General features: G+C 39.5%; 2 protein-coding genes, 2 long non-coding RNA genes, 2 other non-coding genes and 1 pseudogene across 6 annotated transcripts; 2 read left to right on the forward strand and 5 right to left on the reverse strand.

Annotated features, from left to right (window-relative positions):
• Positions 1-11646: 11646 nt before the first annotated feature.
• On the forward strand, positions 11647-11753 carry LOC131241891 (small nucleolar RNA R71). The gene has a single exon (XR_009169456.1). It is a non-coding gene; the product is annotated as a small nucleolar RNA R71 (small nucleolar RNA).
• Positions 11754-19073: 7320 nt separating this feature from the next.
• On the reverse strand, positions 19074-22335 carry LOC131240042 (uncharacterized). Its single transcript, XR_009168584.1, has 3 exons — positions 21873-22335; positions 19815-19953; positions 19074-19325 (listed from the first exon to the last, which is right to left on the reverse strand). It is a non-coding gene; the product is annotated as an uncharacterized LOC131240042 (long non-coding RNA).
• Positions 22336-23965: 1630 nt separating this feature from the next.
• LOC131240043 (uncharacterized) lies at positions 23966-24414 on the reverse strand. The gene is made up of 2 exons (XR_009168585.1): positions 24143-24414; positions 23966-24002 (listed from the first exon to the last, which is right to left on the reverse strand). It is a non-coding gene; the product is annotated as an uncharacterized LOC131240043 (long non-coding RNA).
• A 9-nt stretch (positions 24415-24423) lies between these two features.
• Positions 24424-24819, reverse strand: LOC131238939 (uncharacterized). The gene has a single exon (XM_058236517.1). The coding sequence runs from the start codon at positions 24817-24819 to the stop codon at positions 24424-24426; it is 396 nt and encodes a 131-aa protein (XP_058092500.1).
• Positions 24820-35243: 10424 nt separating this feature from the next.
• On the forward strand, positions 35244-36408 carry LOC131240041 (probably inactive leucine-rich repeat receptor-like protein kinase At5g48380; annotated as a pseudogene).
• An 18053-nt stretch (positions 36409-54461) lies between these two features.
• Positions 54462-55455, reverse strand: LOC131238571 (uncharacterized). Its single transcript, XM_058236242.1, has 2 exons — positions 54692-55455; positions 54462-54584 (listed from the first exon to the last, which is right to left on the reverse strand). Exons 1-2 carry the CDS (start codon positions 55293-55295, stop codon positions 54556-54558), a joined length of 633 nt encoding a protein of 210 aa, XP_058092225.1. The 5' UTR covers positions 55296-55455; the 3' UTR covers positions 54462-54555.
• A 9684-nt stretch (positions 55456-65139) lies between these two features.
• Positions 65140-65246, reverse strand: LOC131241810 (small nucleolar RNA R71). The gene has a single exon (XR_009169380.1). It is a non-coding gene; the product is annotated as a small nucleolar RNA R71 (small nucleolar RNA).
• Between the last annotated feature and the right edge of the window lie 6843 nt (positions 65247-72089).

Below are 72089 nucleotides of genomic sequence, written 5' to 3' on the forward strand. Positions count from 1 at the left end.
ACCTTTGTAATTTTGTCAAGAAATATGGTTCCATAGACAAAACCGTTGTTTCCTGAATTTACAAAAGATAACTAAATACATAGGAAGATTATTAAAATAACTTTGGTCTTCAATGAAGTTAGTGAACACCCAAAAGATAACAAAGACACCATTGATTTAAAAAGAAGGATTCTTTTGAAACATTTTAAAAATGGCTAGATACCCCAGAATCTTGACGGTGTATCTTACTGAAAAAAAAAAAAGAAAAAAAAGAAAGAAAAAAAAAAAAGAAAGAAAGAAGAAAGAAAAAGAAAAAGAAAAGAAAAGAAAAGAAGAAAGATACAACTGTATCAAAATGGTGCACTAATTGACAAACCACTCCCGACAGAAAAGAAAAATGTCACTACAAAATATACTCACTATTGGGTACATTTAGAAACACGAAATGAACTTCCCCATTCAAAGATGTTTTCGTAGTTAAATGTGAAATGGACATTATAGGAGCATTTGAATCCAAAGTATTGGCCACATCATGTGAAAACAAATAAACTACCCCATTAAAAGGATGACTTCATGAATTTCCTATTGTCAGTAATGGTGGTGATAAAAAGTGCAATATACAATTGCAGGACTGCTTATTCATCTAGGAGATCGGTGGAACTACTAACTATAGAAATTGAAGTTAATTGGTCCTTGGGTATCAAGTTTCTTTTCCAATAGTCTTCCAGAAATACGAAGTAAGTTCTCACATTATCCCCTTCAAACGGTTTCAAAATCTAAGATCTTCCGCATTGCCAACATCGAAGGGGTAAGGAATAAAGACATACCTATCAGTGTAATTCTCATTAATCCGAGGAAAAACTACAGCAGATGCTAATAGCTACTTTTGTGAAGCAACACCAGTTTTCATGTTGAATCGCATTTCATATCAGGCTCAAAAGGAAAACAAAGAAAAAAAAAGTTAGAAACACCCGTGAACAAGATTTTCAACTATAATTAACTGATGGTCAGAATTGCATACAACTCATTTATGAAGTTTTTAAGCTTCTCTTTCACAGGTTCGCTGACCATGTCCAATTCAGGATTCTCAATTCAACAAGCGACCAAAACAATTTCATCCTCCTCCCAAGCGTTGGCTAGTACAAAAAAGCAAGAACACCTAGTATTTTCCTTTTCATGAAATAACAAACAAGTTTTCAAGAAAATGATACTAGTTCCCTGGTAACAAAAATATTCAATAGTTCACCCTATGAAATGGTGAAACCATGAGTATCCATGGTATTTTGACCAAGGGCATTAAGGAGTCAATCAGTCATGCAAGTTGAATGTAAGATGACAATGGATGGATCTCAATGACTTGATCGGCCATTCCAAAAACTCCCACTGATGAGCAAAATGTTATATTCAGCATGAGGTGTTGGAGAATAATAAAATAAAAAAAGTTGTTCCTAAACCATTTAGGAATGGTTTTCAACGATGGCTAAAGTGGGCATCGCAAAAAATTAGGAACGGTTTTCAACCATTTCAAAAAATTTCAATTTTGAAACGGTTTTAAACCGTTCCTGAAATAGTGTGTCGCAAAATACTAGGAACGGTTGAAAACCGTCACAAAATTTCAATTTCTAGCCCAAATTTTAATATCTAGAAACAATATTTTTTTCTTATTTCGGAACGGTTTTAAACCAAAAAACTGTACAACTAAAAAAGCCTATGCCAACCTGATATAGATGATACTAATTTTATAAAATTAATGAAAAAAACATTACAAGAGTATTGGCCAGCTTGAAATACATTTCTGTCCATACCTGTTTCTTCTTTGTTGTCCAATTCTAATTGGATTTGATATCCGGCTGTCGTTGGAGCAATGGATCTAAAAATTGAACCATTGTGCTTGCATACCTAAATCCTGTGCACTTATACCTTGTGCACATGAAGTAGTTAGTAATTACCATCTACAAACCTGTTTCTGTTTTGGCATTTGTCAATTCAATTGCTAGTCATTGCAACTGAATGTGTCAAAGCAACCTAAATAACCAGATAAATGATGAGCATGTCTATTAGGATTCCCATAACATACACCAATCTTACTAAATCCAATAGAGTAACAAATTACTGGTTTTTGAAAGAAAACTAGTCACAACAGGAAAAAAGAAACAAAAATAAATAAATAAAGTACCTTATCTTATTTGATTCAAGAAAATGAGAGTAAAACTAGCCTTTGAGGCATTGCCCGACATCTTACACAGTGCTTGGCTCGTAAGGCGTGCTAGCAAACCCATTTGCTGCATTCCTATCTCACCCTGCATGACATTCCCATTCATGATGACTACTCGCAAGAGTAGGATTTCATTTCCTATCCACTCCATTCATTCAACTAATGGACCATACCATCTAGAGTTGTGGCCTAGGTATGAGGCTCATGCCTATGAAAGAAATGAACATTTGCTATATGCATTCAGTAAACTTGACCATTGTACCAGTCTGATTTTGTCCACAATACATAAACAATGCATTCAGGAACATAACCGATAATAAAAAAAAAAAAATGCCCATCGATTTCTTTCCTTAATAGAAAAAAGCAAAATCCTAGATAGTGAGAGAGAAGATACATACCATTCCACCTAAGCTATCCAGAATAGTGAGAGAGAAGCATTGTAACTTCATCTCAGCACTTGCATTTTCATGTGCCTTAGGTGATGAAGTTACAATCCTGGTTATTAACCCCATCAAACTTGAAGGAACTTTGGAATTTTATTTTTTATTATTATTATTATTTTGCCATTTCATTAACCTCATCAAACAAAGAAAACTTGAGATCAACAACAGAGGTGATCCTCTTGTCACCCTACCCTGCATGACCACAAAACAAAAGGGAGCAAAGGGACAAAAAAGGAATGGAAGTGAGGCTACTAAGGATGGTTGTTAACAATGATAGTTTCTACAACTGTTTCTGTTCTTACTTGGCAAACACACAAGTATTCTTAAATGGATGGTGGATGCATAGCTTATACAAATGACAATTGTTTGGTTGCTACAGTACACAAATAAATCCAATCTATGCAAATGATATGGTTCAGATAAACAAAGACACCAAGACTCCAATTTTAACTTCTGGGCAGAAAACCTCTGCATCCTCACCCCATATGAACTTCATCCTGCCCATGGCATAAGGTGGGTATGCCACCATGTCCCCTTTTCTAACTTCGAATCCATTTGGTAAGGTGTCATCTGCTAGGCAGTATTTCCCATCCTATAACAGAAACATTACAAAATCAATATAAATGCCATCAACAATTTATTGAAGAAGTTTTATATGTGATTAGATGTAGTGATTGAACTCTGCCATGGCTACTCGCGATTGCCCACATGTTCACTCCCCAAGTATAGGGTTGTGATGTAGTAATAAACTCGGTAAGACCGAGGTCGAATCCACAGGGACTGATACCTGTACGTTATCTGAAATCAAGTAGAACTAGAACTAGACTAAGATGTGATCTAAACCAAATAGAATTTAAGAAATAATTGTGGAATAATTATCTAAAACTTTAAGGAATTCAGAGGAAGGAAACTAGGGATTCAGAGGATCCACTTGTAGAGATCAGGGAGATCTTATGCCTGCATCAAGGATTATGGAATTCAAACTGAACTTACTTGATTTGGTTTTCAAGAGATGAAAGGTATATGAATTAGAATGGATTCCATCACCAAACCATGCCCAGGAGACAAAGTAAACAATAGAATTACTAATTTCCAACCAATCAATAATGTATGAAGATCAAGAAGGTACTGTCATCCTACCATGCCCATGGGACAATGATGAACAACAGGGCTTCCTGACTTCATAAATATAAAAAGAGGAAAGAAATATTCAAAGCCATTGCAAACCCATTGTAATTTCTGTCACAACAGACCATTAAAGACTAATAAAAATATTCCTTATAATAATCAACTAAATCAAATTAAGTTCAGAAATTTAATCTACTTGCATAGAATAGACTCTCCCATCTCGCTACAGGCTTCACCTCTTAGCCCTAGCTAAGAGGTTTAGCCACACATGATTAGCTTAAACCCAAAGCAAATAGTAAAATAAAAGGGAACAGAAAAGAACAAGAAGGAAAGAAGAAAGAAAACCCGCTTCACGTCCCTGCCAAACTCTTCCTGTTTTCAGCCTCCCTGACGTCCAGCCCCAAGTCCTCTCCCTACCTCTGCTCTCTCTCTCCAGCCACGTCTAGCAAAAGCCTCCTGTTCCCGTGCTCTATCCACGTTCTGGCAGCAACTGAAAATCCAGCACCAGTCCTCCCCTGCTGCCCTTTTTTTTTTTTCAAGCGTCCAGCCTCCCCCTTTATATCCTGGTCCGTGCAATACCGAAGACTCCATGCTGAAGTTTAATTTGTTGCGGAGGGAGAGAAGGACAGCCGTTTACGCAGCCGCATCCGCATGCACAGTGAAAACGCACAACATCTTGCGTTTGGATCGTATTTACGGCGCGATGTCAAGCTATCCGTCGTTTCTGAGATCTTGGCTAGAGTATTTGCTTCCCTGTGGACACATTGGACGGTCTGGATCACACAAAATGTCAATGATCGCTGCCCACTACCCCCCGCAAATCTCAGCCTCTACCGGACGCGGAAACAGGGCCTGCACGCTGGGCTCGCTGTCGAAGTTGGTGGGGTCCACGATGGATTTCGGTTTCGAAATCCAGTCCGTCCGTTCGATTCCCCTCGAAAAACCGGTCGGACGTGGTCCGTTTTGGATCGGAGCCGATGTGCCCCACAGAGTTCTTCACACTACCGTCCGTCCTGCGTTTAACGGCTGGAAAACCGATCTCCGGTGTCTTTTGACATTCATCCACCTAGGCTTGAGTGATAGGGGGCATGTGCATCTTATAAACGGTCCGGATCTGACCGTTGATGCGTGGTGGGGCCCACAAAGATTCGTCCGCACGTCCGTGTGCGGACGCTGGAAGAAGAAATCGCGGCATTGGAAAGAGTCTCGGTCAGAGACGTATTTGATTTTTGCTTTTTATGCCGTGCACGGCTAGTGCACCTATGCTGTACATGTGCAATGCACATGTGGGTCCCACGCTGATGTATATGAGAGATCAGCTCCGACCAACCTGGTTGCCACATAATTTAAACGGTTGACACCAAACTTGAAGTATTTCGAGATAGCAGGCGGGCCCCAGATTGATAATTTGTGGGCTGATCTGTCTGTTGAGACATTTCCACAAAGATCCAATGGCTGATTTTTGACGTGTACGGTTAATTTATGGTCTTCAGGCCATGTATGAAGTTTTGAACCAAGCAGATGGCGGAAACCCAATGATCTTGCATTTTGGCTGACTTTCAGGCCGCTTGAGCTTCAGTTTCTCAATTTTCGCGGACCCCAGGAGTGTAATTCCGTCGCTCTTGGTCTTCTAGAGTCCGTCCCTTGCCTTGGGTGTCATCAGAGCGTCAAATCTATGGTTTAAGCACCCTTTTTCAGTTCATGCTTGTAAATACACTCTGCATCACAAACACGATTAAATCAGGCTATTAAACGGTATCAATGATTGTAAATCCATACAATAACTGGGTCTGATATGCAATATTTGACCCTCAACATAACCCCCAACCAGCATTTTGCTAGTCCCGAGCAAAATATGCGAAAAATAAGTTGAGAATTACAGAACAATTTTTATAAACTCGAGTGATTTTTGTAGAATAATCCAGATATGAGAATTCCCAGATTCATGAATGTTGGATATTATTTTCTCTTAGACTCAAGTGCACGGTAAACTTCATAATCAAGTTCAAAGTATTATTCCATTAATTAGAAAAATTCTAATCATTGAGATCTATGAGCATACAGTGTAATCTCAGCTTATCATCATTAAAATTCACTTCTCTATTTCAGGATATCACTAGTAGCCAATAAGAAGATTCCTGATAACCAAAACTTGCCTCACAAATCATCTTTTCATTCCTTCAGCTTTTGATTTTTCCATTAAAAGTGACACCAAGAAGGGGAATCAAATCCTCACCTACAGGGAGCAAACCTATGATGAAGATTGTACACCCAAAATTTTCACATATCATTTATAGGGAATTAAATCTACACCTATAGGGAGCAAACCTATGGTAAAGACTGTTCGCCCAATCCATTCGATTTCTCATGTTGGTTCCTTTCATGTTTAGTGATTACCAAGTTAATCCTCTAATATCGAACTGAAACCTTAATATGCAAGCGAGATGTGTCCTGCGAATTCATGACTCAATCAATGTTTACAAATTCTAATAGTGGATTAACAATTCAAACTTAGCTGTGAAATTTAATAGATAACTGAATCCAAGAGTCATGAGGTACCAACATCACGCATCTTGAAATTCTAAGTGCCCTAGATGGCCTGTCAAAATCACTTCGACTTCATCAGAAAGCCTGAAAAATTAAAAATTTTCACAACTTTTGCTCAAGACCAAGAAACACTGATTAGGAAACCTAATCTCCCACCCCCAACCAAAAATCTACATTGTCCTCAATGTAAAAGAAATAAACATGCAATGCACATGGGACAAAATAAGTAAATGAGAAGTGATAGGAAGATAATACGTGAAAGAATCAAGAGGCTTTCCATAGCTATTTACGTAAAAGAGGGTCAGTACAAGAGAGAAACCAACAAAAGTAAAGACAAAATCCTACCTATACCACTTTCGCAGGTGCTCTCGATTGCATTTAGCATATGCAACAAGCCTTTAAACCCTTAGGTTGCCCCTAGTGGACGAGTTGTAGTCTCGTGAGGGTTTGCAGTAATGTTACCCACAAACATTGAACTGACTAATGAAAAAATGACATAAAATGAAGAGCTGGGTTGCCTCTCAGGAGCGCTAAGTTTACCGTCTTCAGCCAGACAAATAAAGCAACTACCCTAGTCCTAAGAAAACAGGAAACTTACCTATACCTCCATCAGACTAGGAGATTAATCCTGGTAAACAGGATCAGTCAGAGGCATGGACATGTCCTCTGAATCAAATTTCTCGACAAATGGTTTCAATCGATGTCCATTGACTTTAAACTCCTTGCCATTGTCGGGATCTCTTATCTCAACGGCCCCATGCGGAAAAACAGTGACAACAATATAAGGACCGGTCCAACGAGATCGAAGCTTACCCGGAAAGAGATGTAATCGAGAATTGTACAAAAGGACCTTCTGACCAGGCGTGAATGATTTTCGCGAAATGTGTTGGTCATGAAATGCTTTCATCTTGTCCTTGTAAATTCTCGAATTATCGTACGCATCATTCCGGATTTCTTCAAGTTCATTCAATTGAAGTTTGCGTAGCGAGCCAGCGTTGTCCAGATTGAAATTTAGATTTTTGATCGCCCAGTACGCTTTATGTTCCAGCTCCACAGGCAAGTGACAAGCTTTCCCATAGACAAGTCTAAAGGGAGACATTCCAATAGGAGTTTTGAATGCAGTACGGTATGCCCATAAGAGATCGGTCAATCGGATTGACCAATCCTTACGATCAGGGTTGACCGTCTTCTCCAAGATGTGTTTAATTTCCCTATTAGAAATCTCGGCTTGCCCACTTGTCTGTGGATGGTATGGGGTGCTCACCTTATGAGAGATACCGTATTTCTTCATTAAGCTCTCAAATGGTTTATTGCAAAAGTGTGAGCCCCCATCACTAATGATGGCTCGAGGCGTTCCGAATCGAGAAAGGATGTTTTCTTTTAGGAATTTAATGATCGTGCGATGATCATTCTTTCGACACGGAATCGCTTTGACCCATTTAGTGACATAATCCACTGCGAGCAAAATATACAGATTTCCAAACGATTGGGGGAATGGTCCCATGAAATCGATGCCCCAGCAATCAAATGCTTCAATGATAAGGACGGGATTTAAAGGCATCATATTTCGACGGGACAATGCTCCCAATTTCTGACAACGTCGCAAGCTTTGCAAAACTCATGAGTGTCCCTGAACATAGTGGGCCAGTAAAAGCCACACTGCAGAATCTTGGCCGTGGTCTTTTTAGCAGAAAAGTGACCACCACAGGCCTCTGAGTGACAGAAGGAGATGACGCTCTGATGCTCATCGTCTGGTACACATCTCCTTAGAATTTGGTCTGGGCAATATTTAAATAAATAAGGATCATCCCAGAAAAAGTTGCGCACCTCGGTGAAAAATTTCTTCTTATCTTGCGAGTCCACTGTGCCGGTATAGCACCCGTAGCAAGATAATTAGCAATATCAGCGAACCAAGGTGAATGGGAGACTCTGAACAGTTATTCATCAGGGAACATATCATTGATATGGGTTGCCTCAAGGGAATCAGAGGTATTAAGGCGAGAAAGGTGATCGGCCACTACGTTCTCTACTCCCTTTTTATCTTTAATTTCCAAATCAAATTCTTGGAGTAGAAGGATCCATCGTATCAAGCGGGGCTTAGAATCATTCTTAGAAAGAAGATACTTCAGTGCCGCATGATCTGTATAGATAATGATCTTGGATCCGATCAAGTAGGACCTAAATTTGTCCAAGGCGAACACTACAGCTAAGAGTTCCTTTTCCGTAGTCGAGTAGTTCACCTGGGCAGAATTTAAAGTTCTACTTGTGTAATGAATGACGTAGGGCCGCTTATCTTTTCTCTGGCCTAGGACCGCTCCAAGAGCATAATCAGAAGCGTCGCACATAAGCTCAAAAGGAAGGCTCCAGTCGGGTGGCTGCATGATAGGTGCAGTGGTTAACGTGCCCTTAAGCTTGGTGAAAGCTTCCTGGCATTGCTCAGTCCACTCGTACGGAGCATCCTTTTGAAGAAGATTACATAAAGGACGAGAGAGAAGACTAAAGTCCTTTATGAATCGCCGGTAAAATCCTGCGTGTCCTAAGAAGGATCGCACGTCTCTGATGTTCTTGGGTGGAGGTAGGTTAGAGATAAGATCGATTTTTGCCTTATCTACCTCGATTCCTTTGGACGAGATGATATGCCCAAGGACAATTCCCTTTTGAACCATGAAATGACACTTCTCCCAATTAAGTACCAAGTTCTTTTCTTCACATCTTTTCAGCACACATTTAAGACTTTCCAAGCACTTGCTGAAAGATGGACCATAAACAGAGAAGTCGTCCATAAAGACCTCTAGATATTGCCCTACCATATCAGAAAAGATACTAAGCATACATCGCTGAAAGGTGGCAGGGGCATTACATAGTCCGAATGGCATCCTTCGATAGGCAAAGGTGCCGTAGGGACATGTAAATGTGGTCTTTTCCTGGTCTTCAGGGGCTATCTCTATCTGGTTGTAGCCCGAATACCCGTCAAGGAAACTATAATAGGAATGACCAGCTAACCTTTCCAGGATCTGATCAATGAATGGTAAAGGAAAGTGGTCTTTCCTCGTGACGGTATTCAACTTCCTGTAGTCAATGCACATTCTCCAACCAGTAGTGACTCTAGTTGGCACGAGTTCATTATTAGCATTGGCTACGATGGTGATTCCGGACTTCTTAGGGACCACTTGAGTTGGACTCACCCATTGACTATCAGATATAGGGTATATAATACCCACGTCTAATAGCTTAAGAACCTCGGCCTTAACCACTTCCTTCATGTTTGGATTTAGTCTACGTTGTGGTTGCCGAGCGGTTTTTGCATTATCCTCAAGATATATGCGGTGAGTACAAATCGAGGGATCGATTCCCTTGAGGTCCGCTATCGTTCATCCCAGGGCTCCTTTATGCTCAATGAGAGTAGATATAAGCATACTCTCCTGTTCTTTCTCCAGGTGGGCAGAGATCACCACCGGGTATGTCTCATCTTGACCTAAATAGGCATATTTCAAATCAGAGGGCAAAGGTTTTAGGTCAAGCTTCGGCGGCTTGAGGTTAGACGGTAGAGGCACTACATCAGTTTGTGGTAATTCTTCAAATTGTGGCCTCCATCGGTTAACTTCAAGTACCGGTGCGGTATCAAGCAAGGCACACGTCTCCCTAATCATGTCATCATCAAAATCATGGGAGTGGGCCAGGCATGTCTCTAGATAGTCGGAGGATAATGTCAGAGGTGTCGTATCTTCCACGAAAGAGTCAATCATGTTAATGTCGTGGAAATCGTCATCATCCTCTGCGTTGCTGCCGTTATTGAAAAAAATGTTTGACTCCAATGTCAAATTTCCAAAAGACATAGTCATGATACCATTCCTGCAATTGATAATTGCATTTGACGTGGCAAGGAATGGGCGACCAAGAATGACGGGAATCTAAGTGCTCATGTTATTGATGGGTTCGGTGTCCAGGATGATAAAATCTACAGGGTAGTAAAATCTATCGACCTGGACTAACACATCCTCAATTATCCCTCTTGGTACACGAACAGAGCGATCAGCAAGTTGTAGTGTGGTTAGGGTGGGTTTTAATTCACCCAAACCTAACTGTTTGTATACCGAGTAGGGAATCAGATTGACGCTCGCTCCTAAGTCAAGAAGTGCGTGATCAATTCGATGGTTCCCGATTACACATGATATGGTTGGGCTACCGGGATCCTTGAATTTCTGCGGCACGTCTTGCTTCAGGATGGCACTCACTTTCTCAGTCAAGAAGATTTTCTTTTGAATAATTTTCCGTCTTTTGGTCGTGCATAAGTCTTTCAGGAATTTGGCATATGAAGGTATCTGTTTAACGACATCAAGTAGAGGAATGTTGACTTTCACCTGTTTCAACACCTCTAGGATATCCTGAGAGTTAAAGAGAGGTTTTGGTGAAACCAACCGTTGGGGGAATGGAGCAACTGGCTTCTCTAGAAGTTCCGGTTCTACTTTTTGTGGGGCATCACTGGATCCATCATTGTTGTCCTCTTCTGGTTCTTGAGGCTTTTCGGGCCTAACCGGAAGAGTTTTATCGATGATCTTACCACTCCTAAGAGTGGTGATGGATTTAGCATGCCCCATCTGATTTGAAGAGCTAGGATCATTACTCTCGTACTGCGGTTTAGGATTGGGGAGAGGTTGTGCAGGAAGCATCTCCTTTTCTATAACCGTCATACGAGAATCTATCTTTTGCATAAAATCTGTAATTCCTCGCATTGCTTGAGCCAGCTCTTGTATGGGATTTTGAACCGGTTCCTCTTGAGGTTTCACTTGATTTGGATTTTGATTAAGGAAACCTGGAGGAGTCGCCGTTTGTCCATTCCTCCAACTAAAGTTTGGATGATTTTTCCAGCCAGGATTGTATGTGTTGGAGTTAGGTCCAGTAAAAGGTCTTTGATAGTTATTTACGGCATTGGCTTGTTCATTCAACACTCCTCGAAAGGTAGGTATTGTAGGACAGTTTTCAGTTGTGTGAATGTTGCAATCACAGATGCCGCAAACAATTTCATTGACCTTATCCTTCTTTCCTTCCATGGCCTCAACTTTCCTTATGAGCGTAGTCACTTTACACTTGAGATCATCCTCTTCTTTCAAGAGATATAATCCACCTTTCTCCTTTAATTGAGTCGGCCTAGACGTGGTGTTCGACTTTGGGTAATAGTCCCAAGATTGTGTTTTTTCAGCCAAACTATCGAGGTAGTCCCATACCTCGTCGATATCTTTATTAATGAACTCTCCATTACACATTGTCTCGACCATTTGGCGCATGGAAGATGTCAATCCATCATAGAAAAAATTTGTAATGCGCCACGTTTCAAATCCGTGTTGTGGGCATGAACTGACCAAATCTTTGAACCTTTCCCAACATTGAAAGAATGTTTCATCTTCCTTTTGGGCAAAGTTCATGATCGCTTTTCTGAGGGTAATCGTTTTATGATGTGGGAAGAATTTTTTTATGAATTCCCTCTGCATATCGTTCCATGTGCCAATGGATCTAGGGCGCAGTGAATGTAACCACGTCTTAGCTTTCTCTTTTAAGGAAAAAGGAAAGAGTTTTAGCCTAATTGTATCCTCAGATACATTAGGAAAACATAATGTAGCTATAATCTCATCGAACTCTTTCAAATGTAAATATGGACTCTCTGATTCAAGTCCATGGAATTTGGGAAGGAGTTGGATAACTCCTGGCTTGATGTCCATTTGTCCTGTGTTTTCAGGAAAAATCATGCATGAGGGCGTACTCACTCCCGCCGGTTGTAGAAAATCTCGTAAAGTACGAGGCGGGGGTGCCTGTTGCACCTCATTCTCATCTTGGGTATCCTCCACCCTGGGTGGGAGTAGAGGAGGTTGGTCCTCAGCCATAACTTCAGTTAACTCAGGGGATTTCGAGCGGTGTCTAATCCTGCGATGGATAGTCAACCCCTCAACCACTCCTCCTTCAGTCAAGAGACGTCGAGTGTCGTCACGGGCCCACTTGGGCATGAAAAACACTCGCAGCCCTCGATTAAAAACCTAATCCTAAGAAAGGAAAAGAAAATCTAGAAAGAAAGAGAGAGTTGGAAAGAAATTACCACATTGGAGTCCTGAGTTAAAACCTGCAAAATAAAATAAAATAAGTTAGATTTTTTTTTTTAAAAAAAAGAGAAGAACAATCCCTCAAAAGAAAGATAGAAGTGAACTAGCTTCTAAAAGAGAGAATTCCTAAAAGAAAGTGGAAATTTCTAAAGTAAATTACGGAAGATCTAAACTAGAAAGTAAATTATCAAAAGAGAACTGAAAAATAGAAAGGAGCTTACCGAATTAGAAATTTCTATCTTAAAGGCCTACAAAATAGGAAGGTTAGTTTCTAAACAAAAATTCTAAAAATAAATTAAGAAACAAATTAGATTCTAAGAGAGTTAAAATTACTAAAAATAAAAATAGAAAGTTAAGTAAGAAATAACCTAGTTTCTATTTCCTACAGATGAGAGGATACTAGATTTAGAAAATTTCTAAGATTTTAAACCCTAATTCCAAAAATAGGAAAAAGAAATAGAGAAATTAGGAAGGAATTACCAATTGATGGACTTATGTCAGTAACCTACAAAACACAGAAACAAGTTAGTTCTAAAAAATCAATTAAAAACCTAAAACTAAAGTTAGTTAAATCCTAATATTAAACTAATTCTAAAACTAATTAATTTCAGAGAATCGTAACCGTCAGTCCCCGGCAACGGCGCCAAAAACTTGTTCACTCCCCAAGTATAGGGTTGTGATGTAGTAATAAACTCGGTAAGACCGAGGTCGAATCCACAGGGACTGATACCTGTACGTTATCTGAAATCAAGTAGAACTAGAACTAGACTAAGATGTGATCTAAACCAAATAGAATTTAAGAAATAATTGTGGAATAATTATCTAAAACTTTAAGGAATTCAGAGGAAGGAAACTAGGGATTCAGAGGATCCACTTGTAGAGATCAGGGAGATCTTATGCCTGCATCAAGGATTATGGAATTCAAACTGAACTTACTTGATTTGGTTTTCAAGAGATGAAAGGTATATGAATTAGAATGGATTCCATCACCAAACCATGCCCAGGAGACAAAGTAAACAATAGAATTACTAATTTCCAACCAATCAATAATGTATGAAGATCAAGAAGGTACTGTCATCCTACCATGCCCATGGGACAATGATGAACAACAGGGCTTCCTGACTTCATAAATATAAAAAGAGGAAAGAAATATTCAAAGCCATTGCAAACCCATTGTAATTTCTGTCACAACAGACCATTAAAGACTAATAAAAATATTCCTTATAATAATCAACTAAATCAAATTAAGTTCAGAAATTTAATCTATTTGCATAGAATAGACTCTCCCATCTCGCTACAGGCTTCACCTCTTAGCCCTAGCTAAGAGGTTTAGCCACACATGATTAGCTTAAACCCAAAGCAAATAGTAAAATAAAAGGGAACAGAAAAGAACAAGAAGGAAAGAAGAAAGAAAACCCGCTTCACGTCCCTGCCAAACTCTTCCTGTTTTCAGCCTCCCTGACGTCCAGCCCCAAGTCCTCTCCCTACCTCTGCTCTCTCTCTCCAGCCACGTCTAGCAAAAGCCTCCTGTTCCCGTGCTCTATCCACGTTCTGGCAGCAACTGAAAATCCAGCACCAGTCCTCCCCTGCTGCCCTTTCCTTATATCCTGGTCCATCCGAACCGAAGACTTCATGCTGAAGTTTAAGTTGTTGCGGAGGGAGAGAAGGACAGCCGTTTACGCAGCCGCGTCCGCATGCACAGTGAAAATGCACAACATCTTGCGTTTGGATCGTATTTACGGCGCGATGTCAAACTATCCGTCGTTTCTGAGATCTTGGCTAGAGTATTTGCTTCCCTGTGGACACATTGGACGGTCTGGATCACACAAAATGTCAATGATCGCTGCCCACTACCCCCCGCAAATCTCAGCCTCTACCGGACGCGGAAACAGGGCCTGCACGCTGGGCTCGCTGTCGAAGTTGGTGGGGTCCACGATGGATTTCGGTTTCGAAATCCAGTCCGTCCGTTCGATTCCCCTCGAAAAACCGGTCGGACGTGGTCCGTTTTGGATCGGAGCCGATGTGCCCCACAGAGTTCTTCACACTACCGTCCGTCCTGCGTTTAACGGCTGGAAAACCGATCTCCGGTGTCTTTTGACATTCATCCACCTAAGCTTGAGTGATAGGGGGCATGTGCATCTTATAAACGGTCCGGATCTGACCGTTGATGCGTGGTGGGGCCCACAAAGATTCGTCCGCACGTCCGTGTGCGGACGCTGGAAGAAGAAATCGCGGCATTGGAAAGAGTCTCGGTCAGAGACGTATTTGATTTTTGCTTTTAATGCCGTGCACGGCGTGCACCCACGATGTACATGTGCAATGCACATGTGGGTCCCACGCTGATGTATATGAGAGATCAGCTCCGACCAACCTGGTTGCCACATAATTTAAACGGTTGACACCAAACTTGAAGTATTTCGAGATGGCAGGCGGGCCCCAGATTGATAATTTGTGGGCTGATCTGTCTGTTGAGACATTTCCACAAAGATCCAATGGCTGATTTTTGACGTGTACGGTTAATTTATGGTCTTCAGGCCATGTATGAAGTTTTGAACCAAGCAGATGGCGGAAACCCAATGATCTTGCATTTTGGCTGACTTTCAGGCCGCTTGAGCTTCAGTTTCTCAATTTTCGCGGACCCCAGGAGTGTAATTCCGTCGCTCTTGGTCTTCTAGAGTCCGTCCCTTGCCTTGGGTGTCATCAGAGCGTCAAATCCATGGTTTAAGCACCCTTTTTCAGTTCATGCTTGTAAATACACTCTGCATCACAAACACGATTAAATCAGGCTATTAAACGGTATCAATGATTGTAAATCCATACAATAACTGGGTCTGATATGCAATATTTGACCCTCAACATTTGAACAATACCTTGTATGAAAGTTTTGGGTGAATTGCAAGTAACTAAGTTGTTCATCAGTGACCTCAAGCCAACTATCAAGAAGAAACATCTCACCAAGTGACTAAAAAGCAGAACATGCATATAGACTAAACCAATTTCAGTAACTCTTTTTAAAGGAAACCAGTGGAATCACCCCACCTGTATTTTATTGGCAAAAGGAAATATACAGCCATGAACTTCGGGTGGGCTTCACAAAGAACAATGGGCCACTATTTGGATGGCTATCCTAATGGAATAGTAAAAAACAAGAACACTACTAATGGATGATGAAATGATGCTAACTAGGACACATTTGTTTCAGTACACTGATTTAAGATCAATTATTCAACAAATTTCCAAAACAAGCATTTACAGACACGCATTCTCAATATTTCGAAAAAGCAAATGATATGATTATGAACCTACATAGTGCAAATCAAAGTTGAAGAAAAATGAATTCAAAATCAGCTGGTGATTCAATACAATTGGACTCTGAGTTCCGAGTCAATATCAAAATAAATTTGAAATCAACAGATTTAGAACTTCTAAAGCATCAGCAGTTTCTGAAGCAACCTGCTATCGCATGATACATATATTAGAGGAAGTGTCAAAATTCTCATAGGGGCAAGAATGAAGTGGATCCAATAACTTCTGCATAAGTACCACCTACAGATGCATTTAGAACTCCAACTTTATCTTTTGGATGGTTGAACTTGCATCTGAGACTGATCTTGCACCTTTGTGTCTTCAAGAAGTACTAGCCACATCGAGGGATGAGGAAAAAAGGAAAACACAATATAAGAGAACCTGAAAGGTGGGTGAAGCAACCAACTAAAGAAACTAATTTCAAATGTATACTTATTGTACAGTCAGGTTCTCCTGGTCTCTCTGGAGGAGATTCGCTATTAGGGATATCAGGGACCTGAAAAAATAGGAACATTATTCACACTAACATGTTGAGTTAGTGATTTGTGCATAATATAAGGTCAAATATAAATTACAACATTCAAAAAAGCTCTAACAGCATCAAGTATAACTGTTAAATGGAATATGGAAGGCACTGAAACCGTAATCAATTGAAGCACATAACAAGGATGAGATCCTGTTTGGTTACCTAAAATATTCCATTAGGATAGCCATCCAGATAGTGGCACATGTCCATCACTTGCCAACAACCATTGACACCAATTCCAATAAATACAAATCATCATCATATAAGCCTAAACCCAACTAAATGGGGTCAGCTTATTCCAATAAAAACAAATGATATCTAAAAAAGTAGATGTTACCTTGTACAAGGTAATTTGGATTAAAAAAATAATAATAATTTGGTTTTAGCATTATTCCATAAGGCACATGAAAGAGTAGCTAACTTTTGTAAACACCCATTAACTGCAAACAGTTTTCCCAATGATATCCCAAGAAAACCTCAAGATTCAAAATTTACAAGCCAATAAATTACCGAGACTGAGATTTGTATTGTTTACGATGGGCTAATGGTAATGATGGATGTCATTATCTCCCCTTTCCAAGGCGCTTTCACAGAATGAACGCAAGTCACAGATGGGATTGTGCTAGCTAACGACTACCTTGACTTAAGCATGGTAAGGCAGGGATTTAATGTGAGGTTGATATGAAGATGGTATGTGATTGTGTGGATTAGATTCTTAATACATGCTTTCAAAAGATGGGTTTGGGACTTTATGGAGCAGAATAAAGAGTGTGCTATGACAATCCATGTTCCATTCTTATTAATGGGATTTCTGAGTCACTTCTTCACAATCTTAAGGAGCTTGAGAGTTGTGAAAAAGAAGTACAGGCCCAAATTTATAGCAGGATTTTTTATTTTTTATTTTTTATTTATATATAACAACAACAAACACTTTTTATTAAACTGAACAAAAGAGACATGACCCATTAAGCAGGGGAATGATAGTGACAACCTCTTGGGAGGGCTTCAAGAGTAGAGATTTTTATTAAGTAAAAAATAAATATTGAAAACAGTCAAGTTGCCCAGGTTTGTGAAGAACTAACCCAGGAGATGCCTATGTATACAAATCATGCCCAGGAGATGCTTATGAATACACCTCATTCTTAATTTGCCCAAGTTCCAAATTTACAATTTTGGTGTACTGTCCAATCATCAAGTGCTAGCAAGGAAATGCCTATGAATACACCTCATGCCTAGGAGAAACATTAACATCATTGTCCTTAAAGCATCAAAGATCTGTTAACAAAAAAAAAAAAAAAAAGAACCATTCTCATTAGATTTGGAAGAAGGTTGACAAAGTTGATAGAACCAAATACAACCATAGTAAAGGGCAAAAACGACATCTTTAGTGGTGATTTTATTATCAAGATGTTGCCGTTACAAGAGCCATTAAAACACGAACTCGAATCTGCTTTCACAAAATTACAACAAAAGATAGCAAAACACAACTAGATCTACTATCAGCAATGAAAACTCTAATGTTTTGACCAGATCAGATCTACGAAAGAAGAAAAACACGAGAATCGAGCCAGATCTACTTCATTTCACCAAAATAACCAGCAGAAGTGCCAATTAAAACCTAGAAAAACGGATCGAATGGAAGAAAATTAACATTAAAAAGTACCTGATAATAAGATCAAATGCTTTTGACTCTTTCCACTTTTCTTCTTGGATTGGGAAAAGGAGAAACTAAAGCTTGAAAAACCCCAAAAGGCCTGATTTGGGCAAAAACATCCCAAGATCCGAGCCATGATTAGGGCAAAAACATCACACGATCATAATACCGAAGGAGAAAACATTGCAGAGAGAACAAAATATAGATTTGAGAGACTTACCATCATAATGCTCGGTTTTCTCGGCAAGCTTCGAGATGCAGACATCGTTCTCTCCCTCTCTGTCAACATTGTGACTCGGAATCCCTTTGAGAGATAATTTCTCTAAAGTGAAGAAAATGAAGGAGCAAATGTTGAGAGAGAGAGAGAGAGAGAGAGAGAGAGAGAATCATTTTAGGAGACGGTTTTGATAGAGAGAGATGGGTTATGGAAGGGAGCGGGAGGAATGAAAATTGGTTGGACGCGGTTCGGCAATGCTGGTCAGTGCTCTGTGGCCCCTCCATGATGTATGTATTTTATCCAATCCATCCATCCATTGTTATAGATCATTTCATATCTTGATTCAAAAAATGAGGTAGATCTAAAACTCATCTGGACCACACCACAGGAAAATAGTAGTGAATGAATGTCCACCATTCAAAAACCTCCTGGGGCCTAATGTAATGTTTATTTGACATACAACCTGTAGATTAGGTCATAAAGACCTAGATTAAGGGGAAAAAGAAACATCAGCTTGATCCAAGATTTTTGTGGCCGCAGGAAGTTTTTAATGATGGCCATTCAATCAACACTGTGGTCCACTTGAGATTTGTATCTATCTCATTTTTAGGAAAATATCATAAAATGATATGAAAAAATGGACGGATGGCATGGATGAAACACATACATCATGGTGGGGCCCACATAACACTGACCAGCTAGTGGCAGTGTCGCTAGCCAATCCGTTTGCAAATGGGCTTTGAAAGGGAGCGTCAGTTCTGAGGAACAAAAAGGAGTTTTGCCAGTAGCGTCTATTTACTGGAAACTTTGGCCCTTACATCATGTTGGCCCCACACAAGGTATAGTTAGAGCCTTCGTTCTATAGGTTCCGTACTCATCAGGAACGGCCGTTCCTGAACCAAAAACTAAACCGTTCCTAATAAGGGATTTTGGTGTAGTGGATATGTGCATCCATGTAAACTGATGTCGAATGCCATGGGATTCATCAGCTTATCCAGTATCCCACATGGATCTACATTGTTGTTGTGCACCAGATAAACGATTGAAGCGTGGGTTCAAATTTCGATGAGGTTTGTTCATGAGACGGACAAAATGAGATTAGTATTCCACAAGTAGAATGAGCAAGAAATATTCAGTATCAGAAACCCCAACAGAACTGTGTTCTGTTCTTGTGTCTTGATTACTTGAAAGTCCCAAGGGAATTGGCAGTCTTGCAACCTAAGCTTGAAGGATAATATCAAACCAATTAACCTTTTTTCGTCACCTCAATTGTGCATGTGAAATTAGTAGGCACACAAAATAGAAGGGAAATTCTTTTGTTTCTTCCAAGCATCAATAATTAAGCATATCCGATAAAAACATGTGTCAAGGTAATGCAAGCCAGCCAATAGAGTAAATCAGTTGTTAAATTCAAATCACAGACAGACAATAAACAGATCTTGACTCTGGCAAGATACAAAAAGATGCCAAAGGTAACTGAGTGAAAAAGAAAAGTCTCCCCACTAATGATCAAGATTGAAGAATGGGAGCATGCTACAAAGGACTATAAATACAAACACACGTCTAGGACCCCTCAGTTCCCAGGCCAATTAACCCTGCTTGATATGACATAGGATTATGATGCAAAATGCACATTAGGCATAGTAAGCTTGAAATGTTTCCCGAGACATTGTTGTTGGTCTGTTAAAGGAAAGAAAGAAAACTAACCATTATGGAAGATAAGGCAATTTGGGAGATCAAACTATCTGATTTGAAGCTCATCTTTTGCATATCGTGGGAGTACACCAAAGCAAGCTTTCTTTGTTGCTTCAAATGAGAAGATTAGCTTCCCACCCTTCACCATTTCCTGAAAATAGGAGTAAAGCAAGCAAAGAATTCTAGTTAATGTAATGGAAATAGCTTCACAACTACTGATTATTCCAAACATGAAGAAAAGGCATATACTGCACCTATGCATCATGTTTGTCAAAATATCCCAAATATCACAAATCTTATAAGATTCTAAACAATTTAGAATTGATCAATCGTTGCCAACTTATTTACCCAAGGTGCACACAATCCATATACTGCACCTATGCATCATCTACATGGCCTAAGTACATACATTAGCATTTCCATACAAATTGAACCAAATCTAGCATCTCTTAAGTACCTTTCCAGCAGATGAAAATTCTGCACTCTACTTACACAGATGCCAAACACTACTTATACAACCACTCACCCGTGGCAACATTGCCCTGAAATATCAAGGGATTTATATATATCTTACTACATATGAAGATATTCAACCAAATACCTTTCCAGCAAATGAAAATTCTGCACTCTACATACACAGATGCCAAACACTACTTATTCAACCACTCACCTGTGGCAACATTGCCCTGAAATAACAGATTATGCTGTTACGAGTCACTGGAGTGGAGTTTTACCCATCTTGTTTGAAGCTTAATCTGTTAGGCATTCTTGGCAGGTGCACATGATGTCTGTCCTGAAATTTTGGAAGAAAGTACCACGAAACTATCATTTTTGCCAAAGACAATCAGATGGTTAGGATCATTCAACGCAAGCAATTTTTAAAAAGGAATGGCAAAAATTCCAACTCTTTGGGCCCTTATTCCCTGCGGCTTGTACTACAAAAAAATCCAGCTCTTCGGGAAAATAACAGGAATATGTCAAAGACGTATACATATCCCAACTACACAAAGAAGAGAATAGAAACAGGAACAATTTCAACAAACCAGAATTGGTACTTGGCTTGTTGGTGTATACATAAAAGAGCTTCATAGCACTATCTTTAGGGTGCATTTGGTTGCACCAAATATCTGAAATTTCATGATTAATCAGTCTAATTTGGAACAAATATCATGTTTCTTGCAATACTTGCGCATCAAGAATGTCATTAATTCTTGCAAACACAGTTTTCGTGTTTGAGAATCTGCAAATATAGAAGGAAAAAAAAAAAGAAAGTGGGATCATGTATCCCCTTGTTTTAACTGATGGGAATCTCCAAATACAAAAGGGAAAAAAAAACTGTGGGATCTGCAAATGTCTTGAATGATGTTGATATTTGATAGTGGTGGTGCAACTAAAGTGAATTCAGTATCATTTCATATTTTTAATTGATGTCCATTTAGTTTGCTTTGGGTACTAGTTCAAGTACCACCAATGGTTACAAAAGCATAAGCAACAGAGTCTGAAGTACTTGAATCCAAGGCCACAACCTAATCGATTTCCATACAATGGATCAATCAACTATGAATCTCATTTTATAGATGGACCTGGAAGTTAAAAAAATGTGTAAGTGCCTGTTGTAGTTCTCCACTCCAAGGGTTGAGAAACCTTTGACAAGGAAGTGATCACAGATTCAACAAAGGTAGCTAATTTTAGCTTGAATTGAAAATTTAGCCAAATTGATGATAGACAAGACCCGTTCTTACAAATTGGGTGATTTTTACAAGAAAAACTGAAGGAGAACACTGTAGTTTCCCCTCTTTCTTGTATTTTTTTTTATCTGGGTGAATTTTAGGAACTAAGAGATTCTTTTGCACCCTTTATCTCATCTAATATACCTAATGTTAATGATCAAGAAAATGTAACATTGTAACTTCATTGTTTTCTACCTTTTTGGCCTTAACCTTTCTTCCTTTCAAGTTCTTCTTCATATGGAACTTCTATACTTTACCTATCTTTCCTACTATTCCTCTTCCTACTTCCTAAACCCTACCTATGCTTTCCTCTTTTGCATTCATTCCCATTGAGTCAAACCTGAGAGCACAATTGCTGAAAAACCAAACAGCAAAGCCCGAAAGCAGCAGAGCAAGGAAACAAACAGCAGCAAAGCATGTGATTGCCAAGAAATCCTGCCTAACCTACAAAAATAATAAAGGAAAGGCATAATGATAATCATGTTTGCATATACCCACCTAACACGTATTTAATCATTAGATTGAAGCTACATGTCCCTAGTGTCTTTTTTCACTATTTTCCTCAATTTTTTTTCATGGTTTCCTTGCATCTCTTTACAATCAGATTGGTGCTTTTAACCAATTTCTCAAATGCTGGGCTGAGTCACAGAGTTCTATGAAACTCAGCTAAGTCGGGCCTGGAAACCAGAAGACAGATTTCTAACTCGGCTAATGAATTGAATTATGAATGTTCTGTTTATCCATGAAAAACAATGAACATGATCATTATTGGAAACAAGGAAGCATCCTCAAACACTGTAATTACATTCCTATAAACTACTACTAGAAAGTAACATAATCAAAATTTGAAGACCAATCATTCATATGAATGCTTAGGAATGAAATTAGTTCAGCTTTTGTTCACTGATCAAGATTAACATTGCAATTCAATTCAAAGTTTCAAAGTTCATCCAAACAATTATAGAAAAAAATAATAATAATAAGACTACTATCGAAACTATAGAGCCACTTGCTATCGAGTCCTCAACCAATATATAGGGACATGATCCTAATTGCATCTCGAGCAACGATGAAGCTATTGTCATGAGTGGCCAACGATGAGGGCAGATGCAGGGTAGCCTGCAATGCCTCACTGATCAATTGAAACAGAATGCCAACCAATCCAAAGGTTTATATAAATATAGAGACATGAAGTGAGTTGGGTTTTCTGAGCTTGCAATGTTCAACCTCTCAAATCCATGTCTAACAACAACCTAGTTTATATGTCCAAGTCATATAAATTATATTTGCTGAAGTAGAATATACCTTGAGGATTTTTCAATTTCAACATGAACACAAAATGTAAATAAAGAACCAAGTGCATCAAATCAATGAAAATGTCAAGAAATAGATTCCTTTAAAATATTCAATAATTAGCAAGGATGGTTACTGAGAAAGAGGAATTTGCAGAAGGACAAGAAAGCTGTCCACAAGTCATCCATGATGCAGGCTGCCAGAACATGGCTCAGATCATTGCTGAGAAACCGGTTTGCATGTTTAGAGGGTGAGCCCATGAAATCCATCAAAAAAGAAAAGGAAAAAATAAAATACAAGTGAATTTGAATGAGTAAAGGAAGTGAGTCTAGTCATCTCCATGAATGTGAGAGCAAGGATGAAAAGAAAAAAATAATGCATGCTTTCTTTAGTCACCTCAACATGCCCTGTGGGTCGGAAGTACCAATTGAAACAAGATCACAAGGAACTTCATCGTTCTCTAGGAGCCAGACTATGTTGCCAACACGGATGTCTTGTGCTTGTATCTATAAAATAAAAAAATAATAAAAAAAAGAGAACATCAATTTAGGAAAGGGAGGCTTCAATAAATCAATTGAAGGATCTAGTCCGTGAAAGAAAGCGTGGCAAAAAAGAAGATCCAACAACAGGATCTAGAGCAAAGACATGACTTAAATAACAATTGTTGTGAGAAGCAATCCTTGGCATCAAAATCTGAAAAACAGAAAATAACATTAGGGAGCTGCATATTCTAGGAGGGTTGATCAAGGATCTTAAACATTGTACAAGTCCATAAGAACAAAACCAGAATTAATAAAGATGCATATTCATATACATGATTTTGCAGCAAAGCAAGCCGATATTCAGACAAAGGAAGACTTGATGATCTCACCTGCAATGCTGGGATCGAGATCTGCAGAAGCTGCATCACAAGAAACTCTCGGGAACTGAAATACACTAGCATTATTGTAAAATTCATGTTTATTAACATCTGGTAGGGAAAACTGCCACACTACCTTTATGGCATCTGGTGGGTCAAGGATTGTAACTTCCAGATGTTTTTTCAGAAGAAGTACAAAAGGAAATGAGACGGATCAAATGGCAACACACCAAAGGATCTCAGTCCAATCTGAATCAGACCGTCTAAGAGATGAAACCACAAAAGCCAAATCCTCTTCCGCAAATCTGCACCGTTAAACTGCATGAAAGAGGGAAAAAAGCCCTAAAATCAATAGTCGGACCCTCAAAACCCTAACGAAAACGAAAGGAAACCCCTAAAACCCTAAAAACCCCATCCAACCATCCACGTAAACGAAAAACCTTACAAGAAAAAACAACCTGCATTCAACATGGCCGAAACCAAACGTTCCATTTCATTAATCAAGAACCTTCGACCCGATCTCAAACGCAAGAAACGCCTCGAAACAAGCCCTCTTGAGCTGATTCTCATCCATTTCCAAGTAATCCCATTAGGAACACCCAACCATGAGCTGCGGCTTTGGCACGTCCAGGAACCTCAGCCCGAGTAAAGCCAAGGCCAACTCCTCGAGCTCGAACTCCTTCAAATCGCCCTTCAACATCTTCTTATTGACCTTCAGCAGTTTCCTCTCAACGATTGGCTATAGCTCTATCACATTGTCGATGGAGAGCACAGGGCAGTCCTTGAGCTTCTTCGAGTCCCGAACGATATCAACACCTACGAACGCGATCTTTAGATCCTTGAGGAAGTCAATCAGGACCTTGTGGATATGGAAGTGGTCATAAGACATACTAAACCTGAACTTGTAGATTAGGCAGGATGCACCGACGCAGAGGACGATGACGGAGAACGGGTTGCCGTCGAGGCCACGCTTTATGTAGTTGAGGTGGCAGTAGAGGCGGAGGCCGATGATGAGGCGGCCGCGGTGCTTCCAATAGAGCTGACGGACATTGCGCACCCACATCTGGGCATCAATGTCACTTTCGGTGACGGTGGTGAGGATCTGACGGTCATCGATCTGGACCGTGTAGTCCATCTCGGACGGCCCTAGGTGGGGGTGGATTCAGACCGCCATGGCCATTGCTTCTTCAACACACACACACACACACAGAGATTTTTTATTTGTACTGAGGATTGAAAAAGAAAAGAAGGGGAGAGTGCGAGAAAGATTGGGGATTTTGGGGAATTCTCTAAAATGCAGGTCAGAAGTAATGGCATTTTCCAAAGTTGGCTAGAGAGAGGGAGAAGGGGGAATGACATTTCTTAGGATTTGCTAGAGAGGGAGAATGAAAAAGGCCTCTTCAAAATAATTCGTGAGTGGCACCGATCTGCATGAGGTCAGGGTTAATCCAAATTTGAAACAATTTAAAACTGATCCAAATTTGAAACGGCCTTTAGCCGTTCCCGAACCAAAGATGTATGCGTTCCAAAATTACAATTTTGGTGTAATGGCATTGAGTTGTATTAGATGGGATTAAGACTATTATTGCACAATAATTGCATGTCTGGAAATACCATGGTATTTTAACGATCAAATCCCATGTTTGGGATAAAATTCTTGTTAGGGGAAAACACTGGATTAAGCAAAATCTTGTTTGGTGGATCATGGAATTGCAATCAATGAACCAAATTAACAACGAATGTCATTCACTTCTACACATATAACCATAATGTCATGTGTAAAATGTGTATATGGATTGACGACATAGATAAATGCATGCATCAATGTGGGGCCCACGTGAAGTGGATTTCAAAATCCACAAAAATCCCACATGGGACCAAATACGATTCCATGGGACCAACCAAATACAATTCCATGGGACCAAATGCAATTCCATTCCACCTAATCCCAACCTTTTCCATCCTCTCCAAATTTTGGATGGAATTTGCACGGGATCAAATGCAATTCTATCCCACCTAATCCCATCTAATACCATGTGCCCAAACACCCCCTTAGTGTTGGCAACGATACATTGTCGAGGCCAATTCTTCCCTTTATTAAAGCAATGCTGCCCTCAAGCTTTGTGAATAATTCAAGATTATGTTGGGAGCCTTGGGACATTTGCAAAGGACCTCTAAAAAATGTCACATACCAAGGTCATTATCAGCGTGGCAAGATAGTGCTTGCAGTTATAGTTGTCGATGTTCATTTCTTAATCAGTTTCTGTGGAGTGTCTAAGAAGAAGAATAAGAAGGAAGAAGACTTCCAAGAAACAAATGAGCGAATAGTGTTAAAACAACTAAAGACACCAAGATAAGCTCATTTCATTCCTCTTTGTTCTTATGAGATACAAATTTCATTGTTAGAGAAACATGACCAGAGCACGTATCACTAAATTCCTTATCTGGTGCACTTAATTCAGATTGGACCATCCATCTTGTGCGTTTGGTGTTGGATCGGACATGGTAGATAAATCTGACTAACTGGAAGATCTTAACCATCTAGTTATTGACCTACAAATGGAACACTAGGAAATATTGTTGGCAACCATCAACACTTGACACAATAAAGCCACCAATTTGATGCTGGGAACATCTAATTCATGTGTTTGTTGACAATAGCCATTAGAGATTCACATGATGAATGGTCTGGTTTTTCTTATTGACATTTAAATTCCATTTCTTTCGATTTGTCTCAATGCAGATTCTGGATTTCCTGCTCGTGATTAATGGCGTGATCTAGACCATTGACCTGTTGAGATGAACCTAAGATGGAACATGGCCCGAAAGCATTCCAGGTTAAAGATCATTAATCCAATACTAATGAAGTGATTTTTAAGGTCTAGATCTCGATGCTCGAGAACTTGGCTTTGAAGATGAGGTTGATTGATCTCACATTGCTAAAATTGTGAATTTTGAACGGACCAGATCCATCACAAAACCAAACTAACGATGGATTTGGTCCGTTGCTGTTTCCCACATCCCAAAAACGATAGATTGGATCTCTCCCAAATTTACGACGGATCTGCGACGGATAAGTTCCATTGTAAAAAAACATGTCCCTAGAAAAACACATTCTTTATAAACTTGTGATAGATATGGTCCAGTGTTAATCATAGGAGTAACAATGGACAAATGCATTGTTAATTTTCGACTTGTTTACAAAACAGCAACGAATTTGGTCCATTGCTAGAATTTCTACAATAACAAAAAAAAAAAAAAAAAAACACAATATTTGTGTTTTTTTTAAAAAATCTATTACACTTGATAGTCATCCAAAATAAAATGATACGATTGTTTAGGATTTCCATTCACAAAATTCAAAAGGGATTAATATGTGTTGAGGGTCAAATATTGCATATCAGACCCCAGTTATTGCCAGGATTTACAAACATAGTATTGTTTAACGGCCTGATTTAATCATGTTTGTGATGCAGGGCGTATTCACGAGCTTGGACTGGAAAAGGATGCTTAAAGCATGGATTTAATGCTCTGATGATACCAAAGCATGGGATGGATTCCAGGGGACCAAGATCAACGAAATTACACGCCAGGGATTTGCGGAAATCGAGAAACTAAAGCTCAAGCGGCCTGAAAGTCAGCCAGAATGCAAGATCACGAGGTTTCCACCACCTGTTCAGCTCAAAACTCCATACATGGCCAAGGGCCCACAAATTAACCGTACATGGCGAATTTTAACCTTCAGATCCCCTCAGAAGTGGCCCAACGGACAGATCAGCCCCTAAAATCTTGATTTGGGGCCCGCCTGATATCTGGATATACTCCAATTTTGGTCTCAACTGTTTAAATGAGCTAACAAAACGGATAGACAGAGCGGATCTCTCAAAAACATCATAATGGACCCCACTGGAGTATACGTGTGCATAGTGCATAGGTGCACTGGCCGTGCACAGGAACGAGAAGTCGGTCAATCCGACTTTTGACCGACTCCTTCTTCCAATTCCCACCAAAACGCAACAGCGTTTTATGCCGTGCTTCGCGGTTTCGAGTTGTGGGCCCCACACATCATCCAAATGGATGATCAGTGCCGTCCATTGCGTCCATAAGGGGGCGAAAACCCTCTCCTAGGCGTCCATTTGTCCTCATGCAATCTACGGGAAGATCGTAACTATAAATCGCAGGTTGGACGGCAGCAAGCAAAGTTCAGTGGACCACACCAACTACACTCCAAAACCGTCCATTCCTGACTGGTTTTTCGTCAGTAACTCAGTGGACGTGGTAGATTTTATCAAAAACATCACTGTGGGGTCCATCAATCATCGGATATTCCGACGCGGAAGCTCTGTTTTGCGTCTGTGGCTGTGGAGAAAGCTTGTGGGCCACTGTCGTGACTTATCAGTCGAATCTGGACCGTTCATCAGACGCCCATGCTCCCTAAAAATAGTGCCTAGGTGGTGGAATTGCAGAGGACAGTTTTAATTGGATTTCGACCGTCCAATCGGAAGACCGACGGTGAATTAAACTAACTCGTTGTTCACCTCGAAGCGGATCCAAAACCAATCAGATTTCACTGGTTTTTCGAGGGGAAACTTATGGATGGGTCGGATTTCTCATCCAACATCAATCCTGGGCCCACCAGTCATCACAGATGTAAGGCCGTGGTTCTTTTCGCGTAAACAGGGAGTCCGTCTCCGTTGCAAAGAGACTGCGAAGGAGAAGTCAGTGCTCGACTCAGCCACCACTGCCGGAATCTTATAAAGAGCGGGTAGATTGGAGCTGGAGGGGAGGTGACCAGCCGTGGAGCAAACGAGGGGAAGGAAGTTTTTGGGTTTTGTTTTCTTGAGGTAAGACTGGACGTGGGAGCAGGGTGATCGGTTTTTGGGTTTTAGACAGAGAGTACAGGCGGTCTGCTGCTGTAACCGTTTGGAGAAAGGATTGAAGAGACATGTCCAAAGGTTGGCTTGGCTGGAACAGGATGCCGGAATGGGAGAGAGTGAAGAAAGAATAAGTGTTTTCTTCTTTTCTTTACTTTTTTGTTTTATTTTTTTTTTTATTTGCTTCAGGTTCAGGCTATTCATGTGTGGCTAAACCTCTTAGCTAGGGCTAAGAGGTGAAGCCTGTAGCGAGATGGGAGATACTGTTTCATGCCTTTAATTCATAAACTGAATTTGGTATATTTAATTATTAAAGGAATATTTTTCCTAGTCTTTAATGGTCTGTTGTGACTGAAATTACAATGGGTTTGCAATGGCTTTGAATATTTCTTTCCCCTTTTTATGTTTATGAAGTCAGGAAGCCCTGTTGTTCATCATTGCTCCATGGGCATGGTAGGATGACAGTACCCTTCCTAATCCTCATACATTGTTGATTGGTTGGTAATTAGTTTAATCCTATTATTTGCTTTGTCTCCTGGGCATGGTTAGATGATGGAATCCATTCTAATTCATATACCTTTCATCTCTTGAAAACTAGATCAAGTAAGTTGAGTTTGAATTCCATAAACATTGATGCAGGCATAAGATCTTCCTGATCTCTACAAGTGGATCCTTTGAATCCCTAGTTCCCTTCCTCTGAATTATTTAAAGCCTTAAATAATTGTTCCACAATTATTCCTTAAATTTTACCAGGTGTAGATCACATCTTAGCCTAGTTCTAGTTCTACTTGGTTTCAGATAACGTAGAGGTATCAGTCCCTGTGGATTCGACCTCGGTCTTACCGAGTTTATTACTACATCACAACCCTGCACTTGGGTGTGAACAATATGGAAGTGGACTAATATCCTTTGATGTGTGAATGCTCAATTAGCCTAAATAGCAAACTGAACTAAATACAATTAAACCACTAAAATTTTATTAGAAACACTTCGTAGACTACAACAAAACATTTTTTTACCATATTCTACTATATGTGTGTGTGTGTGTGTGTGTGTGTGTGTGTGTGTGTGTGTGTGTTGGGTTGAAAGTCAATTTACAACAGACCATGAACTATCGCAAAAGTAAATAAAATCCGTTGCTAAATGCTTAACCGTAGGTGATACTTTGCGACAGATCAAATCCGATGTAAATCCCATAAAATCCGTCACTAAATCCTGCACTATAAACACCATTTCCATAAAAATTTATGCTCGACAGACATTTTCCATAAGAGATGGACGAACCAAGTCCATCGTTAAACTAAGCCGTTTTGCGACGGGCAAAGTCCGTCACAAAATCACAATTTTGGCATGGTGTCATGAAGGCCACTGATAATTTTAGCAAAAATAACGTTATCAGTTATGGGTGAGCAGGCACAATGTATAAGATAGTGCTTGCAAATGATTCTATCCTTGCAGTTAACAGACTGCAGGATTCTCATTGTTCTAAATAACATTTCATATCCAAGACTGATATTGGGGAGCATATAACACCGCATTGTCATTCTTCTCTTGAGTTTTTGCATGGAAAGGCAAGGCTTTTGGTATGTAAATACATGACCAGAGGAACTCTGTATTAGCAGCCACACAAGGAAGACGGCAAAGCCAATGTTATTGACTGACCCTTGAGGTTGAGAATTGCAATTGGAATGGCAAGAGGCCTTGTTTGGCTTCACCATAATTGCAATCCATGTTTAATTCACTGCAACATAAGCTTCAAGCATATACTATTGAATGAAGAATATGAACCTGTAATCTCCAATTTCACATTCGCAAGGCTTATAGGTAGCATCGTTAATAGCATATTTGGTGATGTAGGTTATGTTGCTCTCTAGTACACACACATGTTTGAGGCCATTCCAAAGGGCAATATATACGCTACAAATAGTGTTGCTCAAGCTGGTCATCGGCAAGGAACCTACTTGAGCAATGAGTGCCCTTCAAAGGAATTTGGTGGATTGGATTGCTTATCTTTCATATAACTACTGTATCCATGCCATTGATAAGTCGCTGATTTGGATGGGCCACTATGATGATATCTTCAAGTTTATCAGAGTTGCTTGTTCTCGTGTTGCATCTGATCCACACAAAAAGCCTACCATGTTTGAAGTATACCAGCATCTACGGGCCATTGGGAAGTGATACGGTTTTGCAGTTGAAGATGAGATACAAATGCTAAGCAATTAGAGATTTCCTATTGAGACCTACAACAAGTTTAAAAATAAGAAGATTGGACCGGTAATGATTCTTCAAAAGATCAATGACAATGCTTATGTTGTTGATCTTTTGGATGACATGGAGATCTTACATAGTTTCAACGATGCGGACCTGAATGAGTATCATGAACCGAGGCTAGACGAGAACTTGAGGTCGGGCTCTTTTGAAGTGGAGGAGATTGATGCAAAGTGGGTCGCATACACTTTTATGGCAAAGATGGACTAGAGAAGGCCGATCGGAGGTGGAAATGATCTGGACCGTCAAAACCTTAAATCAGTCATATTTGACAAATAGGGATGAGTTTTTCAACATATTATGTATGATTTGGGGGGTATGAGGACCTAGAAAAGCCAACCAATCTAGCTATGCCGGGTTGCCCACACTAGGTTTGTGAGATTCCATCAGATCGACGGTTAAAAGTTTTGTTTAATTTCAATTTAACTATCTATAATAAGTTTTAATTTGAGTATAACTTTTGATCTTTTGAGTTGTAGAAATTGTGCCCAACATGAAAAGGGCTTAAAACGGTAGGAGAATAATGTGGTTGGGCTAAATTGGGCACTTACTATTTTCGGCCGAAAACCACGAAATCTAGTAAGAATAGAGGTCGTTTATAAATAGAAAGTTGACAATTTATAGTAAGCCAGTTTTTTAAGGTATTTGAGTTGGAGTTAAGTCTAAAACTCTATCATAGGTTTGAGCTCCTTATTTAAATATTTGTAGTTTCATTTTTTATCATCAATCAAGTTATGTTGCATTTATTAAGAATTATTCAAGCTTTTACGTACCATGGATTTGAGCTTTATTAGGAGTTCAGAGAGCTCCATAGATTCGGAGTAATTACGTCCCCGAGGAATATGGTATTCGACCTTATCTTGTCTCTCGCCGCACCGTTAGGTAATCTATACTCGGTGATTTGAAGTGAATACTCGCTCATTTTTCAGTTTTAATTATTGTTATGCTCGGTCCAAAGTTAGACTAGGGATTTGGATGGTCTGAATTGTCGTACGACTGACTGGGTCATTTATAGGGAAGAAAAGTCGAATGGTCATGAATGACAAGCACGGCAAATTAGGCGGATGATTCCTATGGAATATTGGCTATTGACTCTTGACTTGACTTTTCTCGATTTTCTCTTTGCGTCTTGGTCTCTTGGGCCAGTGCCTCACCGGATAGTACTTCAATCAGTAGTTCGCTGAACCTCCTAAAACTGTATTCCTCCAGCCCTGCTACAACAGATATAGCCCAGCATGATTGTTCCAAACCAACCATTGTGAGAATATGCCTTAGCCCAGCATGATTGTTCCAAACCAACCATTGTGAGAATATGCCTTTGGCATGCAAATTAAAAATCTCATCAGATGAACAATCGTCGCAGCAAGTTTTTCGTGAAGATAATGAAACCATTTGGCATTTGGTTTTGAATATTTGTTTCACATGAACCAATCAGATTGCCTAATCTGTTGATGAAGATATCCACAGAACCGGCCATTGATTATGAAGGAAGGTCCCCTGAATAATGCAAACTCGAAGGCCATTAATAATAATATTTAAAAAAATAAAAAATAAAAATAAAAATCTGATCAACTACTTTAGTCACCTAAGCGGCAGCTAGCCATACCTTGCACACCAAGAGCCATGGTGATTGAACTTTCACCACTTCCACTCTTGTCAATGACTATCCACAGCGTATGTCACGCCCTAAGAAAATGTCAGGATGGCACTCCTATTGGTAATTTTGTGCAGCACTTACCGATATGCTTCAGTGCCATCGAATTCATTCATTTTATGTGCCTCATCACGATCAAAGAATTACCTACAAATCACAGTAGTACAATTTCCAAAACTCAGGTGGGGCCATACCATGTTATGTAGTGCTTCTTAGCTATGATATTATGAGGTGACCGACATGAGTGTTGACTCAGCCTAATTTTATGGATAAAGGCTAAACAAGGGGTGATCGACCTTATGGACGGGTTGGATTACACAAATGTTATTCCTTCCCCTCACGTTAGAGAAAGTGACCCTGGTGGGTGCTCATGCGATGTGCGCAAGCGTGTTTTTTTTTTCTTTACACACACTTTGACGAGAACATCCAACCAGTTAATAAATATCAATATTCCTTGCCTATGTTAAAATTCCAAAAAGGAAGGAATGCGGTCAAAGATTCTTAGAATATTCATCTTATGGGTTTGGATCTCCTGTTGTACGGGTTTTAAGTGAACAAGTTATTTAGATCCAATTTCGAAGAAGTCACATCGATAGGATTAGTTATTAGGTCTACTAAAACTTAAATTCAATTTGTTTATTTTTTTTGTAGTCCTCTATTTTATTAGGAATATCTTAATTTCTTGCCAACATAATTTATATGTGGCCCACAAATCCTAATAACTCGTAACAGTGTCCATTAGATGCGAATAATATTTTTTGTGATATGATCAATGTAACTAGCGGATGTTGATCATGCTTCCAATCATAGACTTTCATAAATTTTAGAAGTTAATAGATGGAGTTGATTCTACACATGCGATGGTAGATCCCACAGATAGTGTACAAACGCCCTTAGAAGTTTTGTTGTGGTGTAGTCAATTTAAGAAGTTTTCGACTATAGGAGTTCAATTACCATTGTTTCTTGTGGTGTAGTCCATTTAAGCCTAAGTTTTGCCTCCTTTTGGGCTCATGTGTTAGGGTTGAAGTTGTCATATATTGAGGGTTGATTTTGTCATGTATTGAGGGTTGAGTTTGTCATATATTAAGATTAATCGAGGTTGTCAGCGTTAAGGTAGACTATCTCCTTCATTGTCTTCCATGTGATAATCACAATTACCCTTACCTACCTTAAATCCTTCTCACCAAAACAACAATAACCATGGCCATCCCTCTTCATCCATAATCAAAAGTAGCCTCCACCTCTAATAAAATTTTATTCAATTAAAATATCTTCCACATATTAGTGGCTTATACTTAGAAGAAATTAATGGATTGTCGGAGAATAATAACACTTATGTAAGGCTTGAAAAGTTGATGTCAATAAACATACGCGGTAAAATGCAGTCGAATGGAGTGGTTGCTAAAAGACATGTTTGAAAATAAAGAAGAATTAATAAAAAAAAAAATAGCAAAGACAAAAAAATCTTTCCTAATGGACTAAGCTACAAAGCAGGGGTAGCATCATCCACTAATTCTTTCAGAAGTGATAAAAAGGCCTACTTAAGAATATATTTGAGAGAATTTGGAGGCATTTCTCCTATCTAGGAACTCTAATTAGATGGTTGCATCCCACCCTTTTTCCACGAATCCGTTGACTTTTTTTTAATGTGTTTATAAATTTCGTGCCCATATCTTAGGTTCTTCGTGATTTTGATGGACGGTATAGACAGAGGCATCATAATTTGCGCAGCCATCGGTGGTGTAGCCATCGGAATGATAATACTGGTGCTTCTTCTACAGACGGGAAAGAAGAAAGAAGAACACGTTGAAGCAATCCAGTGGGTGAAGTGTACTCAAGGAACCAAGGAAATCAAGGTTAGTTCATTTCCTTTCTCCCATTTCCCATGAAATGTACATTTCGTTTTCAAGAAAACATGACAATTGCATAGATCACCAAATTCCTTACCGGATTTGACGTAGGGGAGGACGTGAGGTTGAGCACCGTCTTCCTCAAGAGGATAACTATTCCAAATCCACGGAAGTTCTCTGGACTCCGCACAGAGACTTCTCAAATCCACGAGGAAAGAAAGCAGAAAATAGAAATAAATTCTAATAAATTCGAAATTGGTTGATGAATAATTAAAAACGAGTTCATAACTCTTTAAATAAGGGTACCAAGCAATGGGAAAGAAATTAGAATCAAACTACAACTCAAACTCCTAGAATCCGCGACTTACTATAAATAGTAAACTTACTATTTATAGACGGTCATGATGTATACTAGTGCGCAAGGTTTTCGGCCAAAAATAGTAAGTGTCCTATTTGGCTTCACCAAACTGTTCTCCTAATTATTCTAAGCTCTTTTCACGTTGGGCGCAACTCTTAAAGCCCGACGGATGAAGAGTTAACTAAAACTTACTATTTATAGTAAAAACGAAATTAAAACAGGGAAACGACCATCGATCAAGGGGTTTTTCTCAATTCTGGGCTGTGCAACCCGGCGTAGCGGGTTGGTTGGCTAAAGTAGCTCGTTCTACCCCAAAATCATATATTTTACGTCAGATAACTCATTCCGGATTGCAAGATACGCCCGATCTAAGGTCCGATGGTCCGGATCACTTCTGTCGTCGACCGGGCCTTTTCTGATCCATCTTGGCCATGAAACTGTCCATGACCCGCTCTACATCAGGATTCAATGCGCCGAAGGCCAAAATCTCCTCCTCTGTAACCCTAACATTGTTTTATTTTTCAGTCAGAACATACTACTCGGGTATGGCAATGTCCACATCTCCACCTTCGAGAGGACGGTTCCAAGAATGAGGTTGAACAATCTACTGAAAGCTGCTAACAATTTTAGCAAAAACAACATTATCGGATCAGGAAGAGCAGGAACCGTCTACAAGGTGATGCTTCTTGATGGATCTTCCCTTGCAATTAGGAGGCTTCGTGATTCTGAATATTTCCACAAGGAATTCATGTCTGAGATGACCATGTTGGGTTCCCTAAAACACCGTAACGTGGTTCCTCTTTTGGGTTTTTGCATTGCAAGATATGAGAGGCTGTTAGTATACAAATACATGCCCAAAAGAACTCTGTTTCAGCAGCTACATGAGGGAGTCATGGAATGGCCTCTGAGGATGAGAATTGCAATTGGGGTGGCAAGAGGCCTTGCATGGCTTCACCACAGCTGCGATCCCTGCATAATTCATCGCAACATAAGCTCCAAATGCATCCTCTTGGATGAAGATTACGAGCCAAAAATATCCAAATTCAGATCCGCCGCGCTTATTGGTGTTCCGACACCAATCTGAGTGTTCATGTAAATGTCAAATCCGATGATATGGGTTTGCTTGCTCCTGAATTCACAAGCAAGACCAGTCGAGCTGGGGATGTATACAGCTTTGGTGTGGTACTGCTCGAGCTGATTACCGGCCAAAAGCCTTCTAAGGTGGCGAATGCCCCAAAAGGCTTCAAGGGGAATCTGGTGGAGTGGATTACTGAACTTAAAAACGTTAATTTTCTCAGCCATGCCATCGACAGGTCTTTGATGGGAAAGGGTTGTGATAACGAGCTCCTTCAGTATCAGAGAGTTGCAGTTGATTGCATTGCGTTTGATCCGGAGGAGAGGCCTACAATGCTTGTAGTATACCAGCTTCTTCAATCTATTGGAAAGAGATACCATTTCATAGACGAAGATGAGATGCAACGGCCACAGATATGTATCGACATGGATGGCCCAGATGAACTTAATGTGAGGCAACAAATATAGGAAATTCAGCAGAACGGTTTGAATTTGAGAAGAATTATAGTCGACGCCAAATTAAGAATAGTGGCATCATTTTAGTCCTTGAATTCTGCATATTAGAGAAATCTTCTTTTGTATATTGAGAATGTTTGTATGATTGATGAAAAGTGGCATCACTTAACATTTGTTTCTGTAGTTTTTATTGTCTATCCAGTCCGTTGATCCTGGATGAAAATAAAAAACAATTATCAGCTTGATACAAAACTTTTGTGGCCCATTAATAGTGAATCACCACTGTTTTTTCCTATAATATGGCCTACCTGATAAGTAGATCCGCTTTTATTTATTTATTTATTATTATTTTTGGCTAATTCCCTAAAATTATTCAAAAAAAAAAAAAAAAAAAAAAAAAAAACACGAATGGACGGGGCAGGACACTGAATACACAGGTAAAGGTGGGCACCAAGGTAAGAGCCGCACCCTCTTGGGTGAGGCCGGGGTCTCACCTAACCGCTTGTGGTGCGGCACATTCTAGGTGGAGAGAAGAAAATTGTAAGTGTTTGACATGTGGAACATCCGTGGGCACATCATGATGTATGTATCAGATCTACACTGTCCATTCATTTTTTCATATCATTTTATGGAATTTTACAAAGTAAGAGGCAAATCCAATACTCAAGTGGGACACAGTATAGAACCGTGGGAATTGGATGTCTACCATTGAAACTTTTTGGGAGCACAGAAAGCTCTGATCAAGCTGCTATTTTGTTTTCCTTTCATCCAGGTTTGTATGACATCACGAAGAGGTTAGATAGCGAATAAACCTTACAGTGGATCCTAAGAAAGTTTCAACAGTAGTTGTTCAATCCCCGTTGCTTTCTGTTGTGTTGTGTGGTCCACTTGAGATTTGGATGTGCCTCATTTTTAGATTTATGATTTAGAATGATTTGTAAAACTTGATGGACGGTGAGCATTTAAAACATAAATAATTGTGGGGGCGTAGAGAAATTCAACACCAAAAAGGTTAGGTTGTGCAGCGAGAAATCCGGTCATATCCTGTTAACCGGAGTCACCGCAATGAAGTGGAACCACTACAAGAAAAGGGGGCTTTAGCCTCATTTCAAAATTGAGGCTAAAAAGGTTAAAAACTGAGGCTAAAGCCTTTAGCCTCAGTTTTGCCTCAGTTATCCAAACCGAGGTTGAAACCCTCGTGGCTAAAGGTTTTAGCCTCAGTTTTAGCAACCGAGGCTAAAATGACTTTTATAGCCTCGGTTCTTCAAGTGAGGCTAAAAGAACCTTTTTAGCTTCAGTTTTCTCGAAATGAGGCTAAATCAAAATTTTAGCCTCCATTGTTTCCAACTGAGACTAAATCTAAATTTTAGCCTTAGTTGCCTCCAATTGAAGTTAAATCTATTTTTAACCTCGGTTCTCAACAACCGAGGCTAAAGCCTTTAACCACGGGAGTTGTAGTCTCATTTTAGGTAATTGAGGCAAAACTGAGACTAAAGATAGATTTAGCCTTTGTTGGCATCAACCGAGGCTAAATTCAATTTTTAACATCATTTATTAATAATCGAGGCTAAATCTAGTTTCTGTCAACAAAAGCTAACAATATTATAATCAACCAATGATTGAATCTGTTCATGTTTCACCCATTTAACATCCATCATGACAACAATCAACAAGACAATTAATGGTCAATTTAAAGTTTTCAAAACAAACAAACTGCCACATAGCCTTCCACATTCAGTAAGGTCCCCTTCCACGTGACTATTTTCTCTCGAATTGGAGCATCATTTCCATGAGTTACCATCAATCCTGTAAAAAGGAAAACAGAAAACTAAATTATGATGAATATCATTAGCTTAGAAAGAAGAGCATGATCAGTCTTAAAATACTCACTGGAGGTTATTGTTTAATTTTCTCAACATGTGGAATTCTTCTGTTTTTTAGCATTGGCATGTCACTAACCATCCTCCACATCAAGTAAGAGGAGAGCCTGTACATGCCTGAAGACCTCTCTTTTATCAGCATTGCACGCTCTTGAGGGAAGGTGAAGATAGCCTGGAAGACAGGGAACGTGCCTCAAAATCCTGAGATGAAGAAAATGAGCCCAATCTGTGTTGACAGGAAAAAAAAAAAAAGAAAAGGCATGAGAACAAACACTTTACAAGGACAATAAAACCCATGTTTGGTTGCTAGTTTTAATATTTCTCTACACAATATTTCCCTTGCTTTATAGAAATCAAGTTTGATTTACACTCTTTAGTTGGTTTTTACAGTCCTAAGAGTTCTATTTCACAGGCTTTCCTAATAAGAGAACTTGCAATGACATCTTCAATTTTCATCTATTGAAAAAAAAATAAAAAAATAGAAGAGAAGATATATCCGGGTTCTGATACCTGATCTTGAATGTGGTCAAGGGTAGATTGCCACCATAAAAGACCTGTAAGCAAAGCGACCACTATTACTTGGCCAAACTTGAGGGGGGAGAACACCTCATGTTTGCTTTCTTTCATACCCTTCCTCATCAAGACTGTGAACTGGTCCCACCATGATGTTGTCCATCTCCCCATCTTTTTATCATTTACGCTCTCTCCCCCTTGAATTTAATCCCTTTAAGCTCCCTTTTCAGCTTCTCAGCAATGTTACTCCTATAGGAAGCAGCCAGTTCTTCCTTCACAGCTGCCCTATTCTCCTCCACATCATCACCAGATATACCTTCAAATAGATTCATTTAAGGATTTAAATTAGAAATTAAACCATTTTCTTTTATAACAAGGAAGAAAACAGATGAATATTCATACCATTCACAAGGTCGAGAAGGAAATCAAAAGGATTCGTGGCGACTGAGGGAGTGTGATTGATGCTGGAGAAGTACTCCAAAGCCTCTGACCCTTTGCCGAAATAGAGAGGGTTCCCATCTGACATGATCAGTCTTATGAAACGTAGAATTCTCATGAGAGTCCATCTGGTAAATATTGAAAGATATTTACAAACAGGGCCATCATATACCTTCCATCTGGTGATCGATGAACACTGAGAAACTGAAACGGATGCTTGCACTGAGGACAGGAAGGATTCTGATTACCAGGGAAATTAAAATCAAACAGCCCCTAAAAGATTTACCTTCCTCTTCTCTCTCCTCTTCCTTGTCGCTCTCCTTTAGAGAGCTCTTCCCCGACGGCTGAGACTCGATCATTCCCTCCTTTTCCGTTCCCTTTCCCTGAATCTTTTACTGATTAATCTGATTAATTATCTCTGGGCTGTAACTAGCCCTATTCACTAGAAGCTTTCTTCCTCTGAATAGTGAACCATTCATTGCCTCTATTGCTGCCTTCATCTCTTTTGTCCCTTCAATCTGAACAAAAATGGAGCCTCTAATTACAACAAATCCCCTTATCCTAGGAATAATGACTTCTTTCCCCTCTCTATACCCCTAAACACCCTTTGAAAATGTGATTCAAACCATTCCTCTGAAAAATCTTCGATGTATGCCGTCGGTAACTCCTGCAACACTCAGGTCTCAGCTCCCCTAGTTCAAACAATTCACCTATTTTAAAATATTATTAAAGCCCCCGCCACTTTAAAAACATAAAATGGAAGCCAAGTAAAATGTAAGAAGAAGAAGAAGAAGAAGAATAATAAAATGAGTGTAATTTGAATCATAAATTGGGAACCAAATCATAAATTGTAAGATTCCAATCATAGAATCATAGGATTTATTCAAGAAGGGTTTCAAATTGTTTTTCCTAGGATTTGACTTAAATTATAGTCCCCAACAAAGCTCTCAAGTGTTTTCTACCGATTATCATAGTTTTCTTAAGCACCAGTCATTAGATTCATGGAAGTTATTTCAACATTGTTGATTATAGTTAGTAACTTGTACATGCCAATATTACAACTAGACTGCATATGAGGGGGCAGAATAAAACTGAAAGGTTAGCACTTGTATTAAACAAGCAAACACGCCAAGGAAAGGCACGTTTTCTATAGATGGTGAGATGACCATTCCAGCTTGGAACAGAGGCTCTCCAGCAGACCTTAAGCAGAATTTTAAAAGAAAACTTTTAAGTGAATTAAAGCTAATGCAGGAAACGTTCTGAATATATCCCAGTAACCATTGATGAGCTGACCTTGTTTTCCAATACATTTATGGTATATTCTAGCTCTTCCACAAACTTCTCTAACAGCTTCACCTCCTCCTCCTCTTCAGCATAGTTCTTCCTTGCCTCAGCCATCTGAGATTGAAAGGGAAAACATTGAGAATCAAACATGACATAAGCAGGGAAAAAAAATCAGAAATAAGGTAATGATAACAAGAATTAGCAAGCACCTGTTGAGCTTCTATAGCAATTGCTTCATTTTCTTCAGCAACAGCTTGTGCCATTTCTAGCTCATAGCAAGAGTCTCCTGCCAATTGCAAAGCAGAGATGATGGCAACGATTCTCTGACCCTTTTTGCTACATAGTGTCCCCAAGGGCCATGGCCATCAAACACACCACAGAACGTCATGTCTTCTTGGCATCCAAATTCCTACAACCCATATAGAACCCACATTTAAAAAAAAAAAAATACATAAGAATTGAGCTCTTAGCAATTGAAAAATTGATTCATACTCATCAAACAACTGAAAATCGCTCTCATTTCTTCCTATACAGATCTCCATGCTGAAACTAAAACTTAAAACATTTAAACCTGTGTGGAATTAAAATAGCTTTGAAAGTAAGGAGACAATGAAATAGACTTAAAATATTTAAACAATGCATGGAATTAAACATATAAACCTGTGTAGAATTAAAATAGCTTTGAAAGTAAGGAGACAATTGAAAAACTTAAAATATTTAAACAATCCATGGAATTAACTAGCTTTCATCAGAAAAACATCTTGGCAAGGAACTACATGATACATGACCTGAGGATGGGCCCTGACATTTGGTGATCCACACTGTTGATCTGATGATTCCAATGCTGGATGGGCCACACCCAAAAATCACTCCAATGGGACAATCGTAACGGATTAGTTAGCTTCTGTGTGTGTGTGTGTGTGTGTGTGTGTGTGTGTGTGTGTGTGTGTGTGAGAGAGAGAGAGAGAGAGAGAGAGAGAGAGAGAGAGAGAGAGAGAGAGAGACCTGTAGTGAAAGAATGACATTCACTGCGTCGTACAATCTGTTTGCATCAATTGGTTCACCAACAGTTTTTGATGGAATCTGCGACAACAAGAGTGAAGCCTGCACAAGCAGAAAGGCCATGCACATTTAGAAATGTGAAGCCTGCACAAGAGTGAAGCATGCACCTAATCAATTAGATACACAAGAGTGTTTAATTACCTTTAAACCTTCTGCAGTGCAATCTGATATGGGCCATCCATGATCTCTAGTTGAGAAAGGCCATGCACCTTTAGAAATGTGACAATACCAGAAACTAAGATCACCAGGGCAGTCTTCCAAAACCTTCAAAAACAAAGTGGAACAGGTCATAGGAAAAAGTAGGGGAGGACCACGGTCAAGATATCCGAAAACAACTTGATTTTAAAAAATTTACTGAGAGAGTAGAAAACTACTACTCCCAAAGTAATATAATGAAACCTGCGAATTCTTTATGTACTCATGCGATTTCTTAAGAGTTGGACCAAATTCCTCAAGAAGGCTATTTGAGATTATTGCCTGAACAGTGAAAGCAGTGTCCCATAATTGACTGCCATTATAACCCTGCAGTTAACCACAATCACCAAGTGAGTTTTGAATCGAATGTCCTCCGGAAAAATCCTTGAGAAGCTTCAACTTATGAGGTTTTCTTGACTAATTGAATGAGAGCAAATCAACTTGTGCCTACAGCATATAGAAAAAATCATCACAATTTCTAAGTTGGCATTATACTATTCCTCCCACTCTCATCTGTCCATTTCTAAGTTGGCAAATCATCGGATTTTTCAGGTTGGTTACAGTTGCCATGCAACCATTCAAACTGTCTACTACAATGTGATAGCAGATATGTTACAAAATGCTTGCATACAAGATGGTGGGCCCATATGAAAACGATGGATGAAAATAGGCAACACTGCTACACTTCTAAGACACATTCCAAACATCATATTGTTTGAACAGTCCTAAAATATGAATTAGTGGGCATCTTTTTTGTTAAAAACAGGAACATTGGATTTTTCACTTTTTAACTTTCCAATAAATATCCCATGTTGGAAATGTGGCTACATGGCCATTAAATCAACCCTATGTTGATGATGGTGACGCAATAGCCCAACCCATGACCCGATTCCTGCTTTTAATCATAAGAAAATTCTCTCTAATTAATGAGGAACAATCACATACAAACATTGGATGCTATGCTTACTATGCTACCCTGTTATTAGGACTGCTCATAGTAAGCTATGTACCTGAGCTTCACACGTGGTGGATCCTCTGGTCAGGAACCACATTGCCTAATTTTCAGTCCTGAACTGGAAAATATGTTTGCCATACTCCCTTTTGTAGAAGTATGTCCAAACAGGCCCCAAATTCCATGGTTTTGAAGATTTTAAATGGTTGATAATAGCAAAACCATTTCATTGAATGAGTAAAATAACTCAATTTTGGGAAACAATGACAATCTCCATTGATCTACAGCCCTTCTGTCATCCCAGCACATTCACAAACATTCTGTCTAATCAAGAAGAAAACGCAAGGTTTAATGGCATTTCCTAGTATTATTCATTCATAACAAGTAAACCTTAAAATGCAGTTGTGTTTGTATTTATACTATCCTAGAAATATTCATGATTGATTCACTAAAAAAAGGAAAAATTATATTCTAACAATTGATAAGAACATACCAAACCAAGAAACATTAACAGAGAAGTTGAGTATCAGCCATAAGAGGATGCTACATGAAACTTCTTCACAAAAATTGAGATTTTTTGGTAACTAGCAACAGTCAATACCCATATGACGAGCAGCCTTCCATGTGTTGACGAAGAGGTGAGGCAACATCACCAATCTCCCCTATACACATATATACTTCCAAATCAGGTGTATTAGACAAAATCTCAGAAAAGAACATCAAACATCTGATTTATTAGACAAAATGCTTGTTGAATTTCCACTTCTCTGAAAATTCACCAGATGCAGCATTGCTTAAAAAAAGGCCAAAACCCTAATTTCCAAACAAAAGAGTCAAAGAGAGATCTCGAAAGGGGCCATGGTTTATAAGATCAGCAAAAAACAGGCAATTACTTTGCTTTGTTTCATTTTGTTGCTAATGGCGGTAGTTCACAGTTGATGCATGTGGTGATAGGTACTTCTCTAGATACAGAAATTAAATGACCAACTTTATAGAAGCGAAGACTTGAATGAGGTAGCATCTCTATATGGAGAGTAGAGAGGATTAACACACCTTATTTGCTAGTTGTACAAGGCACTTCTCTAGAGAAGAATGCAGAGCAACCCTTTGCTCATTTATGGCATCTCCCAATTTTGGTAATTCAATGGAGCACAGGAAGCATTTGTGCAAGTATCTCATCAGGTCATTTATTGCACCAACTATAGCTACCATATCGAAAAAGAACAAAGTCTTGCACAAACAGCAGATTGTTCAGTACTGCTGTTTTGATCAAAACAAAGTTCAGAGATAGGAGATTGCACAATCCTGCATTAAAACAAATCTATAAATACCCCAAACTTTCAGAAAAAAAAAAAGAGAGTAAAAAATATAAATACAGGAGTACCAAACTGATTTTAACTATGTCCAAGATGGTAGGACACGAACAACGCATACTCGACCCCATTTTGATCAGGCTTGGTCCATTGGGTACCTTTTGGACGAAATCCAAATCAAACAAGAGGTAAAGCAATCAAAAGTAGAACATCCATATTGGAGACTGCAATACCTGAAAATGAAGCATGGGCACCTAAAATTAAGCAAACATATTAAAATGTTAAAGCCAAAAACACCAAGCTCTTTGCCAAATGACCAAAAAACACTAGACTGCATGAAGATATTGCCAAATGCAAAGGTAGTCTGAATCCAAGAAAAATGAGTACAGTACCATCAGATATTCCTAGATCTCCAAGTTCATTAGCAAACAAAGCATGAAGCAAAAACGTATGGCCCACCTTTTTCCAATCTGCAACCCTCATTTTAAGACAGCCCTTAGATTCTTTTGCATGTCAAACACATAAATACACATAAATACGACTTGGACTGAAAAAGAAAGGACCAACTATTCAATGATGGTAAACTACAAACTCATGAAATGTAATAAAACATAAATATATATATGTAAAAGATAACACAAATGAATCTCAGCAAAAAACTACCTATTGATTCTTCGGAACCTCAATTTTCAATAACCGAGGCAAAAGGGTAGACTTTTGGCCTCAGTTGCTCACCAACCGAGACAAAAGGGTAAACTTTTGGCCTCAGTTTTCAATAATCGAGGCAAAAAGGTAGGCTTTTGGCCTCAGTTTTCAATAACCGAGGCAAAAGGGCAGACTTTTGGCCTCAATTTCTCACCAACCGAGGCAAAAGGGCAGACTTTTAGCCTCAGTTTCTCAACAACTGAGGCAAAAAGGCAGACTTTTAACCTCGGTTGCTCACCAACCGAGGCAAAAAGGCAGACTTTTGGCCTCGATTTCTCACCAACCGAGGCAAAAGGGCAGACTTTTGGTCTCAATTTCTCATCAACCGAGGCAAAAGGGCAGACTTTTGGCCTCAGTTCTCAACAACCGAGGCAAAAGGGTAGACTTTTAGCCTCAGTTGCTCACCAACCGAGGCAAAAGGCAGACTTTTGGCCTCAGTTGCTCACCAATCGAGGCAAAAGGGCAGACTTTTGGCCTCAGTTCTCAACAACCGAGGCAAAAGGGCAGACTTTTGGCCTTAGTTGCTCACCAACCGAGGCAAAAGGGCTGACTTTTAGCCTCAGTTTCTCACCAACCGAGGCAATAGGGAAGAGTTTTGGCCTCAGTTTCTCATCAACCGAGGCAAAAAGTGAATTTTTAACCTCAGTTCCTTTATAACTGAGGCTAAAAACCATATTTAGCCTCCTTTTTTTGAACCGAGGCTAAAAAATTGAGGCTAAAGGCCTACTTTCTTGTAGTGAACAGACCTGTGTTCCACGCTATTTCCCATGACTCCCACCAACAATGACGCGGATTTTCTGGGAAAGGCTTTTGTGAAGAAAGTTTTTGCTGGGATGCAAGGTGGGGCTAATGTAATGTTTTTGAGAAATCTACTCCATTCATCAACCATTCATGGGGCTAATGTAATGGTTTTGAGAAATCTACTCCATTCATCTGTTTTGTGAGCATTTAGGACACTAAAAATGAAGTGGATCCAAAACTTAAGTGGAACATAGGACAGGAAATTTTGGGGAAAGAAATTCCTGCTGTTTAAACCTTTCTAGCTCCACCTTGAAGTTTGTATGCCATCCAAGCTGTTTATAAAGTAATTCCCACTGGGATGACGTAAAGACACGAAAAACTTAACCTGATACAAATCTTTTGTGGCCAAATGAATGTTTCAACAATGGTAAGTAAATTCCAACTGTTTCCTCTCGTGTGGCCTACTTGAGTTTTAGATCTACCTAATTTTTGTGGAATGTATTAATTGATCTCAAAATTAGAATGAATAGGATAAATTTCTCACAAACATCACAGTGGACCCCACGTGCATCCAGCGCAGGAACTTCTTTAGAAAGTCGTAGGCAGGAAATCAGCGTCCAACTAACGAGACACCAGATTTCTCTCACCCAAATAGATGCTAACTACGGGACACAACTCTTAAGATGTAGAACTTTTCTGAAATCGGATTGCATACTGAGTTACTCAGTATGCTCTTATCGTACTGAGTAAACTCAGTTGGGCCCACCTTGAATGTATATGGTCTATCTACACCATCCATCCGTTCTTCCATTTAAATTAAGGGGTTGAGCCCAAAATTGGAGCATATCCAAAGATCAAGTGGATCATACCATAGGAAACAGATAGGGATAATGATTTCCACCGTTGACACCTTTCTAGGCGCCACAGTGATGCTTATTTGTTATCCAACCTGTTTATAAGATCATATGGACATGGATGAAAGGAAAACACACATATAAGCTTGATCCAAAACTTCTGTGGCCCCTAAGAATTTTTTAACAATAGTCGTTCAATTCAACTGTTTCCTATGGTGTGGTCCATTAGAATATTCTATATACTTCAATTTTGGGCTCAGGGCATACAATTATCTGGTATAATTGATGGAAGGAGCGGATCATATACATAAATCATGGTGGACCCCACAAAGTTTACCCAGTACGCTAAGCGTAGTGAGTTACTACACAATCCGCTTCCAACTTTTCTAGGTCCCACCATGATTTGACTTAGATTTAGACAGTCAATCGATTTTTTCAGATAAATATAGAGCATGAGCCAAAAAATAAGGTACATCCGGAAGCTCAAGTGGATCACACTATATAAAGCAGCGGAGATTGAACAAACTACCGTTGATACTTTCATAGGGCCAACCGTGAGGCTTATTTTTCATCTGATATGTTCATAAGATCAGATATTCCTGGATGAAGTTAAATACAAATTTCAACTTGCTCAGAACTTTCTGTGGCCCCAGAAAGTTTTCAATGGCAGAATCAATTCCTACTGTCTTTAGTGGTATGGCCTACTTTAGCTTTGTGTCTGCATTGTTTTTGAGTTCATATCCTAAAATGATTTGAAAAAAGTGAATGGACGGCGTGGATATAAGATGGATATAAGAAATACATCATCATGGGGCTCACATAAATTTCACACCTCAAGAAATACGTTGCTTACCATGTGGTTAGAGCCGAACAAGAATTGAGCTAGCTCGGTTACTCGCTCGTTCAGCTCGAATAAGCTCGACTTGGCTTAACTCAAAGCTGGGTTTAAATGAGCCAAGCTGATTTTGTAAGCATGAAAGGATTTTGAGCCGAGCTCCAGTTGGCCTGAGTTTGACTCAACTTGGCTTGAAGCTCGGCTTGAGTTTGACTTGGTTTAGCTTGGCTCGATTCGGTTGAACTTAATTAATATATTATATTTTATATTATATATAATATAAAAAAGGGCCTCATGTATAAAAATTAGAAAGAAAATGCTTGAATCGAAAGTTTGAACTTGAAATCGGCTTGAAAGCTTGAGCTGGAACTCGATTCATAACCTCTGGATCCACACCATGATTTGTATTAGATGTTATCATAGCCTCTGGACTTACACCTGATGGTACTGAATGATTTCTTTTTGGTTTGGTTGGTGGTTGGGGATGTATATTTTTGGATAGGATTTGTTTGTTGTACCAAGTTGCTTGACATATTTTGGGACTTACGTACCCAAACAGGTAAAGGGATCATCATGATATGGTCCGATGGTTTGTGCTTCTGGTAAAACACAAAGGTGCGCAAGATCAGCATGAGAAATTAATGTCGATTACGTGAATATGAACTGAAGTTAACCTGGAGATATTATTATAGGACTTATTATGTTGAATGATACTAACATAGATTGATATGTATATTTTGGACTTTGATGTTGTTGTAGATTGATATGTAGTATATTTGATACAATCCATGAAATGATCCTAGTTAGTATCTTCATTCCCTATATGTTTGCATTTAATCATCAGCATGAAAGATTACCAACACTAGCAGGTAGATAATATTGTACTAAGTTTTATTGCAGGTAGGACCATATAGCTTATTAATTAGGAGACTCCATTTTAAGGAATAAAAAAACTCCCTTCATTATATTATTCAACAGTTTTTTTAGTGAGATGTAGATATTCTTTTGTTGGAAACATTGTTTAATATACATTCTTGTTATAGGTAATTAGTAATGCCAAAATATTCCGTGGTATTCAGTGGAAGGAAGCTAGGTATTTATGAAACCAGCTGGGATGAAGCATGAGACCAAGTGGATCGTTATAATGGTAGCTGATACCAGAAATACGCTACTTACAAGGACGTAATTTCAACATGGATTTATGAAATGGGAGAGACAGTTCCCACAGGTATAAGTACTGAAGAATCTCATGAATCTTGGACTTTCCCAACAAGATAGTTTGGAAAGAAGGAAAAAGGATGCAACTATATAATACTGTACTAGGGCAGATGGCATCGACCAGATAAGCAAGGAGTCGACACAAGAAGTCGATTGCGAGGCAGGGAACTTGAAGTTCTTGTTTGACTTCTTATTGTGATGATCAATTTCTTTTTCCGTTTTGGCTGTTCTTTTTTTTTTTTTTTTTGGTTGTTCTTATGTGTGCGTGTATTGGATATGCGGCCCATGTACTGTTCGATGGGCATTTCTTGCATGGACATCTCGGGTAACCTTTTTTTAGTATATTTTTTTAGGACTGTTTTAGATATTATGTTGGGAGGCTGATTACTCTAGGCTGTATGATATCCCAATGGTACTATTAATGATTTCTGCATGGTTATGTTATGCGCATTAAGGCCCAGTTTGTTAAATCTGAAGTCTAAAGCCTGAATTTGACATATGAAGCCTGAATCTAAAATCTGAATCGAAGTCAAAAAACTTGTTTGGTAACTATTAGTGAATTCTGAAAATTAAGTATTGAATTTGGAAATGTTTTACATAATGAAGAATTTTTTTTTTTATTAAATAATATTAAAATCATCCTATTTATTTATTTTTAAAAAAAATCAACTATAGGAAATGATCCAAAAAATGAGGAAGATCCATATCTCATGTGGACCACACCATGGGAAACAGTCGTGATTGAATGCCCACCATTAAAAGCATCTTAGTGACTTCAAAAGTTTTGAATGAAACTAATATTAGGTTGGATGGTAAATAAACATTACAGCGGGCCTTTGGAAGTTCTTAACTGTGTATGTTCAATCACAACTGTTTTCTTATGGTGTGGCCCACTTGAGATTTGGAGTCTTATTCTTGGGCTCATGCCATAAAATGACCTGGAAAAATAAACAGACAAGGTGGATAAAACATATATATAAGGGTGGGTCACATAGCACCGTCCAGTAACGGCTGCTAGGCAATTCCTTCTGGATCCAATATCCACCTAGCCCGGCACCCAAATACACGGGAAGCGGAATGCGTGGTGTGCTCATGTGATTGTCACCAAGTTATGTGAGCAACACCATAATATATGTGTTATATCCACACCATACATACATTTGGTGACATCAATTTAGGACGAGACAAAAACTAAGTCAAATCAAAAGCTTAGGTGTACAACAAAACAGAAAGCAGTGAGACAATGATTCTCACTGTTGAAACATTCTTATGGCCCACCATTATGTTTGTTTATTTGTCATCTAATTTGTTCATGAGGTCACAAAAACCTGGATAAAGGAAAAAAGGATTTAAAAAAAAAATAAAAAATAAATATCAGATTGATTCAAGCTTCTGTGGCCCTAATAAGTTATCCATGGAAGACGTCCAATCCCCCCTGTTTTCTGTGGTGTGGTCTACTTGAGCTTTAGATCTGCATCATTTTTTAGCTCAGGACTTAAAATTATCTCTTAAAATGTGTGGATAGTGTGGATATAACACAGACCATGGTGGAGCCCAAAAAAAACTTGGTGACGTTAACACAGCATGAGGTCACCACACAATCCGTTTTCCCATATCCTATAACGACGGTACTCCCAACCAGGATGGAAAGGATGCTCCGGTAAGATATATATGTTTTATCCACACCGTCCATCCATTTTTTCACATTAAGGCATAAAATAAAAAGTGAAGTAGATCTAAGGGTCACTAGGCCACACTATTATAAACAGTGGGAATTGAGATCCTTCCATTAAAAACTTCTTGGGGCTATAGAAGTCTTTGATCAAGTTGATATTTGTGTTTTCCTTTCATCCAGGTCCATGTGACCTTATGAAGAGCTTAGATGGCAAATAAATCTCACGGCAGGCCCTGGGAAGGTTTCAAGGGTAATTGTTCAATTCCCCCTGCTCTATGTGGCGTGGTCCACTTGAGCTTGTATGTGCCTCATTTTTAAGGCTCATGTTCAGCATGATTTAGAAAAGTTGACAGACAATATGGATCTAACACATAAATCATGGTGGGCCAGAGAAGCTCCATACGTTCAGAGATAACTTGTGTATTACCCAAAGAGAATCTACGTCGCCGTAAGGGTAATTTTAGAAGTTAAAAAAATTGGTTTTAGGAGGATTGGCTGAGCGTATTCTGCTTACCCCATCAAGCCAAACCTCTCATGTAGAAAGTATTACGGGCGAATGGTGGAAACCTTTCAGGTTCTGTGGGATCTAATCTAAATGCGGAATAGGCTCACGGATCTGTCTGTGCATGGGACATGGCGATCAGGGGTCGGATAGCTTACCTAGCTGAGACGCCGCCATGGAAGCCGGATAAGAATACCAGAATACCTGTAGAACTTAGGATCTTCCTCTCCTTCACACCCTTTCTACAAATCAGTAGATGGGACTCGAATTTCTGCTATATGGTGTAGGATTGGGGACCCAGCTCTCTTTTATAGAGTCTGTGGAGAGGGAGTTTGAAACCCATCACAACTCTCTCTCCCATGCTCCACGTTGTAGCATCCTAGTTCAACTCAAACTGCTGTCTGCGTAAGACAGCTATAGCATTCCAGCCCTAGTACGCAGAGCTGCGCAGATAGACTGCGCAGCGCATCACCTGAAGTGGGGCCCACTGGTCTACTCAATCATCCAGTCCAACTGTATAACAATCCAGACCGTTGATCAGTGAGGCCCACTAAATAGAGTTCTTATATTCTCCCACTTGGGCCTCATTGAGCAACGTCAATGATAGTCATATATATAATAATTTTGTAAACAAGTTTTGATATTTTAAGAAAATATCTAAATGGTTAACCAATGAAAACAGTTGGACAATATGAGTAATGCTATTCAATCTGGTCCATCAAAACAGTCAGTATCGAAACGCGGTAGTCATCACAACATTTAATTTAGGCGAAGTGAGTCTAAGCGCGATCACAAATACTTTCCATCTTAACGACATAGATCACGAACTAGAAAATGTGGTATAAGGATTACACATTTTAGTGTGATAATATGTGCCTGTCCTTAAGAGGTCTTGAAGCTTTTTCATGTCTCCGACGAGACACAACTGTAGTTCCACTTATTCAAAATTTGCGCATATATATAAATAAGCAGAAATAATTCTTTATATCAAAATCATCCAAACAAACTGTATAAAACGAGATCTCTAAGTGTCTGTGAAAATCAAAGTATGCTCAACTCCCACTAACTGAAAACATCTGTGGGATCAATGACTCCTATGGATGTTACATGCTCCTGAAATGGCGCGAAGGGAACCCTTTAGTGAGCGGATCTGCAATCATCTGCTTAGTGCTGATGAATTCCACAGACACTTGATGATTCCGAACCCTTTCCTTTACAACAAGATACTTGATGTCGATATGCCTCGACCTTGACGAATGCTTGTTGTTACTAGAGAAGGAAATAGCAGCCGAATTATCGCAAAATATTCTCAATGGTTTCGGGATATGCTCCAGTACCCGCAAACCTGAGAAGAAACTCTGTAACCATAGTGCCTGATTAGATGCCTCATGGCAAGCAATAAATTCAGCTTCCATAGTGGATGAGGCTGTGGTAGATTGTTTCACGCTTTTCCACGACACAGCTCCTCCCACCATCATGAAGATGTATCCTGAAGTAGACTTCTTAGTATCGACGCAGCCTGCGAAGTCTGCATCTGAATATCCGATCAACTCCAACTGATCAGACCTTCTGTATGTGAGTCCGAAGTCTTTTGTTCTCTGAAGATACCGTAATACTTTCTTTGCAGCTATCCAATGTTGCATTCCTGGATTAGATAGATATCTTCCCAACATTCCAGTGACAAAGGCAATGTCCGGTCGCATACAGACTTGAGCATACATGATGCTCCCTACTACTGATGCGTACGGAAATTCTTTCATTCGATTCTTTTCTAAATCATTCTTTGGACACTGAAATAAACCAAATTTGTCGCCCTTCACAATGAGGGACTTTCCTGAAGCACAATTTTGCATGCCATACCTTTCAAGTACCCTAGCAATATAGGTCCTCTGTGACAAGCTGAGCAGTCCAAGTGTTCTGTCACGGCGAATCTCAATGCCAATGACGTAAGAAGCTTCACCAAGGTCTTTCATTTCAAACTTTTGAGATAAAAATTTCTTGGTGTCGCTCAACATCCTGGTATCACTGCTAGCTAACAGAATGTCATTAACATACAAAATCATTATAACGAACTTACTCTCATTGGTTTTAATGTAGATGCATTCATCTGCAGTGTTTTCTACAAAGCCATATGAAGAAATTACTTTATGAAACTTAAGGTACCACTGCCGCGATGCCTGTTTCAACCCATAGATGGACTTCTTAAGTTTGCAAACCAAATGTTCTGTGCTAGTAGTTACAAAACCTTCGGGCTGCAACATGTACACATTCTCATTTAGATCCCTATTGAGAAATGCAGTCTTTACATCCATCTGATGTAACTCTAAATCCATATGAGCTACAAGAGCCATTATGATTATGAATGAGTCTTTCTTTGATACTGGTGAGAAAGTCTCCTTAAAGTCAATGCCCTCACGTTGGTTAAAATCCTTGGCAACAAGTCTGGCTTTATATCGTTCGACATTACCTTTGGAGTCCCGTTTGGTTTTAAATATCCATTTACAACCAATCGGCCTTATTCCAGTGGGTAACTCTACAAGATCCCATACTTTATTGTCCTGCATGGATTTCAACTCATCTTTCATGGCATTAAACCAACGAGAAGGATCAGCACTTTGTTTGACTTGTGTAAAGGATTCAGGATCCTTTTCCACCCCTATGTCAAAGTCGTGTTCCTGTAAGTATACGATGTAATCGTCTCGATTTACAGGCCTTCTCTCTCTTTCAGATCTTCTTAATGGTTCAGCTTGTTGGGTCTGATCTTGATTTTCCTCATCAGTGATTTGTATATGAGGTTCTACGTGGTGCTCTGCAGTGACTGCAGAATTGACTGCATCATTAATGTCCACGTGATCTGGATTGACTATGACAGGAGTCACAGTCCTTTGTTCCTCAAATACAAAATTTCTTATGTTCGTGCTCCCACTGTTTTCAGTGTCCTCAATGAATCTGGCATTCCCAGTCTCAACAATCCTGATGGAGTGGGAAGGACAGTAGAATCGATAGCCTTTTGATCTTTCTGGGTATCCAATGAAGAAACAACTTATAGTTCTAGGATCAAGCTTTTTTTCATGCGGATTATAAACTTTGGCCTCAGAAGAACAACCCCAAACATGTAGATATCGGAGACTTAGTTTTCTCCCATTCCACAACTCAAAAGGAGTTTTGCTTACTGCTTTGCTGGGAACCCTGTTTAATATATGAACTGCGGTTTTGATCGCATCACCCCACAGAGATTCTGGTAATGTTGAATTGCTGACCATACTTCGCACCATATCCATAAGGGTGCGATTACGTCTCTTAGCAACTCCATTCTGCTCTGGAGTACCAGGCATAGTGTACTGAGCAACAATGCCACAATCCTGTAGGTATTTAGCGAATGGCCCTGGATTGCGTCCTGATTCGTCATATCTGCCATAGTATTCACCACCACGGTCAGATCTGACAACTTTAATTCTCTTATCGAGTTGATTTTCAACCTCGGCTTTATAGATTTTAAAAGCATCCACAGCATCCGATTTCTCACTGATAAGGTATAGGTACCCAAAACGAGAGTAGTCATTTATAAACGTAATGAAATATTTGTGGCCACTCCATGAGGCTGTAGGGAATGGTCCACAGATATCTGTATGTATAACCTCTAATAGATCTACACTCCTGGTTGCACATTTCTTTCTCGTTCTAGTCTGTTTTCCTTTTATGCAATCAATGCATACTTTATAGTCAGAGAAGTCTAGAGAATGCAAAATTCCTTCTCGCACAAGCCTGTCTAATCTCTCACGAGATATATGGCATAGCCGCCTGTGCCACAACATGGAGGAATTCTCATAGTCTAGTCTTCGCTTGGATCCCACTACATTTCCATGCAAGGTATTAATATTATAGACGTGAGAGGCAATCAAGTCTAACTGGTATAAGTTGTTTATTAAAGAGCCGGTTCCAACTTTAATTGAATTAAAGTAAATACTAAAACTTTTATTTTCAAAGTGGAACGAATATCCCAACTTATCCAAACAGGAAATTGAAACTAAATTGCGCCTTATAGACGGCACACAGAATGTATTAACTAAATTCAAAAAATGACCAGACTTCAACTTAAGCCTATAGACTCCTATTGCCTCCACGTCAACTTTGACACCATTGCCTACGTATACTGAGCGCTCCGCATCAGTTGGTGGCCTGGCCTGTAGTAATTCCTGCATAGAAGTGCATATGTGAATAGTAGTTCCTGAATCTATCCACCAGGAATCTGCTGACACATCGGTCAGATTAGATTCAAAACAGACAAGAACAGAATGATTACCTTTCTTTATGAGCCAATCCTTAAAACCTTCGCAGTCTTTCTTTAGATGACTCGTCTTTTTACAAAAGAAGCACGGTTTGCCTTTAACCCGTTTGCGTTTAGATCCATTTCCAGATTGATTCTCATGGTTTCCAGATGGAGGACCAGAGAATCCATTATTAGAACCTTGTTTCCTCTTCCTTTTACCTTTATTCCCTTGCCCATGCCCTTGTCCTGAAGTCACCATATTAACATTTTGAACTTTTACCATCTGTCTAATCCTGTCTTCTTCTTGGACGCACTGAGTGATGAGTTCATCCAATGTCCACATGTCCTTCAGAGTGTTATAGTTTACCAGGAACGTGCCGAATTGGAGAGGTAGGTTGTTCATGATCAAATGAACCAGTTGATCATCAGTGAGTACAAGCCCTAGAGCACGGATCTTAGAAACAACTTCGATCTGCTCTACAATGTATTCACGGATGTTGCCTTTTCCATCGTAGGACGAGCGAGTCAATTTATTCAAAAGAATGCCCACTTCAGATTTATCAGATTTCTTGAATCGTTTTCCCATTTCAGTCAGGAAAACTTTAGCCTTATCTGTTTCAGGCATGACACCCTTCATCGATTCAGAAATTGAATATTTAATGACTTTCAGGCATGTATCATTTGATCTAAACCATGCAACCCATCTATTATATTCAGCTTCAGTGGCATTATCAAATGGCTTTGGCGGTTCTAGTGTTATCAGGGCAAGATCTAATTGAAGACAGCCCAGTACAACTTCAATGGCGTTCTTCCATTAAGTATAATTAGATCCATTTAAGGGAGGGACTTGATGCGTATTAGTTGGAATTGAGACTGAAATATAAGAGATACACATATACTCACATTAGTTCATTATTTCACAAAACAGTTTAGTAAACAAAATATCAGACAAAGATAACTGATTCAGTTGCTAAGGGAGGCATCAACTGAATTATCCAGGATGACGATGGGCCCAACCATCTCATCCTAGTAAGAATCTGTCACATCATCATCATTCCTCCTGTGGGAGGTAATAATAACATGTTAGTGATCCTCCTGAACATGAAGCTGAGTAATGTAAGTCATGTAAATTTGAGACACTCAACACCTATGGGTGAGATGAGTCTTTCAGTTTTACATTACCAGTACCATTTACTTCACCCGTTCACTTGACTGCCAAACGGTAATCGTCTATGTTTTCGTTACCGTACGCATGAAAACGTGAACGCAACTGTATGCAATCTTTCTGATCCCAATGTTACAAGTCTGTACTTGTAAAGTTTTCATCGATTGAGGTCACTATGGTGGCTAACACAACCGAATCCAACACTACAAAGACAGACTCAAGATTGCAATCATAATCCTGCCTCTCCATGAATTATATCTTAATCGTGTGATGCGGTCCATAAGTTAGTTGATTTTGACCTTTTGGAATTCCTTAAAGTGAAATAGGTTTCACATCTTATATTCCAACGGTCCATATCAACGCTTAAAGATGGGTGATGGGCCAATAATAGGGTCGCACCTGTACTCTATACGATCTAAAAGTGTTCAATGAGCATGACTAATCCAGTTCCTAATATCCACATGATAGACAAATGGTACGGAACTTTGCAATTGGATGGTTAGGTCCATGCATAGGTGTCCACAAGATGGACAGATTAGTTTAAACGCTTAATATAGATGGAAGTTCACGTAATCATCTACCAAGCAAAATAGACATAATATGTCCATAAGTTAGCCCAGATTATGACACGAAATGATATATGATGGTCAATATTTAAAAATTTAATGGACTAGTTTTAACTCAGGGGCCCACCATCAAAACAGTATAGTGAGCACACTGCCCGTGATAAGCCCACGAGAGAGTGGGAATAGATCCCGTTCGCGGGTACAGGAGTCGGACCCGAATACGCTTAATCGGGTCCGAAGACCCGATTCCATATAAGGTCGATTTCGACCTAATACTCACAGCGAAAGGGAAAAATCGTTTTCGCCCCACTCCAAACCGCGTCTGAAAGGAGGGAGAAAGGAAGATCAAATCCCAGCTATTCCCCTTGTCCGTCCGATACAAGTAGTAGAGATCGAGATCCTCTCATCTCTGCAAACCTTAGCGGAAGCAGCGGCTGCGGCGGAGAAGTGGCTGCCATTGATGGACGCGAAAGCACAAGACGCTGGTTTAGATGAGGATGAAGTAGAAGACGCATAGCTGTCCAACAAAGATGGCGGCTACAGTCTCCATGGTCATCTCCCAGAAATACAGGTAAGGGTATATGAAATCCCCAATTTGGGATAATCGAATGCGAATCCAAGTTCTGTATTCTGGAATCTGAAAACCCTAAATAGATGTGGGTTTCGTATTTCCAAATTACCCTAATTACTGGATCCAGATTTGGAGATTCGAATCTAAATCCCTAATAAGTCTGATTTCAGAATCCAGGGACTCGAAAATTCCTAATCTCAACTTGATTTTGGGGTTGTAGATATGAAATCCCCAATTTGAGATTTGGGATTTGAAATCCCTAATTTATCTGATTTGGGGATCCAAATCTGAAAACCCTAATTACCTGATTTAGGGATTCCAAATCCTAAATCCTTTATTTTATTCAGGTCTAAATTCTGGGAAAAAATCCCTAATAGTTGATTTCTGAATTCAGGGAAAAATCCCTGATTTCAACTGTTCCAGGAATTCGAAAATCTCTGATGCTGATGTGAGATGACTGAATATGATCTTCCATACCTATGCACAGATAGCTCTGATACCAACTGTGGGATCTAATCTAGATGCGGAATAGGCCCACGGATCTGTCTGTGCATGGGACATGGCGATCAGGGGTCGGATAGCTTACCTAGCTGAGACGCCGCCATGGAAGCCGGATAAGAATACCAGAATACCTGTAGAACTTAGGATCTTCTTCTCCTTCACACCCTTTCTGCAAATCAGTAGATGTGACTCGAATTTCTGCTATATGGTGTAGGATTGGGGACCCAGCTCTCTTTTATAGAGTCTGTGGAGAGGGAGTTTGAAACCCATCACAACTCTCTCTCCCATGCTCCACGTTGTAGCATCCTAGTTCAACTCAAACTGCTGTCTGCGTAAGACAGCTATAGCATTCCAGCCCTAGTACGCAGAGCTGCGCAGATAGACTACGCAGTGCATCACCTGAAGTGGGGCCCACTGGTCTACTCAATCATCCAGTCCAACTGTATAACAATCCAGACCGTTGATCAGTGAGGCCCACTAAATAGAGTTCTTACAGTTCAGAGTTAACAAACACTGCTTAATGTAAAGCGCTTTCAGAGTTCAGCGTTAAGTGAATATTTTCATAGTTAACAAACACGCCCTAAGCCCTGTTATGGGTTCTTGGATGGGTTTTTTTTTCTTTACCCTTCCTTTTGGATTAGGTTACAAGGCTGGAGGGTTAATGTGGGTGGACTGTATGTATTGTTTAAATTGACAGGAGCATGTTACTGGATGGACTTCCGATCAGGTGTTGAATGGCAGGGCCAACGTGCCAATACGGAATTTATGCTACAGTAGATCTTATTTAGGAAGGTCAGTTACTGTGTATGAGGGACCATCATAGGCTGCCAGCTGCATTCTCGTTGAATTTCTATACCATACTATCAAACATGGAATTTGGACCTTGACTGTAGGGATTTTTATTCTGTTCAGCGAATTAAACTAGAGAAATAAATATATCTTGAAGTAGATGGCAGAGACAAATATTGATGTAATTATCATTACATCAATGTCTATTTATTATAATTTACATTCATTTCAGGGCTATCAAACAAGGCGTAAGTTTGTTCCGGCCAACTTGAGTTTTGAATGCTGCTGCTTTTTGTATTTTCACTTCAACCAGATGAGTCATACCTGATTAACAGGTATGATGAAATTTGAAAGATGTATCCCATGGTCATTCGCATGCAAAACTATGGTTGTCATTCCATCGCCATTGTTCCCTCTCACGTAGCCCACCTGGGGTGTAGACGTGGCTAATTTATTTGCCCATATCTTAGAGTGGACGATAGAACCTGACAGATGCAGTGTATTTTACATATACAACCAGTGGGGCAAGGGTTTCAACCCATGGCTCAATGATAGACGAGTACTTCTCTCAATACTGAGGCAATGGGTTTGAATGCTATGCGGTGTGTGTGAAGTGTGAGTGCCTTTTGTTTTTTTACACACACCCCACACACCCATGCTGTAATGGAATTTCACCACCTATGGGTACTCGAACTCTTGAGAGTCTGCCCACTACTTTTCCTAAGTTATTAAAGAGGGGCATCAGGAGGAACAAAAGAGAGGAGAGGCTGATAAGTATGTTGTTTGCCAAACATATTAATCTTCTTAATAAGTAGAAACTAAGATAAGCTAGTAGTTTATCTTAGGCAACTTACAATCCAAATAGGCCCTTAACGTGCATGAAATTAAAGCCACGCATCAGGTACAACACCCCTTTGTTATCCTTCACCCTAGAAATCAGGATGACTCGACACTCAAGTGAGCCCCCTCAAATGAATTTACTTAAATCCTGTAAATTCAAGTGGTATGGTGGGCCACCCCAAATGAATATACTTAAATCCTGTAAATTCATGTGGTATGGCCTACCTAAGTTATGGAATTCCGTGACTTTTGTGGGCAGACACTCCTATGAGGCATTGAGAAAAGGATGCTGCATTCACATACATGTAAGAAAGAGATGGTGGTCAACAGCCAACGGTGGACAGTCAATCCCCACATTTTCTGATTTCACCCCCTTAAGATTTAGATCTACCTCTAATATGTGCTGACATCCTGACATGTAGGCGTATGGAAAGTATGTGACTCAGTTATATAGGCACTCCCCACATTGCCTTTGTTGGATGGGTTTGGGATATTCCGGCGGGTTACATGCAAATGCAAAGAAACTTAGCAGCACGTGACTTATGCAAAAGTGAGAGGCAGGTAAAATCTAAGATGTTCATTGAGGCAGCTAAAATCTTAGCCATTGGTTTATAAGGATATAGATTTTCAAATTTCATTACATATCTGTTATTTATATTGAAAATCTTATTTAGTGTCTCATAAAATTTCAAACATCATGACACTTGTAAAAATCTAATTAAATGTTTGCTTGCAGCAAAAGTGAGGGCCGGGCAGGTAAAATCTAATGGTGCTTTTGGCGCATGGTATTAGATGTGATTAGGTGGGATGGAATTGCATTTGGTCCCGTGCCAATTCCACTCTATGTTTGCGAAGAATGGAAAAGCTTGGAATTAGATTAGATGGAATTGCATTGGTCCCGTGCCAATTCCACTCAATGTTAGCAAGTTGTGTAGGTCCCACAATGATGTGTGGGCTATATATATCTACACCGTCCACCCATTTTTCGAGATCATTTTAGAGCAGGGGCCAAAAAATCAGGAAAATCTAAAGCTCAAGTGGACCCCACCATAGAAAGCAACAGAGATTGAATACCTACCATTGAAAACTTCTTTAGGGCCACATAAGTTTTGGATCTACCTCATTGTTAGGCTCATGCCATAAAATGAGGGTACAAAACAAATAAATGGCCTAGATATAACACGTGTTATTCTCAATAGTTTCAAATGATGGTGCGTATATCTATTCAATGTACCACCGTATTACCAACGGGAGATGTAATTAAGCTTATCCCATGGTAATAGAGGATAATCCTTACCATGTGTAATAATTATGTTTTTTGAATCCCATCCCACCTAATCCTTCCCAATGCCATGCGCCAAATACCCCCTAAGATGTTCATTGAGGCAACTAAAATTTAAGCCATCAATTTATAAGGATGTAGATTTTTAAACTTCATTAATTACATATATATTATTTATATTGAAGATCTCATTTAATGTCCCATAAAATTTCAAACATCATATCACTTTTAAAATTTTAATTAAATATCTTCTTACAATAGCATGGTTGATATTATATGTAAGAGAGTTTTTATACAAAATTATTGTTGGGTAAATTAAGATGAAACTCAACTCTAAGCGTCTAGTGACTCCTACTCTCCCGCAGTGGTCCAGAGAAATGGGAAAAGACTGCTTAGTAAAAACTTCTAATCTTGGGTTGGCACCTTTTACAAGGCTAATCAAACTTTCCCAATAGAGGTGGATGGCACGGAATGCCAAGCAATAATTATAATTCAATTAATGGTCATTGAATAAATGACTAAAAGTAAATTACCTAGTGGTCCAATTTCCAGGGGCAAAATTAGATGGTCGTTACCATCTCCTCATTATAAATTTTGGGTTATGGTCCCATTCATGACTGGATTAGTGATTCGAAAGATTTAGGGCGTGTTTGGGCAGTGGGATTAGAAGGGATTAGGTGGGATGGAATTGCACCTCGTCCTGTGCGAATTCCACTTCATGTTTGGGAAGAATGGAAAAGCCGTAGATGGAATTGCATTGGGTCCCGTGCCAATTTCACTCAATGTTAGCAAGTTGTTGTAGGTCCTACCATGATGTGTGGGCTATATCCACGCCGTTCACCCATTTAACGAGATTATTTTAGAGCATGGGCCAAAAAATTAGGTAAATCCAATGCTCAAGTGGACCCACCATAGAAAGCAATAGGGATTGAATAGTTACCGTTGAAAACTTGTTTGAGGCCACATAAGTTTTGGATCTACCTCATTTTTAGGCCCATACCATAAAACGAGGTTACAAAATAAATGAACAATTTAGATATAACATCGTGTGTTATTCTCAGTAATTTCAAATGATGGAAGGTATATCCATTCAATGTACCACCATGTTATCAACAAAGCAGGGTATTAATCTTATCCTATGGCAATAGGGGACAATCCCTGATATGGGTAATAATTATGTTTTTTTAAATCCCATCCCACCAAATCCCTTCGAATCCCACCGCCCAAACAGACCCTTAGGTCATAAATTCCCATGGAATATTGGCTATCGACTTCAATGTTTACGCCTGACTCGTCAGTAACCGTCCTTGTCGTTTTATTTACGCGTTTCGGTCTCTTGGATGAACAGACGGTACTTCAAAGAGAAAGGTTGACTGGTTCGCTAAACCTCCTGAAACTGTATTCCTTGATTTCCCACTACAATGTTAATAAAAAAATTTCATGATGTGTGAATATTTGACTTTGGCATGCAAACGAAAAAAAATTTAAGTTTACCAAATGCACGATCATGGTAGCAAGTTTTGCGTGAAGATAATGAACTCTTGGGCTTTTGATTTTGAATATTTGTTTTTGATGTAGAGTGTGTTGCGGAGTGTTTCATAGTCAAGATGGATCATTTCATAGTCAAGATGGATCAGGAAAGGTCCGGTCGACATCAAAAGTGATCCGCACCGTAAGATCTTAAATCGGGCATATCTCGCAATCCGGAATGAGTTATTGGATGTAAAATATATAATTTGGGGTAGAACGAGCTACTTTAGCTACCTAACCGTACTATACCGGGTTGCGCAAGTTGGATTTATGAAATACCACCAGATCAACAGTTGTTTCCCTATTTTAATTCTGTTTTTTAACTATAAATAGTAAGTTTTAGTATGATTATAACTCTTCATACGTTGGGCTTTAAGAGTTGCGCCCAACGTGAGAAGTGCTTAGAATAATTAAGAGAACAGCTTGGCGAAGCAAAATAAGACACCATTTTTGGCTGAAAACCTTGCACACTAGTAGACATCACGACATCTATAAATAGTAAGTTTACTATTTATAGAAAGTTGCAAATTCTAGGAGTTTTAGTTGTAGTTTCATTCTAATTTCTCCCACATTGCTTGGTATCCCTATTTAAAGGCTTGTGAACTCGTTTAATTCATTCATCAATCAATTTTAAATTTTATAGAATTTATTTTCTATTTTCTTGTTCTTTTCCTCGTGGATTTGAGGAGTCTCTGTGAGGAGTTCAGAAAAGTTCCGTGGATTCAGAACAGTTATCCCTCTAAGGAAGATGTCGAGGGTCAAATATTGCATATTATCCCCCATTTATATCTTAGTTTAATGAACATGATAATGCTTAATATTCTATTTTACTCATGTTTGTGTTGCAAGGTAAATTTAAGAGCTTGGATTGAAAATGGTGCTAAAAGTATAAATTTGATGCTCAAGAATCATCAAGGCAGGGGATGGATCTTAGGAGATCGAGATTGAAGAATTCACATACTAAAGATCCAAGAAAACCAAGTGAGGAATGAAGAGAATCAAATATTTGAAGTGAAGAAAAGGAATCCTGAAATCGTCCTGAAAAAGCTATTCTGAAACTCTGGGTCATTTTGTGAAATTGCGTAGAGTGAAGTCTATTTTGAAAAACTATGCAGAGTGAAGTCTATTTTAGCAAACTGCGTAAATTTGAGGCGGTTTCTAAAGTTTTCCAACTAGGTGCGAAAGTTGAAGTTCCACAAATATAAATAGAACTCCTTAGGATGTTCCTAAGTATCTTCTAGGGTTTAAGGAATGGAGCAAAAGGGTAGAGAAGTCGTCGCCAAGAGTTTTTCTTCTTCTTCCTTAGTTGTTTTCATGTTTTTCTTAGGACACTTTGGTCTAATCATGTTTATGGTTAGCTAAACCTCTTAGCTAGGGCTAAGAGGTAAAACTTGTAGCGTGATGAGACATTTCTCTTGCTTTGATTCATGTTTATGTTGAACCTTCTTTGATTCTAATTTGATATTTAAGGAATACTTTCAGTTTTTAATGGTTTATTATGACTCAAATTACAGTAGATCTGTAATAGCTTTGAGTATCTTCTTTTCCTGATTTTGAGATTGTGGGATTGGTAAATTCTGTTGTCGGCCATCATCCCGTGGGCATGGTTTGGTGATAGAATCCCTTCTAATTATTACAATTCTCTTCCATTGAGAATTAGGTCAAAGAAAGTTCAGATTTGATCTTAATTGTTATATCTTCCAATTTGATAGGATAAGACTCTAATTCCAATTATGTTACTTGAATCAAGTAAGAGGGCTCTTTGGTCACTGCAAGTGGATCCTTGGTGCTCTAGTTCACTTTTGATATTTGATAAATCCTTCACAATTACTCTATTTTATTCCATATTTAGATTTAAATATTTTTCTAGTTCTAGTTCTAGTTCTTTTCAGAATACGTACAAGTTTAGTCCCTGTGGATTCAACCTTGTTCTCACGAGTTATTACTACATCGCGACCATACACTTGAGGTTGTGAACAAGTTTTTGGCGCCGTTGCCGGGGAATAATTGTTACGTTTTTCTACTTTCTATTGTTAAGTTTGGTTTTTTTTTTTTTTTTTGAATAATTTTAGAAATTAACTTGGCTTTCTATTTCTAGGTTTAGAAACTTTCATTTTCTATTTTTAAAAACTAATTTACTTTCTAATTATAGGATAGAAAGTTTCCTAATTTGTTTTTAGAAATTAATTTTTTAGAAACTTTCTTAATCTATTTTTAGAAACTAGTTTACTTTCCTTTTTCTTTTTTAGAAACTTACTTTCTATTTTTAGAAACTTTCCTTTTTCTTTTTTTAGAAACTAGGTTGCTTTCTTAGTTCTTTTTTTTTAGAAACCAACTCACTTTTTTTTTTTTTTTTAAAGTTTAGAAACTTTCCTAATTTGTTTTTAGAAACTTTTCTTTTTCGTTTTTGGAAACTAAGTTATTTTTTAGAAACTTTCCTAATTTGTTTTTAGAAACTAATTCATCTTTCTATTTTTAGAAACTTTCTATTTCTCTTTTTAGAAACTAATTCACTTCCCTTTTTCTTTTGCAAGATCCTAATACAGAAAATTCTAATTTGGTAACTTCTTTCTAATTATCTCTCTTTCTATTTTTAGATTTCTATTTCCCTTTTTCTTTTTTAGGTTTAGGTTAGATTTTAAAATTGAGGGCTGAGAGTGTTTCATTTCTAAATGGGTCCATGACAACACTCGATGTCTCATGAGTGAAGGAGGATTAGTTAAGGGTTTATCTATCCATCACAGGATTAGACACCACTTGAAATTCATAGAGTTAACCGAAGTTATGGGTACAAATTAACTGGCCAATCAACCTCCAAATCCACCCTAACCTAGGGTGAAGGAAATCCAAGATGAGAACGAGGTGCATCGAGCACCCCTGCCTTGTACTTTACGTGACTATTTACAACCGGCGGGGGTGAGCACCCCTTCTTGTATGGTTATTCCAGAAAATATAGGAAACATAGACATCAAACCAGGAGTGATCCAACTCCTTCCAAAGTTCCTTAGGCTTGAATATAAAAATTCATATTTACACTTGAAAGAGTTTGATGAGATCATAGCCACTTTATACTTTTCTAATGTGTCTGAGGACACAATTCGGCTCAAACTCTTTCCTTTCTCCTTAAAAGAAAAGGCTAAGATGTGATTACATTCACTACGTCCACGATCTATTGGCAGATGGAATGATATGATAAGGGAGTTGATAAAGAAACTCTTCCCAAATCATAAAACGAACACCATCAGAAAGTCAATTATGAACTTCGCCCAAAGGGAAGATGAAACATTCTTCCAATGTTGGGAGCGGTTCAAGGATCTTATCAGTTCATGCCCACAACACGGTTTAATTTGAAACGTGGTGCATAAAAAATTTCTTCCATGAAGGACTGACATCTTCCATGAGCCAATTTGTCGAGACATTGTGCAATGGGAAATTCCTGAATAAAGATGTTGATGAAGTATGGGATTACTCTGATAAACTTGCTAAAACCGCACAATCATGGGACATCTCCCCAAGAACAAGCATCACGTCTAAGCCTACTCAATCAAAGAAGAGAAGTAGAATATATCTTTTGAAAGAGGAAGATGATATAAACGCTAAAATGGCCAATTTCATAAGGAAACTCGAGGTCATTGAACTTAGGAAGGATAAAGATAAGGAAGTTGTCTACGATATTTTTGCTTGTAACATTCATACAACTGAAAATTACCCAACAATACCTGCGTTTCAAGAAATATTGAATAAGCAATCAAATGCCGTAAACAACTACCAAATGCCTTTCAAGGGCCTCACTTTGAACACATATAACTCCAGCTGGAGAAATCATCCGAATTTCAGATGGAGGAATGGACAATCTGTTACACCTCAAGGAATCCTTAATCAATTCTTAAATCAAGGGAAGCCTCAAGAGGAATTGGTTCAAAATCATCAAGAGCTCATCCAGCAAAGTACTCTTCAAGCCTTAAAAGAACTCGCAAAGGCTATACAAAAGATAGACTCACGCGTTACGGTTACAGAGAAAGGGATGCTTCCAGCCCAATCTGTTCTTAATCCTAAACCGCAATAAGGAGTTAGTGAACCAAGCTCTTCAAATCCAATGGAACAAGCTAAGACTATCATCACTTTTAGGAGTGGGAAGATAATTGACAAATCTATTCCGGTAAGGGCTGAGAGGCCTAAGGACCTGGATATAGATGAGACTAATAGACCTAGCAATGCTCCATATGAGGTAGAACCAGAACTTCGAAGTAAACCGATTGCTCCATTTCCCCAACGGTTGATAGCACCAAAAGTTATCTCTAACTCTCAGGATATTCTAGAGGTGCTTAAGCAAGTGAAGGTCAACATTCCTCTATTGGATGCCGTAAAACAAATACCTTTATATGCCAAATTTCTGAAAGATTTATGTACGACCAAAAGATGGCAAAACATTCAAAAGAAAATCTTCTTAACAGAAAAAGTGAGTGCCATCCTAAAGCAAGATGTGCCATAGAAGTACAAAGATCCTGGTAGCCCAACCATCACCTGCGTAATTGGGAATTACCGGATTAAGCATACACTTCTTGACTTAGGAGCAAGCATAAATCTGATCTCATACTTGGTCTACGAATAACTGGGTCTAGGTGAATTAAAACCCATCCGAACCACATTACAACTAGTCGATCGCTCAGTTCGTGTCACGCCCCAAACTCGGAAACCGGGCTCACAAAATTTTCAATCGCCGAATCCGGTGCTGACAGCCTCCGTAGTACCCCATTCTCGGTTCCAAGTACCCATATGCCAGATTCTGATCCTGGGATCCTACAAGGAGGATTTTCTAACATACATTTAACTCGTAATAAGCATAACCACAAGTTTACCCAAATTAAAAAGGCAACATCATTATCACATATCCACTAATATAAACATTTGAATACAATGCTGAAAGGGAAATACATATGTTAAAATCAAAGCTCCAAGAGACCGCTGTACGCTCCAAGCTCAACGCTGCTGCAACCTAATACCACATGCACACATCTATCGTGCATAAGCTTATAGAAAGCTTAGAGGGTAGTGTAAGTGTGTGCACAAGGTAAGTGCCAAGCATATAGATATCAGAGTAAGCGAAAATGTTGACAATCCATAAATCGTACAATATCAAAGTAATGCGGAAACATGTTGGTAAGTCCATAAATACCATCAGCCTTATATAGGCTATGCGATGCAAAAACATAATAAGCTAATATCATATAAAACATAGCAACCCAAAATGTTATGTGCTGCGGGTGTAAAGCAATATGCGGTGCGAATGAAATGACCATGCAGGAGTGTGAAGTCGGGATGATAGTACGTAGTATCTCAGGCTACGGGGTCCACCACAAGGGGCTTCTATCCAAACCAGTCCCATACCTAAATTTGGATAGCCAGACTCAATGTAGTAGACTCCTGATCTCAGGTTAGTTGCGCTCCCCAACCGAAATCCTTGCCATTACAATTAGTTGCACACCACCAGCCCGAGTGAATAGTGAACGAATGAATGAATGAGTATACACCTCCTGCTCAATAAGTCTTCGTATCAGTACTGTATATCTCTGGGATCATCACCGGTGTCTAGTACACTCTATGCCAGCTGTCGCACCATCAAGCGCACAACTGGGTAAGTGAAAGAGACCTCACTATCTGCCTGCCAATATTGGGCCTGGCTTGTCGATAGCGGACTCATTCCTTAAGCTGGTCAGACTCAATCTAGCTACACCTACTCCCTCAGGCGGTTAAGGTCATACCCCCTTTCAACCAACCACGACACAGTGAGAGACGCAACCTACTGGTATATGGCCCTCATGCGCTCATATATATCCACTTGGTCTCGACGTTGGAGAGTTCTCTGGTACCAAGTGGGCTTAAGAATTTTCACCCAGGGCCATCTATGGCGGCCCGATGCTAATAACAGATTTCTAATGTCCCATCTGGCCATCCACGATATGTCTGTGGAGGCTACGGACTTGATATCGCTAGGGCGTACAGTAATCACAACATACAATGTAAGATGCATGAGTCATATATAATCCAGTCATGCATAAATCCTGCGCATACCGTGTATTCATGTGAGACAATCTTCGCCTATCAGGGAGTCTCATAATAATCTACCCAATGACATATGCAATGGTCAACCACATCTCATAACAAACATGTAGATGATGCGTATGGGTATGTATCACGATGTTATGCTGTCACATACTCATAATCGGTATCGACAATCGACACTGATAATCAGCCTCAAAATTAGCCTATACAATCGGCCTCGATGATCGGCCGAACAAGGCGTAAGGGAAGGTCACGATGTGGATATTAAACCATCATTTGCCTATCAATGTGGCCATTTAACTAACATTGCTCCCAAGGAATGGACCACATAGAGCCAAATGTATAGTGGGCCCATGGCTTACACAATGACCCAATATACATCACCATGGGCCTCTCATAGGTCGCATATACATCACAATGGGCCTCGGCACATGGTCCATAAATACATCACATCGGGCCTCACTCATGGGCTACATGTACATCACAATGGGCCGCAATACATGGGCCTCATATATGTCAGTTGGGCCGCAATACATGGGTCGGAAATACATCTCAATGGGCCTCATCAAATGGGCCATAAACACATCATTATGGCCTTACCCATGAGCCTCGAATACATCACAATTGGCCATAACCCATAGGCTTCAAATACACAATAGGCGGGCCTTCACATGGGCCTAATATACATCATAGGGGCCGCATCACATGAGTTTCATATACAACACGCCGGGCCTCATCAATGGCCACAATTATATCACAACGGACCCCATGCAATCACAATGGGCCACATATAATCATAATGGACCTAATACACATACATTAAGTGGGCTACATCAATGGGTTGCACTAATGGGCCTCATACACATCAAGTGAGCTGCTTCAATGGGTCGCACCAATGGGCCTTATATATATCAAGTAGGCCGCATCAATGGGCCGCACCAATGGGCCTCATATACATTAAGTGTGCCGCATCAATGGGCCGCACCAATAGGCCTCATATAGATCAAGTAGGCTGCATCAATGGGCCGCACCAATGGGCCTTATATCCACTACAAAGGGCCTCAAGTGGGAGCTTGGATTACATCTAAAATCATTTCAATAGTTACAGGTGTAACATGTGTATCGATGTACACTATCATTCTACGGGGCACATGGCTCACTAATGATGATCAGCACTGTCCAAACATTGGACAGCACCGTCCAACACAATCTGGACGGTGTGGATGAAATAAATACATCATGGTGGTGTCCCATGCGGGGCCCACCACATACACATTTATATACCACACACACACACACACACACACACACACATATATATATAATCTACCGTCCAACATCCAGTCTGGACGGACGGTGTGGATAATAGAATAAATACATCAAGGTGGGTCCCACCTCCACACATGCCACATGTGTGGGGTGGGCCCACATCCCAAATAGATGGATTGTGTGTATAAAACACATACATCATGGAGTGGCCCATGCAGCACCGTCCATATGGACGGTGTGCATATACAACACTTGAATTAAGGAGGGCCCCACCCAGCAAAACGTCCAGATGGATGGTTGGGTGGAATACATACATCAGATGGCCCACAGAACTTGTTGATATTAATACAGGTGGGACCCACAGAACTTGTTGACGCAACGCAACAGCAGCTACTGCGTGAGGCACTCCAGCCAATCCATATCCCCCGTCCATGGGTTGGACGGTGGTTGAAACACATCAGATCAAGGTGGGCCCCACATGCTGCCATGGTGGGGTCCACGTCCAATGGATGGACGGTATGGATGAACAACATACCTCGTGGTGGGACCACAACTAGCTGAGATCAAATATAGCAGTTATTTAGCTGCTGTAAGGTACACTGGCTAGTCCCTCAGCAGGCGGGTCCCACGTGGGGCCCATCATAATATTTATTAATATAAGTTATATTATATAATATATATATTTATATTATTTTAAAAAAATAGTGCTTAGGCCCTACACAGCCTAAATGCAAAGCACATTCATCAGTTGTAATCCCACCGTCCAGATGGACGGTGAGGATGAGACACATATGGCATGGTGGGTCCCACATGTCACGGATGGAGTAGATAAAACACTTACATTAGGATGGATGCCCACCAGGTGAACAACATGGAGAATAAGGTGAGGCTTACACATCATCGTCCAACGACTGGACGGTGCAAGTACAAACATACATCATGTTAAGGTGGGGCCCACAAACTTGCTGATGTTGATACACCAGCTATATAACTGGTGTGCGGTAACCAGCCAATCCAGCCCCTCTAACAGGTGGGTCCCATGTTGCATCAAGCTAATATTTATGTTTCCCTTCATCTGGGCTATCCAGACGGACCGACGTCAAGGTGGGTCTCAAGATCGAGTGGTTTGGATAAAACATCAAGGTGGGCCATACAATCACCATCATCATTATCATTAACAAGAGAGAGAGAGAGAGAGATCGGATGGTGATGGAGGGACCCCGCCACTATGGGCCCCTCTAGGCGATACAAACCACACATCAAATGGGTCCCACCATATGTGAGCCCTTAAGTCATCAAAATCACACAAATCAAACCCTAGAAGAACACCCACCTTGATCTCTTCTTCCTTCTTCCACCAATGCATTTTAGAGTTCCAAGGAAAGACTTTCAACGGTGGAGATGAAGCTTGGATGGTGGGAATGGGTGGTATGAAGGTGAGACAAACTAGCTTCTCTCCTCTCCCTTGGAAGGCCATAAACGATTGCTCTCTCTTGCTTGGGAGAATGAGAGAGAGATGAGATAGATGAGAGATGTGAGTGATGGGTGAAAGGTAATGGGTGTACTTGGTTGTAAGAGAAAGTCGACTTTAGGGGTTGCTTGGGGATGGGGCATGTACTTGACATGTGAGGTGATTTATACTTAATTGATGTGATGTTCTCTTGGGTTTTATAAATGTGCAGCGTTTTTCCTTGAACTGAATGTGGGCCCACATATCTTGGCCCAGGTATTACCTCAGCACATGAGACGCGGCGTCGAAACCGCGGGGACGACACGGTCGTAAGGGTACAAGTCTCGGGTCGAGCCGACTTTGATATACGGGACACGACTCGGATCGCACACAAACGTCGATAACAGATTATGGGTTGCCGAAATTCGACCGGCATGACCGCGGAGGCCTATTGAACGGTACGAGCTAGGATATGGGTCTTACGGCTCTCCCCGCCTAATAAAAATCTCGTCCTTGAAATTTTTAGAACAGAAAAGGAAGAGGAAACATCATCAAGTATATAAGTCGTGGCACAATCAATCTACCAAACAATGAAGATAACGCTCTCTAATCTCAACCTCGCCCTCCCAAGACGTATCATCAACACTATGGTGATCCTACTGACCTCGGATCCCAGTAAAAAATGATCGAGAATAGAACACAAGCAGCCTCACAATCTCAACGATAGAGAGTTATATCAGAAGATTTCTAAGTTATCTAAACTCGAGGATCTAACCATTTTAAGTTCTCAATAATCATAGTGTAGGGTAGCTATCAGCAGATATGTGATGTTATTCTTAGGTATTCCCAAGTTATGCTCTAATACTATCTTCTGTCAGGCCCCAAACTCAGAAACCGGGCTCACAAAATTCTCAATCGGTGAATCCGGTGCCGACAGCCTCCTACCCCATTCTTAGCTCCAAGCGCCCATATGCCAGATTCTGATCCTGGGATCCTACAAGGAGGATTTTATAATGTACATTTAACTCGTAATAAGCATAACCACTAATATATATATCCACTAATATAAACATTTGAATACAATGCTGAAAGGGAAATACATATGTTAAAATCAAAGCTCCAGGAGACCGCTGCACGCTCCAAGCTCAACGCTGCTGTAACCTAATGCCACCTGCACACATCTATCGTGCATAAGCATATAGAAAGCTTAGAGGGTGGTGTAAGTGTGTGTACAAGGTAAGTGCCAAGTATTTAGATATTAGAGTAAGCGAAAATACTGGCAATTCATAAATCGTTCAATATCAGAGTAATGCGGTAACATTCTAGTAAGTCCATAAATACCATTAGCCTTATCTAGGCTATGCAATACAAAAACATAATAAGCCAATATCATATAAAGCATAGA

Source organism: Magnolia sinica, chromosome 3 (assembly GCF_029962835.1).
Source record: "Magnolia sinica isolate HGM2019 chromosome 3, MsV1, whole genome shotgun sequence".
Lineage (NCBI taxonomy): Eukaryota > Viridiplantae > Streptophyta > Magnoliopsida > Magnoliales > Magnoliaceae > Magnolia > Magnolia sinica.

Coding starts and splice junctions, on each gene's coding strand:
- LOC131238939 (XM_058236517.1), bottom strand. CDS start 24,819: ATGGACTACACGGTCCAGATCGATGACCGTCAGATCCTCACCACCGTC.
- LOC131238571 (XM_058236242.1), bottom strand. CDS start 55,295: ATGAAGGGTGTCATGCCTGAAACAGATAAGGCTAAAGTTTTCCTGACT. Junction 54,585..54,691: donor GGATTGGCTCATAAAGAAAG/GTAATCATTCTG, acceptor ACTTCTATGCAG/GAATTACTACAGGCCAGGCC.